Source organism: Miscanthus floridulus, chromosome 5 (genome assembly GCF_019320115.1).
Source record: "Miscanthus floridulus cultivar M001 chromosome 5, ASM1932011v1, whole genome shotgun sequence".
NCBI lineage: Eukaryota > Viridiplantae > Streptophyta > Magnoliopsida > Poales > Poaceae > Miscanthus > Miscanthus floridulus.
In genome coordinates, this window is record NC_089584.1 from 139,432,484 (window position 1) to 139,504,183 (window position 71,700).

A 71,700-nucleotide genomic window follows, 5' to 3' on the forward strand; every position below is an offset into this window, starting at 1 on the left:
CCGAAAGGTAACTCTAGTAAATTGCTCGTGTCATTGAGTTACCTCACTTGTGGGTAGGTTCTTGCGGTGTCCAATCGTGTGGACGAGGTTTGTGAAACACCTCTTAGCCGCCGAACCACCAAGTGTTGGTCGACACAACGGGGACGTAGCGTGTTGGCAAACACGTGAACCTCGGGAGAAAATCGATTGTCTCTTGTCTTTGGCATTCTCCCGGTGATTGGCTATATATATTCATCTTGTGATTGGTTCATCCCCTACACGTCGGTATAATCACCTTACTCACTTATTTACATTCTTGCAAACTAGTTGACACAAGCTCTTTAGTGTAATTAGAATTGAGAGCTTGCTTTATTATTTATATTCATCTAGTTGAGCTCTTTAGAGTAGCAAGGTTGAGAGCTCTTAGTGAGTAATTACATAGCAAGTTTGTGTGCCTAAGTAATCATTGCAACTAGAATTGTTGGTTAGGTGGCTTGCAACCCTTGTAGAGCTAGAGCAAGTTTGCATTACGCTATTTGTCATACTAATCAAATTGCTCTAGTTGATTTGTAGATTTTTAAATAGGCTATTCACCCCCCCTCTAGCCATATTAGGACCTTTCAAATTACCTACCCTTCCGCTTCCCGTCTCCTGGAATTCTACGCTGCCTTCGTCTTCTCTTCCCGTCAGCAGCCATATATCCTGTCTTCCGTCAGTCCAGACTTGAGAGATTCTTCCGTAACCACTCCCGAGAGAAACACAGTTCAACAGCTTTCTGAATTCCTCGTCCCGTACCTCTACGCGCACGGAGGAGCGGGAGAGAAGGTGTCTTCGGAACCCTCGTCCGCCTAAGAATCCTGCACGGGGTGAGCGGCGATTAGGTTTTTGGGGAGCGATCAGCAACTGCTCATACATCTTCCTGGAGATCGCTCTTGGATCAGTCCTCTCTCTGGAACGTCGAGGTGTCTTCTTCTTTTTCCTGGTGATCCGTTCGTGGGACTACACTGCGAACATCTTCCTGTATCGACTATGGTCCGCGACTTCGAGCAACGCACTATGTCGACTAGTGCGAATGGAGCCTCCGATGCCCTCAGCATGGGACCCTCCGCTGGGTACAGTCTAATCTCTATGATTACTGTATTTTGCATTCTTACTGTAGCAATAAGTATGTCATCTATGTATGCCGTAGCGTTCATAAAAAATATACACATGCACATATATGCTGTCACAAATCTACTGATGTTATATTTCTGGATTAAACTGATAATGAAAATATCTAAATTCCTAACAATCTGTTACCCGTTTTGTTACGAAATATAATAGTTTTAAATGTTCAAAAAAGGAAGGCTCTCCTAAGGTTGAGCTCTGTTCATCTTTTTTTGTTAAAAAAAATATATAGAATCCTACTTAACACCAATGATCGCATTTATAATTAACCAACGACTATTCTTGTAACAGTAGCCATATGTGATAACCGTTCGATAGGGCAACTTTGGTATGAACTTTCCCAGCTTTAGCTACAACATTGTAGATGCATTGTAGCATGTCAGAGCCAAACCGGAAGAAGCTAGAAACTTCAGCTTCAATTGCTTCACCCCTTTTGTAGTTATTTGGTATCTTGGGGGTCCGAAACAGCTTCCGCTACAATGCAAAACAGTGACACTATTTGTCAGAAGAAGCTAAAGCGGACACGAGCGGTACCAAACACGTCCTTTGTATCTCAAAAGATATACTTCATTTATTATAAATTATAAGTTATTCAGACTTTTTTAAATATATAGCATTTAAAATATATCTGGACATAACGTGTATGTAGATCTTAGCAGCCGAAACACGGAACGTGGGCACCTTCCGCGTACCGGGAACGCCGTTCCAATTCGTGGAACGGCAACACGACTGAACGTTGCCGAACGACAACAGGACGTGACTCTAGTATTTGAGACATCGAGTGGTCCGATTGGGTCAGGATAGGGAGACTTCGGTTTGGGCCCTGGCATGACGAAGCTTTGAGCAGGTCGTGTTGATTTTGGGCTTGTCCAACATATTATGCCCCGTTTAGCAGGGCTTCATTTCATTAGTGAAGTCATTTTTTTTTCTTCAGCTTCATGAACAGTTTCACCGGTGGAGCTGAAGCGGTTTTGGTAAACCGTTTGGTAAAATGGCTTCCCTGTAAGAGCATGTTTTTAGGGGCCTGGAGGAGAAGCCGAGAGAAGCCACTTTTTTTTTTTGCTCCATCCCACCCCAAATCACTGTGAGAGCATGTTTTTAGGGGCTTCACAAGTGAAGCTATTTTACTTTATCCCGTTTGATAGAAAATACTCCAAACAGCTCCTGAAGCCGGTGGAGAAGCCCTGCTAGCAATACTTTAAGGCTCATTTAGTGGCTGCCGCGGGCTATATATATGTCTAGATATACTAGCAAATATGCACGTGCGGCACACATGTGTTTATCAAAAACATCACTACACAATTAATATTACGCTAGAAAGATTAAATCATTAGCTTCAATGAGATTTAGACTCCATGAATATCCATTCCTTATTTCTTAATGCATATCAGCAAAGACGACAATGAGATAAATAGTGTTCAAGAGCTTAATTAGGATAAAAATATGTCTATATATATATATATATATATATATATATATATATATATATATATATATATATATATATATATATATATATATATATATATATATATATATATATATATGAGCAAAGAACCCTAACCAATTAGCAATATAACGAAGATTGGATACGAATAGAAAAGAAAATACCTAACCTTGACCAAGTCATGCTTTATTAATTTGATGAAGCGATCAATCGAGAGTACACATCGCATATGCACGCACAGACACGGCGTCCCGTTGGTTGTAGCCGTGTTATAGGCCATGCGTTCATCGTCGTACGTAGTATGTTCCATCATTAGTGGTGGATCTAGGATTTTAGTGAACGATACATCATACAGAAAATTTCACATTTAATTTGATAAATTCATTTTCTAGTTCGGTAATATAATTATAGTATTTGCACTCTGATTCAACGTTTAAACACTGAATAATATGATGTCTTAAATTAAAAATTAAGTTTTAAACTCCCATTTAACAACTTCACAATTAAAATACATGTGTACCAAGATTCAAGAAGCCACAACGCTCTTCATAATCAATTGTGACTTGAGATAATAGAAATTAGAACGTAGATGATATGTGATTGACTGACTACATGTCTAAATGTGATCTGAGGGACGGAGGGAATTAGGGCCGGCAATACCTGAGGCATGTGCTTTGTACATGTGCTTGCTTAGTTGCTCTTGCCTTATGCGTCTGCCGTCGTTGTGTCTGTTGGAGATTAGGAGACGGTGTCCCTGCCTCAATGGACGGTGGCCGCCGAACGAAGCCTGCAAGGCAGCGGCCAAACACCCAACACCGAGACACCAACAGCCAACCGACAGAGCGGTGATCGACGAGCCGACGACACGTCATATGTGGAGGAACTCTTCCACGTACACATGCACGCATGCACATAGCAAATTCTAGGTATTAAAAAAAAGTCAAAATGTCTTATAATTTGAAAGAGATGGAGTACTATTGTTTAGCCGCAAAATCGTACCTTCACATGTTCTCATTGTGTGAAGACGTTCCGTGTCATCGTTTCATTTCGTTTCATTTAGATGGGGTACGCGTGCTGTATACTCCTTTCGTCCTATGTTTTCCAAAAATAACGTACCATGTACCGTATCCTAACGTTCCGGTAACTTAGCTACTAAGATCTACATACATAGCAAACGTTATATATTTAAAAAGCCAGAATGGCATATAACTTGAAACGAATTCAGGATTGAATAGTTTTCAAATTAAGATGTTGTTCATAGTATAACGAGCGCGCACATGTTCATAGTAGAAAAGTAGGTGCGCAGGCTAGAGTGGCTGCATATTACTGTATCATATATGAATTTTATCCACAAACCTCTTTGTTCTTTTAAAGGACGGTAAGAGCTTTGCTGTTGTTTTTATTAGACGGAGTTAAAAAAAAAAGCCAAATACCGACAGTATTAGAGCAAAAAACAACAACACATTGATTATTTTCTTTGAATGATGTGTTATCTTGGCCGGTCTGTATGCAAGACGGCAAGGCTTGACCAGGTGGGACTAGTTCACATATGGTCCCGCTCGCCTGACAGAATTTTGGCTGAAACTTGCTGAAAACACTGTTTCGGCTGAATTATTGAATTGTCGTGAGAGAAAAACACTGTTTCGGTTGAAAAAAAAAAGCCAAATAAACTGAATATGGGGTAAGCCGAACAGAGCCATACGGTGCACATATACAACACGTTATCCTCGAGGATAAACTTTTATCCTTTTTTCCCCAATGCATGAATAATAACTAGCCTATATACTCTTAAAACATTGGCTCTCGCATGCATATATACTGTTGAAATTTATTATTTAGTATTTAATTAGGGATTAATCCAAGATGTGTCCTTTCATCCATATTTCTCTTTCATACTTGTTACCGCTCACACACACACACATATATATATATATATATATATATATATATATATATATTTGTTATTATCGTAAATTGGTACAAACATTATCGTAAAACAAGGTAAGGTTATTCTGTAGCTAGTCACATAATAACTTATTCTATAGCCACCTTATTTTACGATAATATTTGTACCAATTTACGATAATGACAATACATATTTACGATACATGAGTTACTATAATTCAAGACGATACTTACCATAATATTATAGTAAATCACTTATAAGAGAGTTACCATAATCTCGTAAATTAGTATAGTAATTATCGTAACTCAAAGTGGTCACAGAATAACTTATTCTGCAGCCAGCTACAGAACAGTAGCTATATATATATATATATATATATATATATATATATATATATATATATATATATATATATATATATATATATATATATATATATATATATTCAGTAGCCAGCTACAAAATAAGTTATTCCGTAGCCACCTCCATTTACGATAATTTTATATACTAATTTACGATAATGTCAATACATATTTACAATAGTTGGGTTACTGTAACACGTGGAGATATTTATCATAACGTTACAGTAAACCACTTAGTATGGAGTTACTATAATCTCGTAAATTAACATAGTAATTATCGTAACTTAAAATGGCTACAGAATAAGTTATTTTGTAGCCAGATGTAGAGTAGTAGTTCTATATATATATATATATATATATATATATATATATATATATATATATATATATATATATATATATATATATTGTTCATTGGAAATAAATAGAGAATCATTTGCATCGTTCTCTCGTTTCTCTCGCTCTGCTTTCTAACATATACTACAGGACCTTGCTATACTCTTCCAGTAGTAGGATAGCAGTCCTAGCAAGCTGCCTTTTTTTTCCTCTCTTGTTATTTAACACTTTTTTCTCAAACAAAGATGAGAAGCAAACAAACGGAACACACGGACCACGTATACTCTCGGCCCATCACATTTAGGCCTGTTTAGATCCCACCTAAAATCCAAAAATTTTCAAGATTTCTCGTCACATCAAATCTTGCGGCATAGGCATAGAGCATTAAATGTAGGTAAAAAGAATAACTAATTGCACAATTTATCCGTAATTAGCGAGACGAATCTTTTAAGCCTAAATAATTCATAATTAGATAATTTTTATCAAATACAAACGAAAGTGCTACAGTAGTCGAAAGTCCAAAAAAAAAAATCGCATCTAACGGGGCCTTACTGTACGTCCGATGTCCGGAGAACCGATGGTCACAACACAAGCCATCATGGAAGAAATTAAAACACGGCGAACAAACACACGCCCACCACGAATGAATAAATAAAAAATTCGTCCCATCAGTCTGCTGCTATCATCGATCCCAGGCTATCAGCCGTCGTAATCCTGTTGTTCGGTTGCATGGACTAAATTTTAATTTACGTCACATTGGATGTTTAGATGCTATTTAGGAGAACTAAATATGAGTTAATTATAAACTAATTACATAGATGGAGACTAATTTATGAGATGAATTTATTAAGCATAATTAATCCGCCATTAGCACATATTTACTGTAGCACCACATTGTCAAATCATGGACTAGTTAGGCTTAAAAAATTCGTCACGCAAATTAGCCACAATCTGTGCAATTAGTTATTTTTTTCGTCTATATTTAATACTAGCAAATATGCACATGCGACACGCACGTGTTTCTAAAAACTATTTCAAATGCAATGGAAATGTTAATTTTATTGTCGATATACAATAAAGGTAGATGGAAAGTGCTTGATCGATTTGATCGGATGTGTAGAACAAGGTTCAAATCGTTTTTTTGTTAGGCCAGTCTCAGTGGGGTTTCATGGCCCAGTTACCAACGCACTCATATTTTGGAAACAGTGCAAGCTTACTACTTATATGTTTTCAGCAGTTATCCTGAGTTTTAGTATCCATACTGATTAGGGGTCACAACACTCATTCTTCTTAGGGTTGTAGCTGTCATATCAATTAGGGGTCCAGCACCCATCCCAATTAGGATCGCAACAAACGTACTCATTAGGGTCGCTTCATAAATAATGATTAGGGTTATGGAGTTTGTCCCACCGTAACCTTAGTTTGGTACTTTTTATAAATCTCAAATATATATTTCCAATACTCGTGCATACTAATTAGGGTTCGTAACATACATCGTTCCTGACATACATACTAATAACGGTTGCAACATACACACTAATTAACGCCACAATAGGCATACTGATTAGGTTACAGGTTTGATGTTCCGCGTAACCAATCGACTCACAAAACAAACAAAATGTATAATTTAATAAATAGTAAAAATACATATTTACCCCCAAATTTTTATAATATAGTTTATTGTTGTAATTTTGTTTTAGATGATTGAGCTTTGCACTATGAGCTGCCATGTAATTTTAATTTTTTTGGCTTAGTCCAATTATTTGAACGTGAATCATATAGGAAATATTTTCTCGGAGGCCTTGGATACGTATCAAGCTGGATACGGTTTTTTTTTTGAGAAACAGCTGGATATGTTTTTTTTTTAATTAGCAACAAACAGCTGGTTACGTGTATGTATCTGATACATATGAACTGAATTGGATACGGCCCAGCAAACAAAAAAGCCTTGCAGGCCCAACATCCAATCCAACCTGTGTGTAGCCTAGTGCTACCTTGCCTACCGGCGCCGCACGCTCAACTCAATCACCGACGCCTACTCTCCATCTCCGTCCAGGTGCCCGACACACGCTTGGCCTGGCGGCGTCCGGCGGCCGCGAAGCAATCGGTCGGCGCACCAGTACACAACAACAGTACATACGGTACCTACAAAGATGGTGCACGTCAAGGATATAAGTCGTACTTGACTCATGTACCTAAAATAAACGTGACTTATGGCGGGTGGGATTATAGACGTATTGTGAGACGTATTTGAGATTGAATAGGACTCTTACATCTTACATGTAAGATCACGGATGACGGACATCTCATATAGCACAACGTGTAGATCGAACGGTTGTTAAAGAGGGAGAGTAAGATCACGGATGACGGAGGGCTCATATAGCACGACGTGTAGATCGAACGGTTATTATAGATGGAGAGCCCCCCTAAAAAGATTCGCTCTTTTATAGTGATTCATACATATGTCCAAACATCCGATGGGACAGAGACTAAAATTTTCGTGTAGAACAAACACCCCAGTCTGAGGTACTAGCTATCTGATGGAGCGCGCGCGGTGGCACATGGCGGCCGGAGAGAGCTCCGTCGACCATCGGCACAGGGTCTGCTGGTGCGGCAGCGGCTTTTGTACCAGGGCCATGTTTAGTTCCTCCTAATTTCAAATTTTGGCACTATGCAAAAAGAAGATTCCTCATCACATCAAACTTATGGTATATGTATGGAGTACTAAATGTTGACGAAATCAAAAATTAATTGCATAGTTTAGTTGTACTTTGCGAGACGAACGTTTTAAGACTAATTAGTCAATGATTGGACAAGTATTACCAAATAAAAACAAAAACACTGTAGCAACAGTGTCGCTACAGTGATTTGGCCGGCGCCAAATCGGCCGAACTAAACGCGGCCTAGTTTAACATTATCGTCCCCCGGCGAAACCGAGCGCGCCATCACGTCATGTTTCCACGCAAGCGCCCGCGCCGCACATGGCGACGAACGGACAGCCTGGCGCGCGCGGCTGCTGCTGGTGCTGGCCACGGGTATGGTATGGACCTACTCCATCCGTCGGGCCCGATCCATCACCGCAACGGCGTCGTCGCGAAAGCGTGCGCGCGGGCGAACAAAGTCTCGGCCATGCCCCGTCGTGGCGTCGTCCATTGTCCTGTCCAGATGAGGAATCTAGGGTTGCATCAGGAATCAACCAGCAGGTTAGGTGTTGTGCGTGATGCAGATGCATGCAGCATGTGTACTGTGGTATGGCCTTCCTTTTCTGTTTATTATATATAAAAAATTTCAGAAAAGAAGAACCACTACCATGACAATATCTATACACATGCAGCATGTTTGTCGTTTGTGTTTAATCTCGCTTATCATTACTCATACAACTGTATTTCGATTCATCAGCACCTACGGAATACCCAGAACACCCCTTCATTGGGAATACCCAGAACACCCCTTCATTGACGCACGCGCATCGATTCAGGTAACAACGTTCGTCTTCTATGGGTTTTGTCTTTGTCCTCACGTCTTTCTTTCTCCTCTACTCATCTTCTCTCCCCCCCCCCCCCCCCAGCCTCCTCATCCTCTTCTTCCGGTGAGAACGCCAACAACCTCACTGTCCTCGCTCTGACTCAACCTTGCCCTTCACTAACATTGTGCTCAGTCGCCCCCAACACCAACCCAGCCCACATCCTCCACCGCTCGGCCGACGGCGCCGTCGCCACGCCTCACCGCCCTCAAACCGCCCCTGCCGCCAGGCCGGCCACCGCCCCAGACATCCCTTTAGGTTCGGAGGACATTGGAGATGTCTCTAAAACCTAACCCTAGGCACGTCTACCCCGCCGTCACCCGCTCTAGAGATTTCCCCAAAGCTCAAAACCTAACCGTAGACCGGTCTACCCTACCGCCAACCCGCTCTAGAGATTTCCCCAAAGCTCAAAACCTAACCGTAGACCGGTCTACCCTACCGCCAACTGTCACCCGTAATGCCCACCTCCCACTCGCCCCGCCCGCTCGATGCCCTTCCTGACCAAGGGGCTTCACGAGGAAGGCGTGGTGCGTTGGTACAGTTAAGGCGCACGCGTGTCAAATAAGAATTTGGCAACAATCATGCTTTGCTTTGTTAAAAATAACAAATTTAGAAAGCCATGCATGCTTGCAAACCCAAATATCATCATGCATGCATCCAGGTAATTACCGTACCAGCATATACACAAAATTAGAGGAGGATTAAGGCATGCAGGTTCTAGCTTTTAATTTGCTGCTGTCTTCTTGTTAGCCGAATTGCACGACGACGACACCAATGACTGAGATCAGGTATGTCCATGCATGTACTATACATGACTAGCTAATTAACGACGCCACGACACAGGTCCAACAAACCAAACCATGCACACAATTCAGCGTCACACAGCAGGTGCGGGTCTACTACTCGATTTAATATCATCACCTAGCACACTACATGCTTAATTAACACACGACGGGGGTGACCATCATCATCAGGTCAGCTGTTTCGAGCTAGCTAGCTAATAACTTTGAGATGGATCAATGGCGGAGTGAGCGAGAGAGAAGGCTGTTGTTCTTTCAGATGCTCACGGGCCATCTGGCTCATGGCGGCGGTTCCCTGCTGCCGAGCCCGCCGCACGGAGATCTCTCCTTGCATGCGCCATTGACCCCATCGACGCCAGGAGCATCTTCAGGAACACTGGCTTTCTCTGGACCTGCTGGACACATCAGCTTGTGCTTTGCCCGCCGCGCTGGAACCACTGCCTTGCTCTTGCGCCGGCAGCCTTACCTTCACGCCCCGTATCAGCTGTGGATACTACAACAGAAACGGTTTCAGGGGTTATGAGTTGCTGCTGCTGAAACCCAAGTGCACAAGAAGATCAAAGATGCCACTGTACACTTGAGATTGACATCTACATACAAACAGTGGCATGCAAAACAATTGTGTTGAATTGCCGTACAGCTTTCAAGGACATCGACCAAGACACTTGACCAATGCATAATTACAGCATATGTATATGGATCTAAAACGAACATATATAGCAAGGAAATAGACAGGAAGAGGACATTACATATTTGCCCGACTTGACATCGGAGTAGATCACTATGAAATCCCCCTCCTGAAGCTCATTGGAACGAACAAATTCTCCTGCATGTTGAGAAAAACAGAAAAATGTTTAGATCAGACCATGACAAAGAAAAGATGTCAAGATCGGATGGATAGAAATCATAACGTAAGATCCTCTCACCTGTGTTCTCTAACAGATACATTCTGCTCTTGTTGTTAGGCCAAAACCTACGTGCATGCAATAAGGAGCTGATGAGGCACTGACACTGCACTGGCAACGTCGATACTATACCATATAAATAATAAATTTAATTTGCACTTTCAGAACAAAATATCACCAGATCATATACAAATACAAAAAAAGAAAGCTACCTATTTTGCATAGAACTTCCCGTATTGGAACAGGTTTTTTTTTTCGAAACTCGGTAAGAGAATTGCTGAGGAACTTTGATGGCGTTTGGTTCGATAAAATGTATAACGCAATCTGTTTATTTGGGGGACTGGATAGCGGTTCAATTTTGTCCGTTATGCAATACCACGTAATCAGATATTGTCCTATTCATCGGTGATACCGCTCGTATCCGACCCTTATTGCGCTGCCGCCGTCTCTCTATATTACAGTTACACTGTGCTACCGTTATGACACCGAACTAATCAAAGTCAGCAATAAACGATCCCACCGACTAAACCCACGTGAGCTGATTTCATTTGCGGTTACGTTACACAAGGATGGACCAAACACCACATTTATTAGTAGGGGAAAAACCAAATCAGAAAAAACGAGACACACAAAGACAAGAAAAGCACGAAACAAGAAAGAAGAAGAAAAGGGAGGAAGGAGGGAAATAGAACAAACACAACTACGGCTGCTGCTAAAGATTTGCAACCGGCTGCCAACAAACTCGCAGCTTAAGGACGGCCACCTAAAGGAAGTAACAACTGCCTTGAAATAACTCGAGCTATAGCAAGTTTTTTTTTTTTTTTTTTTGAGGGAAGCTACCACAAGTAGTTATTAGCAAGCTGGAGGAAGAGGCCATTTTCAGAACAAATATCACCTGATGGTACTGAGCATATTTTAGTACTGAAACAACAGAGATTAGCAAGTTGGAGAAGAGACATGTTTATTGCGTGCAGAATTCCGTGTATAGACGAGTGCATGCCACTATTTGCTCCTGGTATTCTCATCGGTATATTCATATGACCCACTTGCCCAATTGGGAAAGAAAGGGACCATGCCACAGTGATGCCGTACTCATGCCATTTACTATTTCTGGCCCAGTAGTGGTACTACCTTTATATCTCTCTGCCCCCAATAAACCAAGAAGAAGCAGTTTTCAATCAATCAAACAAAGGAAAGGGAGAAGAAACAGATTCGAGGGAAACAACCAACAAATGGATTTATCAATGCTCGGCTATCCCAAATAATCCCTAGCCTAATGACACTCACCTGTACCGCATGTTCCATACGCGCGATGTTCCAATGTCCTCCATGGGGATGGAGATGCCATCCCTCGTCGTGAGCTCTGGCAGGTGAACCTCCGCTTCCTTCTGAATAGTCCAAAGAAGACAAAGACGATTTTTAGGAGAGATGCCAAACAATAGCCAACAGCGATTTGAAGAACAGATTCAACGCAAGCAGTTTGCAAGCTTTGATGCATAGATCTATGATCTATCCATGGCCGATTTTAGTTCAAGAACAGAAGTGCCCAAGTGGATGCGGCAGCCGGCAGGCATGAATGAACTGCGCATCTAGCTAGATTTATATGTGCAAGTGGGGGGCTAGATATATGATGCAGATCATGAAGGGCGTCGTCTGTCTCACTTTGGGGAGCACGATGCGGCCGAGGCTCCCGACGTCGCTCTGCTTGAGCACCTTCTGCAGCAGGAACCGCAGGTTCTTGTACGCCTTGGCACCCTGCAATCCCACACACATGTTCATCAGATCCATGCGCGAACACTACAGGAACACGCATCGAATCCGTACGCGAGCATACGGCGCACGCACGTTTCATGCGTGCTCGATTGCTTGTCGACAGCGATGTGCGTCTGTCTATTATTACGAGCAAACAGAAGACAGATTGGTATAGATCTCGTGCTAGCTAGCGATGTGCCGAGCTCTGCATGCATATGCACCTGCCGCTTATCTGAAGCTGCTGCCAGGCGCTGGGGACTGTCGTCCTGCCGAGCACCAGACGCCGCCAGTGGCGCGGCCACCGCTTCCAGGGAGGGAGGCACCTGCTGCACCGGCGCCCTTGAGTAATTGGACTTGATGGAGAGCGGGTTCTGGACCTGCTGCTGGCTGCTCGGCGACCAGAATCCCCAGCCTCCGGCTGAGGGCGTGACCGGCGTGGAGTGGGCCGACGGAGGGGACGGCTCCTGCGGGTGGACGGAGCCCTGGATCTGGCCCAGGTTCAGCTGCTGGCTGCGCTGCTGCTGCAGGCAGGACAGGCGCCGCTGTCTCGCCATGCGCTTCTTACGGGCCTCCTTGGTGGCCGAGGCCTCGACGCCTGCCATGCGCTGGGGGGCCATGGTGGGGTGGCCGGCGGCGCCGGCGGCGGTGTACTGCCCGCCGAATCCGGGGGAGAACGGCTGCGTCATAGGGTAAGAGCCCGTGGAAGCCCCAGGTGGTGGGAACGGCACGTACTGCTGCGGCCAGGCCATGTTTGAGCCGCCGGCGCCGTGCATGTCGCCCACCGTCGGCGGGGAGAACGGCTGGCTGTTCACGACCACGCTGCTCGTGCTGGAGCTCTGGTGGAAAGGGTATTGTTGGCCTGCCGCGCTCGGGTACACCGCGTCGCCTGCCGTACGCAGGCGGCGTGAATGGCTGCTGCTGGTAGGGCATCCAGGATGTGCCGCCGCCTGCGGCCATGTCCTGTCCGCCCGCGGGGAACTCGTATCCTGCGTTGGCGCCCGGGCTGGGGAGGCTGGCCGTGCAGGCCCGGCCGCCTCCTCCATCACGTCGCGAGGGCGCTTCCTCTGGAGGTGGTGGTTCTGCACCCAGGTGAGGATGAGCTTGAGCAGCTGCATGGTGCCCTGGCTCCCACCGCCGAGCCGGGCTGCGGCGGCCTCGATGGTGGAGCGGCGGAGGCGGATCCCGCGGAAATCCTCGGCCGAGATGTTTTCACGGTTGCTAGTGAGCCACTCCATGAAGAACCGCGGCAGCTCCTCCCCCGCCGTCGCCGCCGACGCATCCATGCAGGCCTCCTCTCCGCCTGTGGTCCCTTCCAGAACGGCTTTCTCTTCAGGTCTGCCGTCGCCCACCGGATGCGGCTGGCGCGGACATGGCGTCCTCTAGCATCATGCTAACCTCTGGGAACGGCTCGGAGTCCCACGGCATGGAGAGCGACGCGAAGTCGAGGAGCTGGTCGATGTCATCGAGCGCATCAAACCCTTCCCCGGCCGAAGCAGGCTCGGAGGGCTCGCCGGCGGCGCCATCGGCGCCGCCGCCGCCGCCAGCTTCCTCCTGTCGTGTTGGTGTAGGCGCTGGAGGAGTTGGACGAGGACGGACGACGAGAAGGTGGAGCTGGACTGGCGACGAGAGGCAAGGGAAGTCCGGGAGGGAGGGCAACGTGTCTTCAGCGAACATGAAGTCATCCGCCGCCTCCCCTCCGATCTCCTCCTGCCGGGGCCTCCCCTATGTCGCCACCGTGCTCCGGCGGGTTCTCTTGGGAGTGCGGTGGCGACGAGCCCGCCGAGGCGTCCATGCAGAGAGGACACGACGACAAAAGGAGGAGAGAGACGGTGTATGTGTCTGCCGCGGCCGCCTCTCGGTGTAGGTGTGGAGGTGGGTGCAGGTTACTGAGGAGACGAACAGGGCAAGCAGGAGGTGGAGGGGGGAAGAAGAGAGAGGAGGGAACCGAGATGCGGCTGCGTGGCACACGTGGCGGCCTCCGGGGGCTGTGGGGAGCGCTTCACCGCCCACGCCAGCCTCTCCTCGGCCACCCTACTTCTCACCCCTGGCGCGCACCCAATACCTCTCTCGGAGACGTGGGGCCGGAGAGAAACGAGCCCACCTGTCATTGACTACAACAAACAAGGTTTCTCTGTGCACTCTCCCAGTCTATGGCAGTGGGTCGAGCGACGCTGTCCCGCATGTCAGTGTCTGTGTGTTTTCAGCTCTGGCCTCTGGGCGAAGACTTCGCCGCGTTCTAATTTGACTGCTCCTGGAACGGAAACGAGAGCGCCCATGTCTGGCTCGTCAATGATGCGTGGGGCCCGCGAGCCCGAGGCCCCGTGCGTGGAAAAACCGCGTGCGCATAGCTGTTTCGGCGCCGTAGGATGTCCGTGTCGCCGGCGCGCCGGCTGAGGCCCGAGTGTTAGAGCCTGTTAGCTCCGGCTCATGCACGAGTTATGCCAAATATTTATTTTGGAAAGGATTTCGCACAGAGAGCCGATCAAAAGTCGGAATTAATTTTTTTCTTATGCAGGAGAAACCTAAAAAACGAGTTTCGCGTGGCTCTTTGCTATGGGCTCACGTTGTCTAGTGTGAAGGAGCTATTTTATCAAACGTTTTTTTAGAACGGCTCTAGCTCCTTTAGAGGAGCTACTTTTTTAAAAAAACCAGAGGCAGAGTCATTTTTAGGGCCTGTTTAGAATCCAAAAATTTTTGCACGGTAACTGTCACATCGAATCTTACGGCACATGCATGGAGTACTAAATGTAGACGAAAAAAAACTAATTACACAGTTGGTCGAGAAATCGCGAGACGAAACTTTTGAACCTAATTAGTTCATAATTAGACACTAATTACCAAATACAAACGAAATACTACAGTGAGCCAAAATCCAAAAAATTTTGGATCTAAACGGGGCCTTAGATAAGCCACGCCCCTGCCAGCCCCTTAAAAAGATTTCTGACCGTCCCAGACTCCACGTGATCCCACGGACAGAAGCTCCGGTGGGTACCGCAGACTCCACCGAATCGGCCTGTTCGCTGGTTGGTTTCTGGGCTGGTTTGAGCTGGCTGGTGCTGGTTTGTTGTGAGAGGAAAACACTATTGACTGGCTGATTTGGGCTGGCTGAAACCAACAAGCGAACAGGGTGATTGTCTACCAAGGAGAGGGTATTTCTCTACGCGCACGCGTGAAACCTACACGGTGGGGGTACTTCGGTGACTTGAGGTGGCCAGGACGACGTGGAATCCTTCTATTGGTTGGAGCCAGTTCATCGGCAGCCATTTTCCGGCTGCACTGTGCTGGGAACTTTGCCTGTGGATGGATTGAGAACTGGACTAGGAATTCCTTTGAAAACTCATCGGGTTTTCTTAGCTTGGCTGACATGTCATGAGCCATAATTTTTTAACAAAAAAATAATATTTTTCTCTCACAATAAATCAACAAACAGTATTTTTCAGTCTGACTTATCAGCCAAACGGGTATATTAATATGCAGTCCTCCTTTTACTTCATCTTTGGCTCGTTGTACTTATGTTATTTTAGCATTTTCCCACCTGTAGAGGCTAATCGTAACTGTGCTGACAAAAAGATGACGGGCGTCTTAAATATGGTGTTGACTGAGGACCAGATTTTCGGGTTATATCAAAATTCAAAAATATATTATAGATGGTACTAATACATTTACTGTTGGTACAAAACGTTTTTTTTAGTTTCACCAATGCAAATGCTAGTGATGTAGTTTGTTTTATTCATCTGGTTGTAGATATTTAACTTCTTTCCATCTCTAAAGGCCACCTTTAACTACCACACTCTAGTATGTGTTAATGTGTGTATTAATAACTCTAAAATGTGATACATTTTTATTAGAGCGAGAATAAAATAGATCGAAATACAAATCTATCAGAATAACCTTGGCCAAGTTCACAAAGTGAACTATAATGAGGTGGAAGATTTGATAGGTACTATGTATATGATTGTGTATGAAGGAGGAGCGTTTCTCTGTGTAAACGTGAGAACTCCACAATTGAATACTTTGTGGACTTACACTAATCAGGATGATGTGTAAACCTAGTATTGGTATCAAGTTTCAACTTTGTAAGGTTAGTTTGCATGAGTGGCATGCAACATCTAGCTCCGGAAGATCTTCGATTTTTGTTCCACGACTTCCTCTCACGAAAGATAGAGTAGTTTTATAAAAGGAATGTATTTCATTAGTACAAAAATGATTTTAAAGACACCCTAGTTCATTTGCAGAGGTGTTTTAGTTCGCATTGAACTGCAGATGCCATGGTGGTGTCATCTTAACAACCTATATTGGCATTATTCTTGACTGTGTCGAGAATCCTGGATCCTCTGCATTATTCTTGACTGTGTTTCCGACTACTGAACCTAATACAACTGAAGGTTCCAGTTCATAAGCTGCCGCAGGCCGGCCCAGGCGTGCTGTCCGGGCCAACTACCGCGCCGTTGGACCTGAGTGACCAGCTAGATGCTATGGCCCCGTTTGGCTTACCCAGAAACAAGTTTGTTCGAATTATTTTTTCAATAGAAATAGTGTTTTTCTCTCACAACAATTCGGTCAGAATAATGTTTTCAGCTAGTTTCAGTCAAATTTCAGCAAGCCGAACGGGACCTATATGTACTCTTTGTGTGAGGAGAGGCACGAGACAATTGTAACAGAATTGAACTCCACTAATCATTCATCACTCTACTCATATCCTCCTCCTGTCGCAGACCTCTTCTTTTCTTTCCCTTGCCTAAGTTATCCTAATAGACTGGAATGAGATTCTCATGTATGCCCCCCCTATTTGGATCTATTATCTGATAATAGTTGGCTAATAACTCATTATCAATCTGATTTGGCCTAGCTAGGCTCTGTTTGGATCCCTATATATAATAGTTATCTCCTTTGGATCTGAACATGTGCAGCTAATAAAATAGCTAATTGCTAGCTGGATCTCACTAGTTGAATTGAATCAGATAATAGCAGTTAATAGTTATCTTAGTAGCATTATCTGTGTATCCAAATACCCACTAGCTAATAGTTAGCTAGCTAATATTATATATGAACTATTAGCATTAGCTGATAATGAATCCAAACAGAACCCTAGTAGGATAATTGTTATTTAAGATCCAGCTAACAATTAACTAGTCTATTATACTGTTTGGATCTAAAAAAATAATTACTGTCTATAGACATCCAAACGGGGCAAAGGATGAGCCGGACTGGAATGACTACTACAGTATGTCTATCGAGCTCTGTACAGTAACCTTTTTATGTAGCCGTGTTGTGTTGTGCAATGTCTCTCAAGAAGTTAATACAACAATCTCTTGTTTAGTGATCGTAACGTTACTCCAACCTCCAGGTGTCGTGCTTCGTGTAGAGACAAAACAAATAATCGCAAGACCAGTGATCCACTACCCTTGTAACATGTTTGGCGTTAACAAATAAAGATATTGGCGGAATTAAAACTATGACTTCAAATCCCGGATCAACAGCTTTGTGAAAAAACGGAAAGAAACTTAATTTTGCCAAACTCTTGATTCACATCAGAATCGAAACATTGGATAATCTATTCTGTATATCACAAGTGACTTCCACATGCGAAATTGGTTCACATCAGAATCCAATGATTGACGTAGCAAAATTGAGGCTTTTACATGTATGCCATTAAAAAAGTTTGTAATTACACCTAAGCCAATAAAAAAGATGACCGCACACGAGTGCCATCGTTCTGAACTTCTTTGCTCTCCAAGCCATTCCGTTGGTGTTCTGTTTGTTTTTCACCGTTACATGTGGGCCCGTCAGTATAAAGGTCTAGAATACCCTTCTCCACACCGCTCGCAAAGGCCTTTCTCCACACTGGATCTGCTGTGTCGTGCAAGGCACGGCCACAGGGGCCACAAGTCCTGGCGGTGCGCGCGGTGGTGCGAGGACAGTCCCTGGCACCAACGCGCCCGGTGCGTGGAGCAGTGCAGGGAGGAGGAGCGAGAGAAGCAGGAGGAGGAGTGGGGCGGCAGGCACGAGCACGAGCACGACCGCCGTGGCGACCGGCGCGGCGAGGGCTTGTCGGGAGATGAGCGTGAGTAGGAGCAGGGCCGGTGGCCGTACGTGTTCGACCAGCGCAGCTTCCGCCGCGTCGTCCGGAGCGAGCAGGGGTCCGTGAGGGCGCTTCGGCCGTTCCACGAGGCGTCCAAGCTCCTCCGCGGCATCCGGAACTACCGCGTGGCGGTCCCGGAGGCGAACCCGCGCTCGTTCGTCGTGCCCAGCCACACCGACGCTCGCCCCACACGGTGGTCCACGGAGGAGTAGATCCACGAGCTGCAGTGCCACGCCTCGGAGGGCGGCCACGGCCCGCACTGGCCCCTGCCGCCGTTCGGCGAGTCGCACAGCCCCTACAGCCTCCTGGACCAGCGGCCCAGCATCGGCAACCAGCACGGGCAGCTCTATGAGGCCGACGCGCGCAGCTTCCACGACCTCGCCCGCACCACCACCAGTCGCAGGGCGGCGAGCGCGAGCGCGGCAAGGGCAGGCGGAGGAGCGAAGAAGAAGAAGGATCCGAGGAGGAGGAGGAAGCTGGGCAAGGGTACCACACCATCCGGGCGTGGCTGTCGCGCGGGCACGCCGTTCGTGGTGCCTGTGGGCCACCCGTTCGTCGCCGAAGGAAACAAATGAGAGAGAGATGAGGGAGGAACGGATGAACGGCGAGACTAACGATGGCCGAGCTCTGACGAGCACCCGTCCGCGCCCGCCGCCGGACGCGTCCCGCGCCGTCGGCCGCGACACCTCCAGCGCCTAGGGGGCGACTGCACAACCGTGTCCCGTGCGTCCCGACGATCCCGAGCGTCGAAGTCCCGCTGGATCCGCGACTCCAGCGCAGCCTGCTCGTCGTGCGACTCCCATGCTCCCGCGTCCACCTCCAGGTCGCGGCCGGCCTCCGCGTGCAGCGCCAGCGCGTAGTCTCGGTCGCCCGCGCTGCCGCCGCCTCCGCGTCCGCAATCCGTGTTGCCCGAGACGTTGTGTCCGCGTCCCTCTGCACGCGTGCCTGCGCTGCGTCCGCGTCCGCAAGCCGCTGCGCGCACTCCCGCGCCGCTGCCGCTCTGCCTCCCCCTCCGGCCGCCTGAGCTCAGAGATCGAGTTTGAGAGAGAGGATAAGGATGAGAGGGGTATTATGGACATTTATACTGACCGGGCCCACATGAAACGGTGAAAAACTAACAGACCACCGACGGAATGGCTTGGAGAGCAAAGAAATTCAGAACGATGACACTCTTGTGCGGTCAATTTTTTTAATGGCTTGTGTGTAATTACAAACTTTTTTAATGGTATACATGTAAAAGCCTCAGCAAAATTGAGAATCGAAAAAAAAAATCCCCACAGTATGGCGATTATAAGCTAAAACAAACAGAATGCTCGGGATCTGAGAGTGAGAGGATATTATCCGTGTTGCTTGGTTGACAAAATGATACTCTGAGAGTGAGAGGATATTCTCAGTGTTGCTTGGTTGAGAAACTGATACTTTGATATCACAGAGGCCCCTCTGATCGCAGTTGTTATTGTGGCACAGTAATTCACACAAACAAACAAACTGTAGCACACAGCAACCAGCAGCGTTGATCCTGCATAGCCTTTGATCGTAGCATGGAAAAGGTTGATCTGAAATAAGCAAATACTACCAACACAATGATTATTCCAGCGCAGAAAAGCCACCTCTCAACACAAAGGCAGGAATGGGACCTGTTGTCTAAAACAAAAATTATCCCATCACAGCCAACTAATATACTATGACTTACAAACACAGTGACTGAGGCGTTGCCAATGAGAATCAGCCAAAATTTTGTATATTTGTTAAACATTATTCTGGCATTACAACCAATCAACCTGACGCGCTCAACACATAACTCAAAGCTGAACGATGATCTCTGGGCGCACCAGCAAATTGATCAATTAGGCATACTGCTTCAAACGGAAGCAGGGCGTCTGCACAATCTCAGTTCAATACATCGGTCTTTTGATATAAAGGTTCCAGGCATTCTTTCGCTCTATGGACCTTTGACTGGAGATAGAAGCTCCCATTCTTGGCATTCCTCTCAAACATTGTGTCATACTTCTGCAAAGCATTCAAACAGGGGAAACCTGAAGTTAGTTCTGGCTCAGCCAATGGTTTTGTACAGAAGGTTCTAACATAATGGAGTTGGCAGAAGCTAACAGCTGCATGGACATATTTTGTGCATCATAAAAATAGTGTCACACACCTGGACAATCTCTTCCCATGTCGATTTCTCACTGATACTGAGAATTTGCCGGGCTTCTTGCTCGGTCATGGCCTTGCTAGCCCGTCTAATACCATTTATAGCTTCTTGGGCAGCTCCAGTTTTGTTTGCATCTACAGGAAAAGTCAGAAATGATTAATTGATTTTCAAAAGGAATATGGCACATGGATAATGTAGCCATGCAGATGTTTTTTTTTATTTGAGAATGAAAGCCAACTCTTTATAGGTAAATAGCGGATTAAGTAAGTCAGGTAAGCCATTTAGTTCAGAAGCATTATAGTACCTTCATTCATCTTGCAAAAACAATCTACAAGTTAGCATTTATTTATACAGCTATTGTCATACACAGAACCTAATCAATTCAGTTAAAATCAGGTTCCGCATAGAAGTTCCAAACACAGAATCCAAAACTACTTACAGAGTTATGACACTTTGCAGGAAAACAAGGGCTATGATGCGCATTAATAATTTGATCGACACAAATGTGAACAGTATGAAGTTGGCTTTTCTATGCATGTATAGAAGGACTTCACATATCCTTCAATACTAGGAAAAGCCATCATGGTGATTTTCTAAAGTGAGACATGAATATATCCTACTGAACGAAACAGACATATTATGGAGCTAACCATCACTTATCAGTTCACAAATGCAGAATTGGTTGAAAGTACTTAATTTTCACATGTTTGATTGCAATTTAACAACAGAACAGTGCAAGCAATGTGCCGATGTCCCTAATCTAAGGACCAACACAAATACACAATGGCTGGGTAGTGGCCACTCCAAACTGTGACAGCCTGACAGCCCCCTTTCCATGGACCAACGCCTCAATATATATATTTTTTTATCCATTATATGCTTCAGAATGTACATGGAAAAATTGACAGATAGCAATAAGAAAAAGAACACATTTTAGAATCTCTAATTTGTAACAAAGCTGCTCCAAGTGATATCCCAAAACCTTAGGACGAAGACTGATCACTCAGGTGTCCTACCTCACAAGTCACATGACATATCAGAGAACTGGAACAGGCAGAGGAGACTATTAGGGGCACAAGAACTCAAAAATTCGGGGTTTTTTTTTAGATTGTGAGCCAGGCACCCCCAAACAAAGAATTGCAGGTAACTCGTAACCACTGACAATTACTCCACAAATCACTAATAACCTCAGGCAGAGACACGCCATGGTTTCACGATTCAAACCACCGCACAGTCAAAGCAGCCCGGGAATCCTATGTTTTTTTACAACAGGAGAGAGCACTCACTGACGATGGCCTGGCGGTAGGCCTGGAGCATGGCCCTGCCCACCACGGTTCCGCCCATGACGATCAGATTCGCCAGGAGTCTGCCCGCCTGTGTGTCAACCAGAATCGTCAGACGCGAGACAGATAATGATATATAACCTCTAGAGGCGAAGCGGCTCGCGAACAGAACGCTTGCGGAGTCGAATCGAGAAGGGAATCGAAAAAATCAGCGCACCATAGCGATGTGTCCTCCTTCCCCTCCTGCGACGGCGGCGGCGGCGAAGAAGGGAACCCAGAGACTAGGGGCTGGCCTGGCCGAGAGGGAGTAGGAAGAGGCCTCGCTCGTGGGGTACGGCGGCGAATCGCGAGGACGGAGGGGACGGTCACGGGCTCTGATTCGCGCAGGGAAGTGGTGGCGGCTGCTGCGTTGGTGGTGGTGTTCGGCTTTGGCTTGAGCAGTTGACCGTGAGGCGTGCGGCTTTCGGCTTTTCAGGCGCCCATCTTGGGCGGCACGAAAAACGAGAGTGAGACGGAGTGGGACGCGCACGCACTGGTAGGTTGGGCTAATCCACAGGCCCGCCACGACTAGGCCCAACACGTCACGAGTGCACATTTTTTTCTTTTCTTTTTTTTATTTAGTATTAGTACTCGCTCCATATACGTCTGTCTCCAACAATGGATACCTAAATCCAATATCCATTTACTGATTTGGGTCATGTACAGAGGAAAAAGGTTCGTACCCAAAAATAGCAACTCCAACAACGAAGGCAAATCAACCCTCTTCTTCCTCGTTCTCTCCGCAGGTGGCCGGCATCTGCAGGTGGCGGTGGACCGGTGGTGGTGATGATAGTGGAGCAGCGGGTGGCCCTGTCCCTGCGCGCCGGCGGCAGCGTCCCCGACCACGGCGGAGAGGTCGAGCAGCGGGTCACCCCCGCAACGGAGGCGCTCGAGCTCCGCCACGCCGAGCCCGCGCTGCGGCGGCTTCTTGGCTCCGACGACACCACCGCCCGCCTCCTGATGCTGCTGCTTCTTCTTCCCGGACCCGGAGAAGTCCCGGCACAGACGCGGCCGCAGCGCCGAGCTCCGGCGAGACCAGCGCCAAGTCCGTCACGGCTGTCGCAGCGGCCGGCGCCGCCGCCGTCTCCAGAGCGCTCGACTTGAAGATGCCGACGCCGGAGTCGAAGGCCGCGAGGGAGGTGGCGTGCGTGTCCCCCCAGAGGAAGTAGGGCTTGGTCGCATGGGAGCTACGAGGAAGCCAAGGAGTGCCTCCACCCACCGGCGCCATCCCTCCCCTTCTTCTCTGCTTCCTCTGGTTTCTCCTCCGTTCTCTCTCTCTTGTCTTGTTCTGCGTTGGGGCAGAGCACCGCCGGAGCCACCCTGCGTCGCGGTGTCCCTCCGCGCCCTGGCTGCCGCCTCCGCTCCGCTAGAGATTTGGGTTGAGGAGAGAGAAGACGGAGGGTGGACGCAAATTTGGGATTCCTCTCTCCATCTATGCAAAATAGGTTCTTGCTATGCCTGCTCTGTTGGACTTCGGATTTTTCGTGTTCGTGATGCATTTTGAGTTTGCGTCGGTGTATGGGTAGGTTGTTGGAGACAGTCTTAGAGCAACTTGAACACCGCAGCACGCAAATCAGAGCCCTACTTTTGATTTAGTCCCTACTTTTGTTAGCCCTCTATTTTGCATCTACTCTAATGTAAGCCTCCAAATCAGAGCCAGCAAAGGTAAGGCAACAGTCATTTATAAATGGGACCCATATGTCATTGAGGGCAAGCTTTTCTTATCTTTCTTGTCACACCTTTCGTAGGTGCAGAGCCAATCTAGCCGCCTATGAGCGGATGAGCTCCCCATGAGCAGGGCGCGGATATCGTGTGCGTGGATTTACCGCCATCGGAGAGGGATGTGCTGGGCACAATCACCGAGAAGGGGTTCGCCGATGAGGAGCATAGCAGTCGGGGTGGCGCAACAGAACATATCGACGGTCAGGGCCACTCTCGCATAGTGGAAGGAGGCGGATGATTGGAGCTGCGCGCCCATGCGGTAGAGGCGGTAGTTCCATGTGAGCGTGAGGGGAGAAACAAATGCAACATCATGATGGAGGCTTAAGTTGAGCCCCTAGGAATGGGTTCTCTGGAGAGGATTTGGGTGCCCATCCAAATTTAGGGGCTCAAGTAGAGGCCCTGCTGGAGCACAGTTTTTGCTTGGGCATCCATTTTAGTTGGGTGCTCAAGTAGAGACCCTACTAAAGTTGCTCTAAGATGTTTTGGGTTTCTAGATGCACAGTTTTAGTATGCACTTAAATATACATTGTATCTAAATATATAGTAAAAGCAGTATATCTAAAAAGATAAAATGTCTTATAATTTAAAATGGAGAGATTACAAACAAAGGTTGTACAATGTATAGTTTCATTCGAGAGAGAAAAAAGTCTGCACAAAGTACATCAACTTCTACAATATAAACCAAAAGGCACATCAACTTCTTTTTTTAGAGAGAGATGGAGCCATACATTTCAGCAACTTATATTACACAATTGTCTCTGGACGAAGCTTAAATAAACTAGAGGGGTCAAGATTAACACTCATACTACATAAAATTCCACATATACTTCTGCTTCTCATTCAATTCACAAAGAATGCCTAGAATTTAGTGGCTAATAGCATGGCAATTGGCATACCTAAAACCCAAGTGCGTCCTTTAGATGAAGGAAGCTTTATTCCTAAATGAAATAATATTATGACCCCTACACATTATTAGAGATTAGATAGAAATTAGCTACTTCTAAGGCTATAGTGTACATGGGCGGAGGGATAGGGGGTGCAGGGGCCTCCCCCACCCACCCCAACCCCAGTCCCCACACACACCAAGGTTATAAGGTGTTTCATTGCATATACCCTAAATCACTATATGTTAGATAGAAATTAGCTAAGTTTATTAATATTAATAAAAAATAACTAAGTATATTAACATCACTTGTTGATATAGCAAAGGTGAAAGTCTCGATGATCGTATGACCCCAACGAAAATTGTTGGTTGCAAAGGACACTTAAGTTGTGTATGAACTAGAGCACAACATTTTTTCTAGAGTTTGCACCTAAAAACACAAGAGGGAGAACATCGAGTGGAGATCTCCCAAAAAGTCATTTAGTAAAAGGTTGCAAGGACATACTCAAGAACAAGCACAAGCAAAAGCAAAATACAATTTAACTCAAGGTTCGTGCACCATGCATAGCCCCTATGTCCTAGAAGTTGAGGAAGCCACGATACTTAGGTTTCTTACAGTCTTATCTTCTTCTTGAGCTATTCACAAAAATCAAGCTTGAGGATTCTTATTAAGTGAAATCAGACGATACAAACTTTTAGGAACATTCCGTAAGTTGGCTGCTTCAATGGCTGATGCACAGTTGTATAGGATTCAACAAATCATTCAGCAATAAAACACAAATAGAAACGAAGATGAACGCCACCATATCTTAAAGGTTAGAAGTGAAGTTTTTGCCTTCAATCCTTGCCCTCACTCTGTCTCACAATCAATTCCCACCGGAGAGAAACTCTAGAGAGCAGAGAAGGAGGAGTAAATGCACAAAAGAGACTTTACCTTGAATTGGATCCGAGGTATATAAGAGAAAGATAGATGGGCAAGTGGGGTATGTATGCCACCCCTTAACATCTATTATAGTGCATTCTGTCACACACACTCCATCTAATAGCTAGATAGTATGTGAAATTTCATCTTGCCCACAAATTGAGGTCCTCTACTCGGACAGTCTAGGTTCCCAAAAAAATTCCAGCATGTAGATCACGAGATAGCCAAACCTCGAGCTGCTTACAACTAGTAAAAATGTGTGTGCTCTGAAGAACAAGTGTCTTGTATAGGTAGGTAATAATCTTTTGAGCCTTGAGACACATGAAAAGATGTCAACTTGAATCTTGATAGTACACTTGACTACTACTCGTTTTTTTCAAAATATATTGAACTAAACTCTACATGGTAAGCTTGATGTCGTCATTTCATTCAACAACTAATGGGAGTAGGGTAATCAATATATTTCAACCTACACTTTTCTTGACTTAAACCATTGATTCTTTAAATTCTCCTTGACATTATTTCAACAAAAACTCATAGTCCTAGATTCACTTTCAATTTCTACTTTTTTGTGATTGATGACAACATAATCAAAGGTCACAATAAAATGGGTAAGAAATTTAGCTTTTGCATCTAACGATATAGTTTGCTCCCCCACTAAAAGAGTTGGTTTCAATCAAACTACCTAACAAACTCCATCATTGCATATAGTTATAGAAAAGTGTAAGTTCCCCTAATCTCAATGCATCTGTGGGTGCAGCAAGTGTGAACTATGAAATATGTGACGTGAATGACATGATATATCACTTTAGTACATAACATTAACTCCTTGCATCAATTAAAGTCTCTCCCTATCATCACAACACACCACATGGTTCGCCAAAGTGAGTATAGTACATCATACCTTACATGTCCACAAGACCAATAAAAGATTTGAAAAGATAGATAGTGGTACTGCTAGAATAGCTGGCCGAACAAAACATGTGTGCAAAGCCAAATACTTTGCCTACCTTGAGACACAACAAACAACGAAAAATAAGATACCTCATGCCTGATGGAATCACATTGCTAGAAAGGAAACAACAATAGCTAAAGCTCCTAGTGTATCACTAGTTGCCATCATGCTCTCATCGTTGTTGTTACAATCCTACTCATGTCCCCCCATGTACTCTTCTTTTGTCTCCTCACTTTCCTTCTCAGCAACAACACCAGTGAACAACGTGTAGGCTTATGGATGATCCCACGGGTCCACAAAAGTTGGAGAAGGGGAACTACCATGGTTTTGTCCAATAGGAGATGTCAGGAGCTCAAGCTTGGCTTCAATGGCCTTTTGCCTTTCTTTAATTTTATTTAGCTTTTGTCGCATGAACTCATTATGCTTGTGCATGGCTTCGACATTGCAAGAGCACGCATTAAATATGGCCTTGAGAAAGGGAGAGATCATAAAAAATGAACCGCCACATTGATGGCAAGAAGTGGAGGAGGAAGACCTTAGAGGTGGCGAAGGATCCCTAGAAGTGGTAGCTGGTTGTGGAAGGTCCTTCATGAGTTGCAGCTTATAATGATTATGCTTGAATGGCTTGTAGAAAGTGCATGTCGAAGCATGCTCAATCATCCTCATGATATAGGGAGCATAACCACAACTTTTGGTTGGTGTATATGAGCAAATTCAAATCTCTTGCCAAATGAAATCCACCACACTAAAACCTTTCTTATTCCTATTTGACATCCACACAAGCAAATTCCTTGACATATCACGAATTAAGGAAGAATCTCCAAATTTAGGATCCACTGCCATGTGAAAAAGTGAGTTGAGGTACTTGTAATATGGAATCAACCCATGTGTAGTCCCAACCTCAAGATTACCATACTGCTCATCATACATAAAACAATCTCCTCATCCCCCGTCACATCACAAGAGTGCAACCTTGTCTTCTGAAGATCTTGAAGATCAAATCCAAAGAGCAAAGCAAATGATGTCCTTGAGCAAGAGAGATGACGACCTTTTGTCATCCAATAGAAGATGGATTCTTTCCCTTCATGATCCTCATTGTAACACCCTAGTGTTACATTGTAATGTTTTGCTGAAACATTTCGTAAGCATCTGATTTATGTGCATTTGTGTATGATAGGCTTTATAATCAATGTTCGGCATTAAAACATTTTTACGAAATGGGAAAGCAAATGTTAGGTTTCGTGTCACATAACGTGTTATTATCTTAAATCGAATTCTGGTTAAAACAAAATGTTATAAAATGTTTTGTGAACGGCGATAAAAATGTGCGGTCGAAGAAATGGATGGCTAGCGAGTACGTCCCGAGGGTCAGGTTTGGGATTCGACGCGAAACCTTTCAAATCGACGTCCTCCGCGTAAGTCTTTGAAGTGGTCAACGAAGCCATCTTTGGCATTAGTTGTAGAACAATTGGCTTAAGAAGTAGCGCAATGTCGCGACTGAGGGTGATGGCTCGGTGTACTCCTTTTCGCATTGAGCAATTGGCTTAGCGTTTGGAGCGCGGCGTACACGTTTCCTAGCTGCTTTAAATATTGTGCACGCCACCTGGCTGATCACTGGGCGCGGTCACCATTCCCCCTAGCTTGCCAGCGCGCTTTGCCACGTGGGCCACACCTGCTGCCACCTGGCTGAGCCCACCACCGCGCCCGGCTACGCTCACAACGCCGTTCACACGCATGACCCGCGCGTCCTGGCCACCTGCTCGATGCTACCCACCTGCGCGCTCTGCCCCGCTACTGCTCGCCTCGCCAGCCGACGCGTTGCGCCCTGACTACCGGCCGGCCGTGCTCTGCTAGCACCTTGCCCTGCCCCGCTGTGGCCATGGTCGCACTAGGTCCCGCGTCCGCGTCGCCAGCGGCTACGCTCGGCACCGCTCCATTGACTCCCTTGGCTGCTTGCGCGTTAGAAGACTGCCTACTTCACAGTCACCTCAGCGTCGCGTCCGCCGTGTCGTTGCCTAGCGCTGTCTGCAGACGAGCCATACCGAGTCTCATCGTTTGCTGCAGCGGCCGTGCGGACGACTGTCTGGAGCACGCCCTGAGGTTCCCCATGGCCAGGCACGGCGATACCTTGCGTTGACATCCGTAGACGAGCCATGCCGTGCCGTGAGCTCCCCTGTCTCCGCTGTCGCCGTGACTGGCGGGGCCAGCTTTCTAATTCGCCGTGGTAAATGAACCATGCCTCAATTTATGAGATGGACTTCAATAATGTACTTTTCAAGAAACTCTAATGTATGAGATGGACTTGTGTTGTAACTCGTTTTCATTATTTGATCCTTGGGAAAAATGTGGATCTTTCGGGTTCTCCCTCGGGGTGTGCCCGACGGATACCGCTCGTGGTAGTTGCTTTCAGGGTGCTTAGTGTCTGGTGGAAGACGAGCACCTCCGTAAGTACGCTATTCCGGGTGGTTCTACCACACTCATCAACATAGAGAGTGGCATAAAATTGAGCCACAACCTCCTCATTCCAATCACCATGGTACTCCATGATGGAGTATAGATTCCTTCTCTGGCACATGGTGATAATATGGTAAAAACATTGTCCCTCTTATCACGCATATGCTGCCAATGAACCCATTTCATTAGAACAATAGGACAACTCTTGGCTTTGATCACAGAGATATATTAGTCACATTGAAAGAGATTCCAAAACTGATGATCCATAACCACATCTTGCTTTTTGTTGATGTAGGGATTTTCATACCGGTTGTCCCTAGCCATGGTACTCTTAGTCCTCGATGCATAATCCACCAGACTTATCCTAGAGTCATGGCCTCCAAATGCCCACTTAGGGGTTATGATATAGGGAAAGGTAACCTCGATTGCTTCATCCTCTCCTGCCATGTCCTCATCACCTTCATCGGCCTCTTGTGTCTACGACGTGCTGGCTACCCTACGACACGCTTGCCAATCCTCTTGGGAAAGGTGCTAGCCCATGAAATCCCATGCACATGGGTGGACTCATGGGGAGCACCATGGTTGCAAGAGTGAGAGATCGGGCCCTTGGTGACGGCACAACGAGAATGCTTACGAGATTCCACATCCCACTCCTTATTTTCTTCTTAATTGAAAGACTTCGACTGGATCTCTGGTGTTGCAGCTTGCTTGTCCCTCTCATCATGCCCCATCTGACAAACAAAAAATAGCATAGAAGCACACTATATTAGGGTATAATACAAGGTTGGATAAAAGAAAGTGAGATGAAACTTTGACCCAACTGGATCTCAATCAATAACACACTATATCTCCACAACTATCCAACCAAACTTAAATATACTCTATAAACAGCTTCTAGGGCCCATACAAACATGATTCACCGTTGGAAAATTGCTATAAACCTTGTAGATCTAGATATCAAAAAGATATATTTGAAACATACCTTGAAGGGTTGAACCAAACTTCCCACACACTCTGAACAAAGTGGAGTGGCACGATAGGTCCAAGGCAGAGGAAGCACACTTGCATGGAGGGGAACTTGATTTTGCTAGGGGAATCACAAGATTGTCAGAGGGGGAAGGGAGAAGGTGAAGAGCGGCAGTGGAAAAATGTGAAGGGGTAAAAGATAAGGAGATGAAGGGGTATTTTAAGACGGATGAGAAGCTATAGGTACTCGACGTATCCATCCTAGAGTTAGAAAAGATTCATTTTCAATAATACAAAAGTACTAATTAAGAGATGGGCTACAATGTACACCAACATAAGAAAATATCCAATCATTTCCTAGCAATACAACTGCTATGTTTTTATATGTTCTTATTGATTTGGTAGGCAAATAAATGTGTAGAGCAATATACCAGTATGATTTTCACATGAGAAGGCAATGTTGGATTTGATGACAAAAGAAAAAGAATAATTCGACAACTCAAAAGGAAATTGGAGAGAATACAAAAATACGTCCTAGTCACTTTGTGTTCAAATAAGTTTTAGCCACATTGGTTGTTTATAGAAATTTTATGTTATAGTCACTCTAGTTTGTATAGAAAGTTGGACACAAGAGTTAATAAAAACATACAATGCAATAGTGCTATTTCTAGCATATCGATTGCATATATCTATAAATGTATTGCATTTTTTACATTGGCATTATCCCCAATAGGTAACTTGCCACTAACATCCATACTATAACAATATTTAAATTTCTTACATTACAAAGATATTTTTCACCAAAAGAAAATGATAATGTCTAGCTTGTAGTCTTGTGAGACCACACCAATTGCATTTGTCGTGTGGCCGCCTCGTGTATCGGAGGGAACGAGGCCTACGACGGTTTGGTCAGAAGACAGCAGGGAGCGGTCTGGGAGAGGTCATCTCGAAGACCCACTTGTGCGTGAGGAAAGGCCGGGGACTATCCACAGTGTTACCCCACTAGGATCTTGGCTCCAACGAGGACTAGCTAGGGGGAAGCTTGCATGCTTCTCGATACCTCGGTAAAAATATTAGAACCGTTCATGGGAGTTTGCATCTCTATCACTATTAAGCTTCCACATTTTACTACTAGAAGTATCCACTTCTATGGTGATCAACTTTCATCACTAAAGGAGCCAAATTCATCATAATTTTAGTTTTATGACGAATTTATGACGAAAAATGGTTTGTCATAGAAGTCGCGTCATTCTTGCAATTCTATGACGATTCTAGAAAATCATCATAGAATTGGATAGATCTATGACAAAAACTGATCGTCATAAAACTGCTTTGGCATGCCTGGCAGGGGGCAACCACGCTGGCGGGTGCTTCTATTGGAGATACTTTCCACATGTACATGCTATAGCTGGTTGCATTAGAGATGGTTCGGGTACGTGTCACCTTCTTATTGCACAACATGGCCATCTCTGGTTCTTGCATGGTTCATGTTCTTACTGGACCACGTGTTGGGACCCTGTTGTTCCACATGTCAGTTTTCTATTGGCACATGTGTTGTGTTGCGGTTGGGTCACGTGTCACTTTTTCATTGGACCAAGTGTCATATTTTTATTGGTCCATGTGGCGTGACCACAATACCCTACATGTCTTTCTTTTACTCGACCATGTGTCTCGATGCTGTATGTCCGTGTGTTAGTATTTTATTAGGCCACGTGTCGCGCCCTGAGCTACCCATGTTTCTTTTTCTGATTTGACCACAGGTAGGATGGATTTGTACCACGTATTATGTTTGTATTGGCCCATGTGCCCTGTCGTGGCTGTTACTCGTGTCATTCACTGGTTCGTCCATGTGTCAGATTCTTATTTAACAACGTGCATGTGCTAGATCTACCACGTGCACACCAATCACTATATTAGAGAAAATAATTTTAGATCTACACTGCTGCATAAAATGACTACATGCATAATTATATTGAACCTGAATCAAATAACAAGAGTTTAGCTCAGCAGCAAACCACTGACAGAGTTCACATATCAAGCCGCTAAACTTTCACATCAAAATAGCAAACAAACCACATGTTCACTATATCAACAAGACTGAGAGTTACCAGCGCTTAAGAGCATGATATGCTCACGTAGCTTATCATACGCCTCCTATTGCTATTTCTTGAACTTCTCCAACTCTCTATCAATGTTTTCTACCTTTCTCTTCAGTTGATCTACTTGTTCGGCGAGGACAGCTGAACTTTGTTGATGAGTAGCAAGTCGTTCCCAAAGTCTAGAGGAGCTTGTCCTGATACCAGCATTCTTCAAAGAAAAGGTGTTGCAGCTGGCTTGGGAGAGGATCTTGGAAACAACATCAGCAACAGGTTCTGCTCGTATAGTTGATAGAATTGGAACCTAGGTTGCATAACTCTTTTATAGTAGAGATAGCAATACACCTAGCAAAACTTTAGTTGCACATTTAGATAGATTATTTCTTGTATAAGTTTTGACTAGGAGAAAAATAGAGGCCATAATTAGAACTAGTGTTTAATTAACCCCCTCTTAGACGTCACCACGTCACGATCCCTACACCTCATGTTCCCATCCTCGTTGTCGTCCTCCTTCTCCTCATCATCACTGCCGTCGTCCTTCGTGGCACCGTAGGCATCATCAAAAAACCGCTCCTCCTTGAAGTCCTAGGGAGGACTTCGATCAGGAGAGTTGTAGTCACTGGAGCCCTTGTCGCTAGAGGGTCAGCCTTACTAAAACTCATCCTCGTCAGTAGAGGAGTCATTGTCGCGAAGTTTGAAGAAGTCGACCGATTGTGGATGTTGGAAGAAGGGGATGAAGAAAGAAGAGGGGTGGTATCAGAGGGCAAGTGGCGTGAAGAATATGCAGAGGTTTCTACCTACAAAAATAATGGTGATGAAAGGGCATTGGTAGTTGTGACAGTACTGAACAACCACAAAGACTGCTCACCGCCGGTCCACCACTGGCCGTTTAGGACCGGTGGCCATAATGGCTATCACAGGTAGCTCTACGTAAAATCCGGTAGAGATACAAACACTAAAGACCACCACTAGATCCATGGTTACCGGGCGATGATAGAACTTTTCACCGGTGGTTTAATTGGTATCCATGCCTCGTCGTCCATCCAACCGACGGTGAAACAATTTCACCACCGGTGATTACATAACTAGCGGTGATAATGGTGTTGCGATAGCTCATTCTGTAGTAGTGTTCGCTTTACTCCTCTCATCGTCTCCAATGTTGAGCACTTGATCAAATTGTGGGCAACACCATCTCTACCATGGATGTTACCTTGCTCAACTCTTGGTGTGGACTTCACCTAGCTTAATCAACACTTAGCAAAAGGTTAGTCCATAAGTTATCTCAATTACCAAAAACCAAATATGGAGCTTTCACCAAGACTCTTTCGTAATGCTTGGAAACAATCCTAACCAAGAACTCTCAGTCAAATCTTCAGCGAGCCTGACAAAGAGCCTCGGCCAAGTCAACAGGGCAGATGGTTTTACCACGTGTCCGGTCTTACCACTAGCCTCTATATAGCCCTCTAGTGCTTGTTAGCTTGGCTGACCAACCCATACCTATATAGCCCAACATGCCTCGTAGTCAGCTCTGCCTATAATAGTATCTCATGGTGTAATACCAGTGACATAGTATGTTGATGTATTTTTACATATGCAGCCTGTTCGTTTGGTTGTATTTGGCTTATAAATCGTGGCTTATCAGCCAACGGACAATATTTTTCTCTCACACTAAACCAGCCAACAGTACTTTCAGTCATGACTTATCAGCCAAACAAGCCCAAACGAACAGGACGATGAATTTAGTGGTGCCGAATTTGTGTGATTAACAAATGTTAAAAAGTTTAAATCTGATATTTAGAACATAGGAATTTCGCAGAAAATATAGAGAAATTTCAAAGAAATCACTTAATTTTCTTACAGGAAAAACACAGAAAAAAATTGTGCACTTCAAAGGCGGCCTTAAGGTTGCGTGCACCTTATATTTGGAAAATTGAAAGAAAGAAGTACAATGCCATAAATCTTGTGTAAGAAAAATTACAGAGGAAGAGGATAGAGCCACGTGGTACGGAGCTACGCCGATGGATTGGACCTATACTTGGCCATCGGGCCGACCCGGCTCGGCACGGCACGGGCACGGGCCAGGCACGGCCCGGAGGATGTTGGGCCGGCACGGCACGCCGTGCCTCCCGTGCCGTGCCGCTGCGGGCCTCGTGCCTGGCCAGCAGCCCAGAACACGGCCTGTGGGCCTAAATCCGTGCCGTGCCGGCCTGCTAGGCATGGCCAAATCACCAGGCCGTGCCAGCCCGAGGCCCGTATGGTTCAAAACACATCAAAAATTTCATCTCAACAAGAAGTATTCAAATTTGAAGTATTTTTTTCCCAGAAGAGCTTCAAACAAAAACCAAAACCATACACAGACTGACAGACACAGAGAACAACTGAACAAGAGGAAATTAAAAGGATAACTGAGCTGTGTGCAATGCTGCCTCATTAAAAACCTTTCTGGGTAAAACTCACCCTTGTGAGAAACCCCAGAAAGGGAAAAAGAGTGCAGCACAGCTCTTATAAGTCTTAAACATGTTCAAAGGTTTACATGATACATCAGACATCACAGATACATATCAAAAACAAGTCTCACTGTCTCAATCTCAACTCTCAACTCAAGAACCACCAGAAGCCACAGATGCAGATGTGCTAGCAGAAGGAGCCCCAGAACCAGAAGTAGATGCATCTTCATCAAGATAGAGATGCTCGAAGGAGTCTACCAGTTCTTGGTTGTCAACATCATGCTGCAGTCTTCTTTCACCCAACTCCCAATCTTTTATGCAAGCAAGCATCTCCACATGTTCAGGCAATAGTCGACGGCGCCGCTCCTCAAGTATTCTTCCTGTCAAGCTGAAACAAGATTCTGAAGACACTGTTGAAACTGGAACTGACATAATGTCTCTAGCCATGATAGAAAGCACTGGATATGTTAGCTTATGGTCACGCCACCAGAGAAGTAGATCAAAGTCATCCTCATATGCAGTGACATTGTCACTGTCCAGATAAGCAGATAGCTCACAAGCAGCAGCAGAAGTAGATAAAGAAGGACTGGGAGCAGAGGCAGGGGAAGGTCCAACAACACCAGATGCTCCAGGGCCTCCAAAAATTCTTCCCCATGCCTGCTTCCTCTTACCTGTGATGTTTGCAGGATGTGCAGCCCTCCTTTGAGACCTAGCTGCACCAAACTTTTCTTCATACTTGTTAAACAACTTGAAAATTTCAATTTTCACAATACCATAATAAGAACTGTAGTCAAAACTAGTTTTTTGTTGCATTATGGTAAGAACATTAAATAAACCTCTCAATTTACCTCTAGGATCAAGAATGAATGCAAATGAATACAGTAGAGGTATGTCCTTCCAGTATTTTAGGTATTTAAGCTTCATAGGATAGACAATAGAAAACAGATTCTGATCATTTGAACTTTCATGCAAATGAGTTATAATATCTAGCAGATGGTGCAGAATAAGTGGACTAGTTGGATAGTAAACACCAGAAAGAGTGACTGTGGAGTCATAAAAAACTTCTAGGAATTCAAGTATTTTATCAGCAATATACCAGTGACTTGCAGTTAACAACGTTGAGCCATAGTTGGAATTAATGAAGACAGAAAAAACATCCTTATATGGAAGCAGGTGTTTAAGCATAAGATATGTAGCATTCCATCTAACATCCATATCCAAACCAAATTTTCTAGGTCTAACACCCTTAGCCATGCAAAAGTTCTTGAACAAAGCAATCCTTTGATTAGATGAATTCAAAAGTTAATAGCAGTTCTGAAATCCTCAGTGTAAGGTTTGAACCTTTTTAAGCCAGATTTTACTATCAGATTAATAATATGGCAAGCACAACGTTGATGCACAAGATGATACTTAACCTTATTAGGATCTAAAGGTGTAGGTGCAGGTTCAGAACCCAGATAACCAGCAAACATAGGTGTCAATATTTCCATAGCCTTAGCATTGGAAGAAGCATTGTCAAGAGTAACAGAGAACACTTTGTCAAGCAAACCAAATTCTTCAATCATACAAGCAACTTTTTCTGCAATATTCTCACCAGTATGTTTTACCTCAATCAAGCGGAGACCAATTACCTTTTTCTGCAACTCCCAGTCAGCAGACACATAGTGAGCAACAACACTGATATAGTCTTCCTTTGCATTACTAGACCAAATGTCTGATGTCAGACCAACAGAAGAAGCACCAGACAACACACAGTTCTTAATTATATTACGTCGTTCATTAAAAAGTTTGCCAAGATCTCTAGTGGTGGTCTGTCTAGAGACCTTAACAAACCTAGGATTATGAGCTCTAACAATGTATTCTTCCCAAGCATCAGTCTCACCAATTTCTAAAGGCAGATCAAGCTTAGCAATCAAACGACATAATTCAGATCTAGCAACTTCAGGTTTATAATCCCAATTATAAACAGAACCATCAGGATTGTATGAAAGCCTAGATTGAACCCTAGCACGTTGATCAGTTTTAATCCTACATGATTTTTGGTGCCTTTTTAAGTGACCAGTGCCAGCAGCAGATCTAGCAGACAAGGTAGATTTGCACATCTTACAAACAGCCTTGGTGCAAATTCTAGAACCATTAATAACCTCATAGATCTCCTCAAAATCAGCCCACACAGGCGATTTGCGCTTACTAGTGTTACCTGTTCCAGCAACTGAAGGAGCAGAGCCGTTGGAGTTCGCAGTCGCCGTCGCCCCTTCGCCACCGTCCGCGTCCACATCGATCGGAGCAGCAGAGCCGTCCCCAAGATCGATACCAAACAACGCAGCAGCGTCGGCTCGAGTGTCGTCGTCGTTCTCGCCCTCTGGGGCCAGGCCAACCGGCAGGAGGCCATCCTCGTCGGCCATGGCCGCCTCTCCAGCCCCGTTCCTCGACGGTGCGGGTGGCCGCCTTGCACGCTCTAAGCCGCAGCTAGAAGACGATGCATCGGCTACCGACCTGCGAAACAATGGAAGAAGACATCAGAAGCATACATTGAAAGAGAAGACGAAACAATAGAAAAAGACTTTATTAGAACATGGTTAGGGTTAGGGTTAGGGTTAGGGTTAGGGTTAGGGTTAGGGTTTCACCTGCGCAGCCGGAGCCCGGTGCCGGAGAAGACGACGAGAGAGAAGACGACACTCAGTCAGCAACGACGGCGGACGGCGGAGGAGGGACAAACAGAGACAACCAACTCACATAATCAACGAGATCTAGAGGGGAGATAGAGAGAGGGAGAAGGGAGAGGCGGAGAGGGAACAGGGAGGGGATCAGGTAGGAGAAGTAGGGAGCTGCTCGCCGGCGACAGGCGGACCGTCGAGGTCACCTCACCGGAGTCGGGGATGACGGAGACCGTGAGAGCCGAGAGCGAGGCGAGGCCATGAAATGAGCAAGGGTTCGGGGGTGTGAGAGCCGCCGCGGCCGCGGCGTGCGCTTATATATGAGGAGGGGGGGAGGCGTCGAGGTCACCTCACCGGAGTCGGGGAGGATGGAGGCGAGACTGCGAGTGCAAGAGCCGAGAGCGAGGCGAGGCGAGAGAGACGAGAGCGAGCCAGCGAGGCGAGAGAGACGAGAAATGAGCTAGGGTTCAGGGTGTGAGAGGCGGCCGCGGCGTGCGGCTTATATATGAGGAGCGGGGGGAGGCGGGGACGGACGCTGGGCCGAGCAGCGAGCTGGGCCGCGGAGAGGCCGGGAGCGGGAGGGGAGGAGGCCAAGGCCAGCTGGTCAGGAGGGGGGTGGCCGGGCCGCTGCCGGGCCGGCTGTCTCAGGCCGGGCCGGGCCGTGCTGGCCCACGGGCCTGAGCAGCGGCCCAGGCATGGCCTGCTCTCTCGGGCCGGGCCAGCCCGGGCCCGCATGTCATCGGGCCGTGCCGTGCTCGTGTCGGGCTAAAAAAACAGGCTTCGTGCCGTGCCGTCGTGCCTCGTGCTGCATGGCCAAGTATAATTGGACCCATGAGCAGCAACGAAACTGGCGACACCTGCGTGCTTACCACCAGGCACCAGCGACCGACCGCAACGACGCAACAGCAGGCAGGAACTCAAACCGGTCGGACTCCACGCCAACGCACCGAAAGAAGAAGAAGAAGATAGCAGCAGAGGAGGCGAGGCGAAGGCCCAAACGTTCGGGGGCGAGCGGGATTTGGAAGCTGCGCAACGCGCATCCCAGATCCCCCAATCCCGACGCCCACCCGACCCCGTCGCCAGATCTCGCGCCCCCTCCCCGGGGCTCGATCGGATCAGCGGCGGCCGGCGATTCGGGGACGGAGAGATCTCGCCGAGGCTTGGGCCGGGCCGGGCTGGTGGGAGCCGGGGAGCCATGGCGTCGGCGCAGGCGCCGTCCTCCGCCGCCGCGCCGTCGCGCAAGGACCATCTCGAGGCCGGGAAGAAGCGGGTAGGTCCGTTGTTGCCTGTTGCTTGCGAGAAATGTAGTCCTTGTGTACCCGCAATCGCTGATTGGGCAATATGTTAGGAACGGTGTAGACAAATTAGGGGCATCCTGTCGATTAGCGCGATGACTGGCGTGCCATTCAATCGGTTTTGCACAGGGTAGAGAAGCCAAATGCTATCAAACTTGTCTCAGGTCGTTGTGCGTGTGGTAGACAAGCCAAACGGTAACAATTTGTCTCGGTTGTTTTGCTTGCCGTACAGATTTCAAATGCATGAAATTTGCCACGTTACTTCAGGCCCAGTTTGCAACTTTTTGAAATTTAGCTGTTTAGATCTCGCTTGAACGCCGATATGGCAAACAAAAAAAAATCACTAGACATTAGCTCTGGAATAACAATGTTCTGTTTTCTCTGATCCAGCTCGAGCAGTTCCGCAAGAAGAAAGCGGCGAAGAAGGCCACTGCAGCTAGCGCAGAGCAGGCAAAAGCGCCAGCTCTTGATGTAGTGGAGAACCCTCCTCCAATTGCCAATACTGGTAGCGTGGGAGATGGGTCGGTGTCTGATGTAGAGCCAAACCAAGCGAGCACGTCTTTGGTGCCATCAGCTGTATATGAGAATGGCCCAGTGAGTGCTTCCAGAGGTGCAGAATTCCCGTCAAATGGTCCTGTCACTGTAAATACTTCTGTTGGTGTTAGTAATGTTAGACCCCAGCAAGATGCTGTTAGTGATGGAGGAAGTAAGTTCTATGGGAACTTAAGCTTCTCTGACCTTGTTAATGGTCATCATGAGAACTGGAGAGGTGACGAAGCCCGTAAAAGGAACGAGCACAGCCCTGACAAGGATGTGCAATCAACATCTAAATTAAGTGCTTTTGGGAACAACAGCAGTTTAACTTTACCTTCTTCTGACAACGTGACGAGTTGGGGAAGAAATTCTTTATCAAGTCAAGTACATGATACCGAGCAATCTAGTTCATATTCATCCAGCACCCTTTTTGGAAAGTCTGAAAATGCCTACACTCAGGATTACTCCACAAACAATGATATCTTTGGTCGGTTGAGAGGTAAATTTGAGGCCTTATATTCATATATGCTGAAACTACAATATACAATATTTAATAACTTGAGCCTGGAGCTCTTCTGCTCTTCATTTTTTTTCCTATGTAGCTACCTCCAAAGACTCTTCCCAAGTGGAGCAATCTGTGTATGCCAGCACTCAGGATTATGGCAATGCCTTCAATAGTTCAAGGATTGCTGATACTGTAGATCATGATACAAATGTTGGAATAACTCGGACATCTGCAGATTCCACACCTGTTAATTTTGAAAGACAGGATCCTTTTCTGTCATCTGGTTATCCAACTACATACACTCGATCAAGGCCATCGTTTCTTGATTCGATTGGAGTACAAAGACCCCCTCCAACAACTCAAGCCTCATATAGGGAGCCTGCAAAGGCTAATCAACTATCCAGCAATTCGTATTATCAGAGTTCATTTTTGCAGCAATCAAATCAACAATCCACTGGAAGTAATGCTACAGATATTTCTTTTGCATCAGAAAGTCAGAAATATAGTCATGAAAAGGGGTCATATGGCAGTTCCAACCCTCCTGATTTCTCACTTCCCAAAGAAGAAAGAAGTATACAGCATGGTAATCAAACATTCCAAGACTTCACAACTCATGGGAAAGATGATGATTTTGCAGCATTAGAGCAGGTGATGAACGTTTAAACTCCGCCGCCCCCCCCCCCCCCCCCCCCCCCCATTTGTTACATATATTTTCTTGAGAATATGATATTATTATACTGACTAGAGCTGTCATGGTATATAATAGTCATAATACAAAGAATCTAACTGTTTCTTTGTATTTTCTGATTTTAGATTTTATGCTACTAACATGAAGCGCTAACTGTTGGCCTAGTTGTTGTTTTATAGTAAACTAAAATCTCTGAAAAAGGAACATATCTCCAATATCTACTCTGTGGGTTCACTTAATGAGTGATACTGTACAACTTATAACTAGTCACTTCTTTCTGAGTTACTGTTATTATGTGCATCATAATTGTTTCCAGACTCGTAAATGGCACTATTATGTGTTCTTTGTTGTCAAGATCAATTAGTTAGCTTTACCTTGGATATGTATATTTTGACTTATCTAAACATTTATCTCTGAAGTCTTTATCATTAGGAAGTTAGTAACTTGTGCTGAAAAGATTACATATATAATTTTTTTGTTTAGGCCCATCGACATACTACTAATAGCTTCTCTGGTTTGGATGCCAGCTCATTGAAGATTTGACAAAAGAGAAGTTTTCCTTACAACGTACTGTTCAGAAATCTCAAGAGCTAGCAGAAACTTTGGCCACAGATAACTCTACATTAACTGATAAGTTCAACCAACAGGTCTGTGCAAATTTCCCTGATGGTTATCAGAATAGTTTTAAAATGGATTTGTATCATGAAATTTGTCACTGATGGCCCATAGATAGGATGATATAAATTCACAACATAAGGAATGTCTCCCCCCACCCCCATCTTACTTCTAGTAAAATGGACAAGGCTGTTTGCTTAACTTTGAAACTAGCATCTTCCATGATTGATTAAACAAAACAAAAAAAAATCTGGTTGTGCTGTAATTTATTAGATGCTAAACTCACCGGTATAGCTGTCAGAAAAAAGTGATTGCCTGCCCAGTTCCTCATTTTATTGTTGGATTCAACTTCTTGGGTAGTATATATTCGCAGAATCCTAGCAGTTAAACTTAGCAGTAATGACAGTGCTATAAGGGCAGCTAGAACTGAAGCCACAGGTGATAAGTTTGATCGTATTAAGCAACCCCAAGACTTAAACCAATCAGTTATCTCTAATGCTTGATCAGTACTCATCTATATGTTTATATATATTACATCTTGCTTTAATAAGGATGAAATAAATATTGATACATGTGCTTGTATCTGGTATTAACCAAAATTAGTATACTGTATGATCATTATTTCATAATTTTTAAATATCAGGCACATATAATCAGCCAATTGACATCTGACATGGAGAGATTGCAGGAAGAAATTCAAGCTCAACTGGTCAGACCTACCCTACCTTTTCTAGTACTTAAATTCGGGGAAAATGTATTCTCAATATTAGAACTAAGTAACTGCATTGCCTGTTATGTCAATATTGATATGGATTTGATATGGATTGCTTGGGGAAATCGGGGTAAAGCTCTGAGGACTAGGATAAAGTCTAGATCACTCTTGTTGGCACCATGCTTGATCTTGGTCATCAGGAGGTTCTAATAACTGTCTATCTCTTTGCTTAATCCCCCTAGCACTATATACTATTTTATAAGAAGAATGAGGTTAACATGGCTATTGGACTCAATCTAATCTAACTTTGCCTTCAAAGTCAACCACTCAAACAAAAGTAACACAAACTACTTGTACCTACCGTCTGTTCTGTGGTTTTCAATTATCAAACATCCAGAGATTTCTTGGATCGTTATCTTGTACATGGTATGCAAAATGTGTTTGTCTTTTGGTGGCTGACATGGTCATGAACTGGAGTATGCTGAAAAAATTGTACTCATTTAAATCCACAGCAACTGATTGCTATGAGCCGATAAAACAATTGTCACTATGTCAGCTGTGTTATGTTTGATTTTTCAGTGACCTCTCTGTTAGTTAGGCATAACGTTTGTGATTAGCACTATATATCAGTATTTGCTGTTTAATTTTTGTCATCTCTGTGGTACAACATCTGTCTTCATATACTGTTAGAATCCTTATATTAACCCTATTTATACAACAGCTGGCACTGGAGTCTGTCAGGACCGAGTATGCTAATGCACAACTAGAATGCAATGCTGCAGATGAGAGGGCAAAAGTGCTTGCAGCTGAAGTCATTCTACTAGAAGATAAGGTGCTTTATTATCTTCTTGCTTATTTTGTACCGTTATGAAGCTTCTTGAAAATGCCTGACAGCATGGCAGATTGTTTAGAGTATGTTATGTATGCAAAGTGTGTAAACCTTTGTCATATCGGAAGAAATCCGAATAACAAGGAGCAGCCTGTTCAGTGTTCACATGCAGTACAGGATCTAAACCTATAATTTGTAATCTTTGGGAAATGAATTGTATAGGTACGACCATATAGGCAGGGTTCATCATATCATTGTAATGCGCGGCTTGATACTAAATGTTTTGTTGCTGAAATCTTAAGGATGTTGAACTCTCTCTTTTCTACAGCAATATCGGGTGCATTGTGTTTTTTCGAGTTCTTCTTAATGCAATGATACACAGATTTTTGCGTATGCGAGAAAAAATTTATTGTTCCACATCCACTCTTTATGCTAGGCACGATCATGCTTATTTGCCTATTTGGTCTTAATTTCATTGGCTAGTTTGACTCTAGCATTTACCCTGCATTTTTTGTGAAACTTGAAAATTATGCAAACTTTAACATTTTCAGCCAAGCCCAACTTAAGCATTGGCTCGTGGAAGTTTGATTTTTATTTTAATCTTGTAGGCTTTGAGACTGAGGTCAAGTGAGCTAAAACTTGAAAAGGAAATCGAAGATTTACATTCTGAGATTTCTTCTTACAGGTGATTGTGTACTCATTTTACTAAGCCCCATGCTGCAATTGTATGACTGCCAAGATATTTGTGTTTAATGATATGTGAAATGGATCCTAACGAAGTATAACGATTGATTGAAATCCACATTTTTATCCACATTGGCATTTTTAGAGGTGCTATGCAAACAAACATGTCATATTCACCTTAAAAAATACATGCCAGAATACCGTAAAAAAAAAACATGCCAGAAACTACTGAACACATGAATTGAACTTCCAGGTATTGTAATGGATTTTTTTTTACTATTTTTTCCTATTAATCATCTGCAGGCGCAAAGTTTCTAGTCTAGAAAAGGAGCGCCAGCATCTCCAATCTACTGTTGAAGCTCTTCAAGAAGGTACATCTTCTCATTGTGATCTAACACATATAATGTTTGAGCTCTCTTCTTTCTCAGTTGATCTCTGAAATTTTCCTCTAGTCAATCCTAGAGTATTTGTTTACATCTTGCATACACATTGATGTGCGCTTGTTTTTGTCTCGTGCGCTGATATGCCTATTTTTCGTTTCTCTTCTCTCTGTTTGGACAGAAAAGAAGCTCCTATACTCTAAATTGAGGAACATTCCTGTGAATGAGAGGGCAACAACTACTGTAGAGAAACCTTCAGTTGATAAAAGGGATGCATCTACTGCAACAGAGGATTTAGGTGTGAATACTAAGATCTCTTTATTTCTTTATCTATATCAATGAATATCAACTATATTTATGGATGCTCTAATGGGTTTATTACTTTATTCAGATACTGGGGAGCTCAGCTCTTCAGAAACGCTGACCAGCACTGTTGACACATTGGAAGATGCTGGAACTTCTGTTAGGCGTTCCAACATTATGTCTGATTTTCCTTCCTTGGAAGAAGTCTCATCTAGCATTCCGGATGATCAGCTTAGAATGATCGACAACATCAGTTCTTTGATGTCAGAGGTAATCTCTTTTATTTTCATAAACGTGGATCTATCCTTATACCAACCAGAATTTCTCAAATAACCTACTTGATTTTTGGTGTAAAAGCTATTGTGGTTATGATATAGTTTTTTCGTATTTGCAGTTAGCAGTGGAGAGAGAAGAGCTGCTGCGAGCACTGAGAATTGAGTCATCCAACTGCTCCAAGCTGAAGGTATTGTCTGCCTCTTACTCTCTTATGCAGCATCTAGTAATGTAGGCGAGATGCCTGTTTCATGACATAGTTAAGCCCTGGGTCCTGCTGTATCAAGCTTCTATCTATTGGAAAACATGTTTGCTGACCAACATGTGAAGCAAGACTTGTGTTACCTCTGTAATTGTGCATCTATTAATGCTGTTTACTCTTATATCCTGCAGGAGTTGAATAAGGACCTAACACAAAAGCTGGAGATTCAGACACAGAGGCTTGAACTATTGACTTCTCAAAGGATGGCTAACGCGAATGCCCTGGCAAAACCAATTGACACCCGCTCCATCAATGATGCAGCAATTTATGCGGATGAAGGAGATGAGGTAAGTGTTCTTCACCAAGTAATTTGGTAGTTGATCCTAGCACATAATCCTTGATGGAAAATTCCGTGCTGTCACGTTGTGTCCCCAGAGTATGGTTCCAGTGTTCTTTTTTTGTAGCTTGAATAAGAGTTAGCTAAGAAGACTGAACTTTACATATGCACATTAAGTTCATATCACCCTGAAAACTATTCCCTCCATTTCAAATTATAAGTCGTACTGGTTTTTCTATGTATCTAGACATAGCGTAAATCTAGGTGCATAGCAAAAGTTATGTATCTAGAAAAGCCAGGACGACTTATAATTTGAAACAGAGGGGGTATCTTTGTAGACGTTTGACACTGGAATATGACTCAGGTTGTTGAACGGGTGCTTGGCTGGATAATGAAGCTCTTCCCAGGAGGGCCAAAGCGGCGAACCAGCAAACTTTTGTAATGAAAATAGAGCTCCTAGTATACCAGATGTTTCGTTGATTTAAGGCTTGTTTAGATGAAAGGGGTTGCTCTAGGAGCACCAAGTATTTAGTTCAAATTTGAACTAAATTTTAAGGAATCTGTTCCAAATTCCCAATATCGAAACATGCCTTTGTATAATTCTTTTGTTTGCCCGGTTTTGCTGATAGCATGGTGAGAAGCTGTATATTGAAGCCATTCAATGTAACCAATTCTTTTTTTTGACAGAAGATAATGTACTTCCCTGGAGTATGGGGCTGCAGCCTGTATTGGCAAAGGAAAAGAATAGTCGTAAAGAATAGACCCTTTTGTATCCATTGAACATTTTCTTGCATTATACGAGTTGAATACGCAGCCTGTAATTGTTTACCATTCATTTGGTTTGTCGTGTACTCGTTCACGTTAAGCTATCAAGGGCCAGCTCACATCTCGACGCTGGTAGGCAGGCAGTACAGTACTGGTCTCCAACAGGTGACCCATAAAGATATAAATGGGTCTTTGATAGTATTGTATAACGTATACCGGTAGTATTGTATCAACGTATACAAGAGATTTATTTTAGGTGTCAATAGAGATAACCTAAATCTGAGTAGCATCTCTTCTAAAGATCTATTTGCAGAAAATGTTCTGTTTTATATTTTATTGTTGAAGAAGATAAAAAATATGTATCGAACCCTTAGTGTTTTTTAGTACCGTTGTCGGAGATAGTCGAAGAGATGACATTGATACACGCGTTTCACGCTGCATATCACACTATTGTTTAGTCTTCCACCTTTTATTATTACTATGCAGTTGTGCCCAAAAAAACAAAGACCCTTATATATTATTAAAAAAATCGTGCCTTTCCTGACCACTCAATAAATTTTGCAACCCAAAGGCCGTCGAGGTCTGCCATGTCCATAGCTGCTCTGACGAAGAACTACAAATTTGCAACAAAAAAACTGAAACCCCCGGAAGGAAAGGTGAAGGTGAATGTATCCTTTGACTAGAGTGCTGTGTGCGTGAGTGTCGGGACAATCATAAGAAACAGTGTTGGGGTTGCTATAGCGGCTTCTCACAGCTACATTCCTCATCTGGTAGATGCGTCAATGGCGGAGGCGTATGCCTTGAAAGAAGGCTTGATGCTAGCATAATTTATTGGATGCAATCGGCTTATCCTCCAATCGGATTGCATAGAGGTTGTCCAAACGATTAAGGATGGAGGTTTCTCAGCAACATTAGCTGCGTCTCTGTATGATGAATGTAACATTATCTGGAATGGTTTTCAGAAAATATCCATTGAGCATTATAATAGGGATGCAAATCAGGTGGCGCATGAACTAGCAAGAAGAGCTATGCAATCTAAGCAAAATTACACTTGAGACGATGAGCCCCCTAGCTTTATTCTAAACTTTCTGATTAATGATGTAACCACACTCAATGAATAAAGCTTGATGATTTGAAAAAAAAAATTGCAACCCCTTCGGCTAGTACTGTTCCATGAAGCTTCATGCAAACTCAGGCTACTCAATTGACAACGGTGGTTGTGGTTCCAGTGTGGTTGGTGTCTTGTCCTGACTCCTGACCAGCGAATAGACGCAGCAGCTAAAGGAGACTACTTCCTGTTGTGGGTAGGAACGTTGTGTGTAGGGACGCTGAGATAGAACTTCGTGTTCTTGAAATCGTCTAGTAGCGGATTGTACCCATCTTTGGTCATCGTCTTCAGCGGCAGGCCAAACTCCTCCATGAAGGCTGCAGTATCAAGCTGAATTTGCACGATGGCCGACACATCAGTTAGTCCAATACGCACAGGCAGCCTGCAGAGCATCGCTGGCATGCAGAAGATGAGAACTTACTATGATCGTCCTCCTCTTCTTCACGGGTTTGAATGCGCCAGGATTCTTCTGCTCCTTTGAGAAGCCAGAGCAGTGATGGTCGATCTGCTCCAGGAGCCGGAAATCCGTTGGGAAGAAGATGTCCGCGTCACCCTGCCGAGTAAATACAAACAAGTGATGCGACACTAGTTTGATACAGGTCGAAACAACAGAGCACTTATGGTCATTTGGCTCCAGACGCGAGAAAGCTTTTCGGAAGTAATAACCGCATCACCTTGGCATGCAACCAGGTTTGTTGGCTCATATACAGCACCTTAAGAGCAAGTATACTAAATAGCTGTAGGTAAGCTATATGCTGAGGTGGAAGAGAAAGAAGAGGAAAGAGAGAGGAGAAACAAGCTGTAAGTTTATAGCCGGTTTAGACACAAGAACCAAGAAATTTTGTAAGAGAGATAAGTGGGCGATCATCATAGTGAAGAGCTAACTACCATATGGATTGGCTGAGAGATGGACTGCATAGATCCATATAGCTAGCAACAAACTGTATTATTAGCCTTGCTCTAAGAGCGAGTATAATAAAGGGGGCTGTCAACAAGCTTTTATGCTGAGGTGGGATAGGAGAAAAGTGAGCTGTAGGTTTACAGCTACCTGATGCACGAGCTCTAAAAAGCATTGAGTATTAATGATGAAGCGTGTCCTAGTAGCGTAGCCAACTGCTATATAGACGGGGTTGATAGATGAACTATAAATGTATGTATAGCCAGCAATTGGTTGTATTATTAACTATGCTCTAACATGGTAAAATGGTAAGGCATAGTAGTATATTTGCTAAGAGTTTTTAGTGTGCCCCAGCCCCATCTGATGGTTTATTCTTAATTTGCTGCTGCTTGGTTTGTTATGTCGCACTGCCGAATCCAGCTAAATTTGTTTACTGGTTCTAGTAAATTTCGCTGTTATAACCCAGAAAGCTACCCTCCCAGCTGACTACTCCCTCCATCCTACGGTATTTGTTTATTATCTTAGGAGAAAACTCTCCACAATACTGTCCATCGAGGATATCAAGGGTGCACTTATTGTAGTATTTTCACTATCTACCACTAATTAAATGCTCCGGTAGAAAAGACATGGTTGTATATAATATTATATTTACATTTATGGGTGCTCATTTCACATTGTTTTCTTTTTTCATGAAATTAGTACTTGGTCTGCGCATTTATGGGTGAGCTGTGGACAAGTATTGCAAAGCAAGGGAGTGATACACACAAATATGAAAAAGTAAGTGCTTTTAAAAAGCCATCCCAACGGTGGTCTTGGACAGCTAAGGTTGATAGATTGACTGACTATGGCATGTGGACACATGATCAAATACGCGAATAAAAGAAAAATGGCTATATGTGTACCTGAGCATCAAGGTAGTTGCGATGATCTGATGTCTTCCCATCCTTCTACAAGGGCAAAACAAGCTAAGTGAGATGATCAAAAGCAAAGATCATGATCCTCAATTGTGAATAAATTGGTAACTGTATGGCACGCAACAAAACTCGCAATCATTCTTACGGTAAGTAGCCTTTGAAGCCTAGTTGGAGAAATGAAGTAGTTAAAAAAAACTGGAGCTTTGCATGCTTGATAAAGTTGTAGTATATCAGGACACTCACCTTTGATGAAACCAATGGAGCCCTGTCACCAGGTATGCTAACATCCGGAAGATAGCTGAAATCTGAAGCAATAAGGGACATACTCGGTAAAGCTTGATGTAGAGTATCCATTAGTTTCTGCGAAAGGAATTAAAGATCAGAAATAGTTTTCTGAGTCCCAGAACATCCATAAACATCTAACCTCGCAAAGCTAGAGTTTTTTGAAAGGCATACCAAGCAGCCAGTCGGCAACCAAGCTCTACGAGGCTTTGGGAATACTTTTGATAGAACTCCTTTTGCAGCAAATGCTAGTTTTTCACTGACAGAAGCTTTGTCTTCCTTCATGCCAATAATATCAACACAGCGGGAAATTAATGGGTCTTGTAGTGGCTTATAGACTTCAGAGGCTTGTGAACTTTCTTCAGAAAAAAGGCATGCAGAACAGATATACATGTGAAATTAAGGATAAGTAGCTATACAATTTTCTAAAATAGCAGAAAAGACTTCGATCATTAATAATACCAAGTTACAGATATACATTCAGTATTTTAGTTAAAAAATAGCCCTAAGCACAGGGATGGCAGATATGTTCTACATAGGGAAAAAGAGGCAACCCTTCAATGATACTATAACTAAACAGTGAACTTTGTAACACAAAGTCGAGCATAACAGAAGCATGCCATGAGGACACTGTATAACAACACACAACCTTCCATCCCAAAGAACTTCCCCTGGTTTTTTCTATTAAGAATTGAAACATATTTTGCAATCGCCATGCAAAATCATCAACCATAGGCTAGTAGCAATGGAGTGACGGTTAAATGGTTTGATAAAAGGATCCTGCCAAATATTTGTATTGCGTAGTATATGATATGCCTGCTTCTTCAATCACATTTACTCAAGTCTAGAATTTTCCAATGTCCTCAGTTGAAAACCCACATAAACAATAAACATAAGAACAAACATAGAACTGTGGTAGTACACGACAGAGGTTCTGATGGAAACACAAAAATCACAAACCTGCCGTTTACTTTTTCAATCCACACTTCCATCCATGGAGAAACCTGATCTGGCGAATAGACAAGGTCATGTGGTAGATTGTCAAGTACCTGATATTCCATGGAAAGATAGTTACTGTTGCAGGCACCACTGTGGGTCTTCCTTTAGATGCAATGTTTACTTCGGAACATGATGAGCAAAAAGGGTTGCCAAGGAGGTTTTGTTTGCCATTATTTTTACAGCTAGTAGTTTCGTATTGTTTTGTGATCAGAATATTACTACAGAACTAAATTTGACATTCGTAGAAGTTCAAACATGGAGTGAAATGCCACTTACACTTCTACAGAGCAGATAAATTCTGAAGCAAGTACATGCGTTTCTTAGCAGCATAGTATTTTGTATGCCAAAGCATGCAAGACTTTTATGCTTTTAGATACAATGACTAAGGGTGTGTTTGGTTGAGCTGTGGCTATAGGAAAAAGCTGCTGTGAGCTGTGAGCTGTGGGAAAGCTGCTGTGGGCTGTGAGCTGTAGAAAAGCTGAAAGCTGTTTGGTTAAACAAGTATAAAATATACCTTCTATCTTTATCTCTCTTGAAACAACTATGGAAGAGCTTTTTATTCCACCAATTTCGAAAAGCAGAAAGCCAAAAGCCAAAAGTAGGGTCAAACCAGCTTTCAAAACTGTACTACGGAAAAGCAGCTGCTTCTGAAAAAGTCGCCTGGAAAAGCAGCCCCTTTGGTTGGGCTTTTGGCTTTTGGGGCCAAAAGCCCAACCAAACGGACCCTAAACTGGACACTTATACTTCATTTCATAACAGATGAAGGTGCATGACGATGTCATTGTGATTCTTTGGTTTGCACATAAAACATAAGAACAAACACAGAAGCCCCAGCAGAACATACCTCAAGCAAAAGCACCCAACACGGATGAGGATCCTTGCGGCCTGCACAATAGAAAAGGAGACTTATATCAAATCATGTAAAGGTAGGTTGCCCTACACAGTGGGGAATAGCTTACCCCATCCAGGTCTGTTAATTGCATCCCGGTGCTCCACCGTAAACTTTGACAAATGGCTTTGCACTTCACCAACAGTTTCCAATTGCTTCTCAGCAAGAGAGGAGCTAATCTCTACTGAGCTAGCAAATGAAGATAAAGGCAAGGTCAAAGCATAAAGAGCACATGGCACAAAATGCTAGAGTGTCAAAAGCATGGCAGCACAAAGAGCAACCACTGCCAGTAATATATATCTTTATATGGCATGCATGAACCCTATTGTTCTGAATTTCGGATATTGAAGCAAGAAATGAAGATACATATGCTTACATGTATTTCATATCATTGTAGACTTTTGGTGGTGCATTCAGCATCATGTAATCAAGTATGCACTTTGCGCATGTTCCAGAGCCACCACCAATCTCATATATCTGATCAGTACAAGATTCTGATTCATAAGCAAAATGGATGAAACATACTCCTTGATATTCATGGTATCAGAGGAAAGCAAATCCAGAGCATCATATGTGGGTAGAAGAGTAGAATGATGTGACAGGAAATCTTGAGATCACACCTTCAATGGGACTGAAAGATTTGCTGTACGCAGAATCGATGCTGCTATTGCATAGGCATACCATGGCTGCACCGTAGAGGGAAAAGGGTGCATCAGTGACCAAACTGAAAGAACCTCATTCTCTTCAATCGCTAAAGCAGAGAAGGTACCTTAAAGAGCTCCACGGGAGTAAACCAAGCGATATCATGCTTCTTATACAGTTTATCAAGGTGCTGTATATACGCACTCCTCCCTACATGGTATTGAAGCAAATGAATTTTAGCCCAAAGTTAAAAGAACACGCTTCTCACATATTCGCCAAATGCCCAACATATTAACACACAGCAGGACACAGAACCAGCATCAGGCAATCGGCAAAGGAGTTTTCCATCACCACACGTCCCAGATGTGACACGCACACAAGCTGTTCGTTGAAATGCCAGCACGACGAACAAACAAAGAACAAGTACTTTCCCATCCCCGCAATGCCGGAACACACACCAAACTTCCCCATGGAGAAGGCAATGAGATAAAAACTTAGGAAATGTGCAAGGCATAGGAGATTTAGGAGACCACCCTCGAACTGGTTGAAGCGGATGCTGGCGTCAAGAACGCCCACCGGCCCCGCCCGCTTGGAGAAGTAGCCATGGTTGGGGTCGTACAGCGCTGACCTCACGAAGTCGCGCACCTGCGAATCCCCCCATGTTGTTCACACCCGCCGCAGAGAGATCTCTCTGTGACCGGGAAAAGAAATGAAGGCTCAGCCCTTACCAGAACCGGCTTGTTGCCAGCGAGAATCCCCGATGAGAACAGCGCCGCCGTGACCCACCGCACGCGCAGTGCTCCACGTCGTAGAGCGGGGACATGCGCCGAGAACGCCGGCGCCATAGTCGAGGCGGCGGCGGCGGCGGCGGCTCGGCGCGAGTCTGTGTTCCTTCCCGAAACAGGTGCGGTGCGGTGCGTGCGTTCGTGCCCGATCCGAAACAAGTGTGCAGAGGAACAGACGGAGCTCTTTATGCGGGTCCGCACCCGACCCGAAACGGAACTGGCGCACGCCCAATCCGATGGATATAATGGAGCGGAGCCCCGGTGCGGCGGCGTCGAGTCGGCTGCCATTCCCCACGCGCACGCCGCCAAGTCGAGGGGGCCGGAGGAGACAGAGGAGAGGGAGCGATGCCTCGCGGCAAGGCTGGTCGGACAAGCGCCACCGCCACCCCCCACGCGCGCCTCCCGAACTTCGCGAAGCGCAAGGAGACGCTGAGGAACAAGGCCGGGGAGCTCGTGACGCGCTGCAACGTCGACGTCGCGGTGGCCTGCACGGGCCCAGGCGGCGTGGGCGACCTGGACTGCTGGCCGTCCAAGGCGGCGGTGGTGAGGCGGTACAACGCGCTCCAGCCAGCGGAGCGCGGCAGGCTCAAGGAGGACCTCGCCGACCACGTCGCGAGCGAGGTCGCCAAGGAGCGCGAGAAGCTGACCAGGACGCGGGAGTCCGGCTTGGCCAATGCGTTCGGGTCGTATGACGGCTCCCTCGAGGGCATGTCCGAGGAGAAGCTCAGGGAGCTGCTCGCCTCGATCGAGGCCGCCCTGGTGGCCGCGCGGGGCAGGGTCCTGAAGCTGCGAGCGCCGCCCGGCGGCGCGGCCGATCGCGCCACACTCTCGCCGGGCCTCGTGCACGAACACGAGGCCGCCGAGGAGGACTCCGCGTCCGCGACGAACAATGTGGTGCCACCGCCGAGAGAGCCGCCGCGGGTGGCGGCGGGCTTGGGCCGCCGCCTTCCGGTAAAGACCGCAACCCGCCCAATGCCGTGCCCGTCGACGCGGGCGAGGAGGAGGTCGTGACGGAGAACATCGTGACGGGCGAGGATCCCGGCGGCGAGGTGCAGATACTGCGGCCGCCAGGCGACGCCGACGCCGACGATACGGAGTGGATGCGGAGCCTGGTAGACGATCTCAAGAAAAAGCCCCAGCTGCACGGCAGATATCATATCTAGGGCGGTTGGCACGGCTCCTCCCGAGGAGCACCTCTGTTTTTTACTGAAAAACGGCTTCTCCAAGAAAACGTTTGGTAGGGCTCCTCTGGAGAAGCCGGAGCCAGAGAGGAGCCCTGCAAAACAAGCCCCTATTCGTCACGTCGGCTCTTCGGATATTAATAATAAAATTAATTATAAAAGTCGTGACTAAATTTTAGGACGAATCTATTAAATTTAATTAATTTATTATTAGCATGTGTTTACTGTAGCATCATATTGGCTCCGTTTGGCTTACTCCATATTCGATTTGTCCGGCTTCTTTTTTTAGTCGGAACAATATTTTTCTCTCACAACAATTCAACCAGAACAGTGTTTTCAGTCAGTTTCAGTCAAAATTCTGCCAGCTGAACGGGGCCATTATCAAATCACGAACTAATTAGATTTAATAGATTCGTCTCATAGATTAGTCTCAATCTGTATAAATAGTTTTATAATTAGTCTATGTTTAGTACTTCAAATAGTGTCAAACATGTTTACCGTAGTCGATGTGATAGGGGCTAAATTTTAGAAGGTGGGAACCAAACATCTCATAAAGCTATGGCCCCGTTCGGTTGGAGGGTTTTTGAAGAAAAGTGGAGGAAAGTGGATGAAAAGCACTATTTCGGATAAAATGTTGTGAGAGAAAAATACGGTTCTGGATAAAAAAAACAAGCAGACTAAGTCGGGTTCAAGGGCACGTGAACGGGGCCATGTGTATAGTGACGGATGGTTTCCGACACTTCTTAGAGCCTGCTTATTGCAAAACTTTTGCTCAGCACTTTAGCCCATGTGTTTAGGCAAATAGATCTAAACACCTAGGCTAAAAATAAGAAAAAAAGGAAAGATAAAATTTAATCCATTTGCACCTCAAGATATACAAAACTTGGCTAAAACGTCTTTGGAGTGTGTAAAAGACACCTCGTACCCCCACTCACCCACCATCTGAGTGTAGTGAGGAAGGAGACGGGGGAGCGAATCAGTATTTTTTTTATAGAGAACTAAACTTTTGCTATGGATTTAAACACCTCAGCCAGGACTAAAGTTTAGCAGCAAAATTTTAGAGGCTAATCTTTTGTCATGGCAAATGGAACTAGACAGGGTCTTATTTTGGGAAGAGAGTCTGTATAGGTTGGACAATGAGAAATATTCTCGTGTACTGATTGAAACAAAGATAAAGAGACCGCAAACCTAATATGTCTGAAATTTCTGGGCAATTGTTCAATGACATTGACAATGTGGTCTAGCATTGTGAAAAGATAAAATTCCTTTGAATCTATCACTCTGTAAAATTAGTGTTCAGTAGGAAAAACCAAAGGAACCAACGAGCTTAAGTTCTTGATTTTGTTTTTTGGATTACAGATAACCAAATGAGTATAGCCACCGGAGTACCGGACAACGAGAATTAGACCTTTTTTTTTTCTTTTTATATCTGATTGATTGATGAGTTATAATTTTTTCCTTTTTATAATTTTTATTTATTCAACTGTTTTTTAAATGAGAGAAAAATATTATATCACAGCCACACGCATTAAACAAATACATCTAAAAATAGAATCTATATGGCATGTAGTAATATACTGCATTAATAACCGAATATCTCCAAGTACCTCTACACCATATCATGAAATGAAAATCAATCCACACAAAATCTATTGACACAAGATCTATTGACAAACGACCACCATCATAACCAAGGTACATCTTTTTTATAATATATATAAAGGTTATATTATGTATCTGTACAATCTACATGTGTACCTACCAAACTTTTTAAATCCATCCTGTGGGTCCTATAAACTTTTACTTTTCTCTCCTTGTTTCTCCGCTCCATGGTACCGTGGTTCCTTATCCTCTAAGGCTTCTTTTGCACTACTACACACAAGTTGGTTGTTCATGGCTACGTAAAACGGCGCGGCTCTACTAAAGACTTAGGCCTTGCTTGGATTGCAAGTTTTTTCACTTTTTTATCACATTAAATCTTTGGACACATGTATGGAGTATTAAATGTAGATAAAAAAATAACTAATTATACAGTTTGATTGTAAATTACGAGACGAATCTTTTGAGCCTGGTTAGGCCATGATTGGACAATAATTGTCAAATACAAACGAAAGTGCTACAGTGCCAAATACTGATTCCTAACCCCAATCTAAACAAGGCCTTAGTAGATATATATTACTAAGGTGGTGATTAAATTCAGGGAGTAAAGTTTAGGATGTCACATCGAATATCACATCAGGATGTCACATGGAAGCGTACGGATAGTAATAATAAAATAAATTATAGAAGTCCTCAGTAATCCGTGAGACGAATTTATTAAACCTAATTAATCCATCATTAGCACATGTGTCGGGTTCATAAACCCGGGGTCCCTCATGGACCGGCTTCTCAACAAAAGCTCGGCCCAACAGACAACGTTGCGAGTAACGCGCAACTCATGGGCCGGTCGAAATACCTAGACGACAGATCAGAAGGACGATCCAATCTCCGATCGAAAGGCCTGGCCGAGGAGGAACGGCGCCCGCTTTCGACTATGGCCCACCTCTCCGACCGGAGCGCTCGCTTCGGTCTCCAGACCACCTCCAAACGCCCTCTCCGGCCGGAAGGCCTGGCCAAACACCGCTTGCGACTCCAACCCGCGTCTCCGACCGGGAATGCGCCGAATCCCTGCTTACAGCTCCTCTTCGACTAGCGTAATCAGAGCCAACTGGGACCAACTGACCAGGGACGCCCACTCGATAAGGACCAGAAAACAGATAGCAAAAGTAAGGCAGCGCACTCAAGTCAACCGCAATACCGAGGACCACACCCTGTACGCCTGTAGGACAGTACCCTACGATCCCCCTGACATGACAGAGCCCAAGCAGTATTGTAGGCGTCGATATTTTCCCCTACAGTGTTATGGGCGCCATCAACTCCCATACCAAACAAATACGGTAAGGCTCCCCCACGTGCCTCTGAGGCGTCGACAGTGTTGTGGGCACTGACATTTACCGTACCAGGTGAATATGGTAAAACCTCTTACATGCATCTGGGTATCAACAGTGTGAGAGGCACCGGCATCTGTCATACCTGACATTCAACGGTATTGTGGGTGCCTACCATCATCTTGTATCCACCGACATGGGCAGCAAAACTTAGCAACATACGTACTCTCTCCCTCTCACTTGTAAGGCCATCCCCTTCATCTATAAAAGAAGATGCACTCTCTCCCAAAAGATAGTTCATTTAGATCGATCAAGTTCATTAGTACACAACAACAGAACCACTAGGTTCAAACCTCGAGCACACTCTCGAACACATAGCACATAGTGGAGCTCCCATCACTCTTGGCCCCTCTGACCAGAGTTCGATCGAACCTCTTGTACCCCCATCTTTCTCCTTCTCATTTGTAACCCCATCGCAAACTTCAAGCACCTAGGCTCAGGAATAAAGTCACCGACCGACTCAAACTGGACGTAGGGCACATTGCCTAAACCAGTATAAACCCTGTGTCATTGAGTGCTAGACCACCTCCGATCACAACGTATGACAAAACTACAAATATTTACGTATTGGTCACTTTCTGCACCGATAGTTGACGCCGTCCGTGGGGAAGACACTGTACGTTCAACACTTTTTAGTCATCGGATGGCCCACTTTTCCGCCACCTTCACCATGGTGGGCTCAAGCGATACAACTCGCTTTGGCTTAATAGAGTTTCTCGCACTCCCACCTATTGGGATCTGGGTCCCACCCGTCTTCGAGCCGTCCTAGGCCTTCTTCTTTGGAAGCCTAGACTTCGTCGCCGACCGACTCGGCGTACTACACCTCCGCGAGGAGGCACTCATTCCGGCGCCCGTCGGAGGGGCGCCCTCCCTCGGCCCTGGGACGCACGACAACTTCAACGATGAGGCGCCTATGCTTCATTCTGAACAAACTCTCTGCTCAAACCCCACTGTGAGTAATGTACATACTGTTATTTACTCGCTATTCACTATCTTCGACTGATTATCTGGAGGGACCCCATTGTCCTTGCCGTGACCATCATGCGACCGGTTCCCCTATGGCCTCACGCCCCCTGTGGATGCATATGCCCGGGGGCTCTAAAGGATGCCGGCGCCGCCCCCTCTCATGTCTGAATTTATGGGGATGGCGAGCTATGCTCCCACCTATTTCCTTAACCTCATGGATGATGATGTTGAGAGTGACGGCTCCAGCTTCGGCGACATGGCACCTAGCCACCGTCCATCCTAGGAGTACGCTATGGTAGACGCTCCAGGTCAACCACTAGTGGTAGCAGAGTCCTTACAGACTCACACCCCTCCTGACCCTTATGCGGGGACCCTTGCGCTCACACGAAAGCATAACGAGGAGCTACGACAATGGCGGTAGAATCAGCCACCACCTGCATCGACATGCTCGGTGCACCACGTCGTACCGCTGGCTCCAGCGCAACATCATGGATGGGGGGAACGATCCCCCATAGTTTGCTCGAGCTGACTAGAACATCATCGCTGCAGTAATGCTTCTGCATGACCTTCCCAAGCCGAATGACCCCCAGGAACAGTTGATCCACCAGAACCTCGGAGCACTGGTGGAAACTGCCGCCATTCAATGGGGGGAGAGCTCCACATCACGACACCGACTCGCGGCCTCTCTTCCCACTAGGGGATTGGGGATGCACTAAACGAATCGCTCCACCCGCTCACCGCTACAGCCACCAAGCACGGCATAGGAGGATGCATCTACGCCTCGGCTTGACTTGGCGCCCGCTCCGCACCGACCACCAGTATGCAAGCAGCTTAGGCCAAACCAAGACACTCGCAGCGTCATCAGCGATCGGCGTTAGTCCTAGCAGGATGATGGCATCCATCGAGCGGTAGTGATGGCAGGCGACACAGACCCCGGCCGGACCATCACGAGGAGTGGTGAAACACACCCCAGGCGCGGTTGTAGGCTGGATGGCCTGGGACCACGAGCCTTTGCCCGACGCATCCAGAGAGCGCCGCTCCCACAACGCTTCAACGGAGGCCGAGGCAAAGGCAAGGCCAAGTGCGAGGTTAAGGACAAGGGCTCCTCCACACGGGGGTTGGCAAAAAGAACAAAAAAGATCACCACCGACCAGCCAACTCCTCATTGGTCACCACGGCTGATCACATGGGCAAGCAGCCCCAGCAGAGCCTTCTGGACCACTTCAATGAACTCATGGAGAGCCCATGCACCAACCATGCCTACCTCATCAAACACCTCTACAAGGACTGTGAGCTCCTCAAGTGCCTTCTATGATAGGCCGGCGGGCCAAAGGAAGAAAAAGGCGAAGAAGCAATGGCCAAGAAAGGAGGCGTAGTGGGCAAGGATCCGGATAACTAAAGGTCGAGGTGATCCGACCAAACGCCTACCGAATGAAGGACGACAACAACAATGTTCTCACCAGCGCTTGGAACATCTATGTCGTTTCTTCCCCTAAAATTTAGTCTTACCATTGTTTACTTAATGTTTGCTCATATAAAAGCGCCCTGACCCTAACACTTTCGGCCTAGGTCGCTTGGGGGCTCCATGGGGGTGCACTACCACCTCTCTTTTTGTTTACTATCATATGGTAAAACTCCTTCCTACCCGAACAAAAGGGTAGTTCATTCCTTTAAACTACCTTACGTAGCTTCGCTTTAAAATATTCTGACCGACCGCACCCTAACTCTACCTACGGTTACGAGCAGCTGAGCCTCATGGGCCACACCCGGGCTCCTAAGGTTGCAGCCTATGGGATGAATGGGCAAGTGTGAAAAAGAAGGAATATGTTTACACCAGAATTTGGAAGGAGGATCTCAAGAGCTCAAGAACTCCCAAAATCATGTCAGCAAGGAATCAATTGTGTGTGGATCGGAACTAGCTGATTCGGATGCAGCACTAGAATCGACTTTCTTCAGATAGCGCCAGCAGATAACAACAGAGGCTATGATCGGTGCTGGGATGAGACATGCTAGACTCTACAAAAAGAGAAAAATTAGAGTCCAAGTTATCTTAAATTAGGAATGTTTTCATTATGCTAAAGATTGTATTGAGTCATACTCGAGCAAGGTTCGTTTTTAGGCTTCGGGTATAAATACCAAACCCCGGCTATTGTAAAAGATATTAATCAATCAAATACAAAGTCAATTACTTTTTTTGGCTCCGACCACCCTATAGGAGTAAGAGTAGAGTAGATCTCGGTGAGTTCTTCAGCGAGTACGTATGTATCAATCCGATCGACCTCTATTGCTTGTCTATAAGTACCGTCATGGTTTATACCTCTGTTCATATGGCTGTATCGATTCGGTCGACCCCCACTATGACTCTGGTATAGGCTAGTTATCAATTCTTGTCTAATTCAAGTATGGCCTATGTGATTCTGCCTTACATCCCACTGCTTGAATTAGATCAAGGTCAAGTTATCGGCTCTACCTTAGTATGGCAGTCTTTGGTAGATTCATTAAGTTACCGATATTGCTTATTGCTTTTATTGTTCATCTAATTACAGCAATATCACTCTGCCCGATTGAGATTGATTTGGATCGGCCTTATATCTTGTCTAACTCATCGTTTGCTAATCTAAAACGGATCTAATCTACATCTTAAGCGATGAGTTATGTTTTTCATCGGCTGTTTTGCGTCAATCTTAATCGTGCATAGTGTGTGGTTAAGGCATGTCCGATCTTGAGTAGATCCATTAGTTAATGAAAACTGTTCCATGGCCCATCATCACGGCCTATGGGATTCTGCCTCTCACCCCACTATTGGCACCGTGGAGTGGGGATCGTTAGTTAGTAGACTTGTTCCTGAGAAGGCATGACCTTAACTGTACGCTATGCCTGAATCGGTTGTTTAGCCAATATCGAATGCTTCCATGAACATTTCACGTTATGAGATCATTGAAGTAGAGATAAGTTGAAAGATGTGTTAGCCCTATGATCTTGTTATTGTATTATGACCTGCATAATTCTACCTCATGCCCCACTAATATTAGTAATGAGTTAGGGTCGTCAAGTCTATTGTTATTTCTATGGCCTGCATGATTCTGCCTCATGCCCCACTGGTCATGGCGATAGATGAGATCTAACATATTTATTAGATTTATCTTTATTAAATAGTTAAGAGGTGTTAAATTGTTTCTTTAAATAAAAAGAGTTCAGTTACTTGTAATCATTGGCTCAGTATAAACCAATCATCATTGATATCTTATTACCATTGATTAATATTTGCTTAAATAACATTTATCCTGAATGATAATCGATCCTTCTTATACAACCCCATGAGCTTTAATGGATTCATTCTTGTGAATATGCTGGAATCGACTATTTAGTCGATTTCCTCTTATATCGGCTCTTAGAGCCGCACATTCGGAACTGTCTGGCAACACTAGCATGTTTCGCCCTTAATTACTGATAAGCTTTATCTCCTTATCAGTGGTAGGGTCAAATTGACTAGCACGTCTCGAGAGGATTGCGCAGGATCGACCACCCTTGCGCTGAAGCCAGGCATGTCTGCTCCATTGAGCGGACCCTTCTGGCTTGCTGCGTGTGTCCTCGGCATGGAGGTGAAAATTCTATGTCGACAGAATAAAAAAACAAAATTATGATAAGGTAAAACTAAGGAACGAATGGGATAAGCTTCCCCGGACAGAGTTATTCCATCACAAAAAATAAAACTAATTGTATTCATTAAGTACACAAGAACATTTACACGGGGGCTCCCCCACGAACTTAACTTTTTACATCTGCTAAACTACTTATACTTTACAAGCTATTAGGGCTACCTGGTGGCATCTGCTGTCGGTGCGACCGATGAAGCCATGGGCTGCTCACTCCCTGGCTAGATGACATTTGGCTCGATTGGAGGCGGGGTGATGTCCACTTCTGACCCAGGCTGCACACCATCCGTAGGCTGGGTGATGTCCCCCTGACGCACGCTTCCAGCCATGTCCTCATAGTGAGCATCCATCACCCACTGCGCAAAGACTTCCTCGGCCAACAACTTTGTGTGTGGCAGCAAGCTCTCCCCGAGCAACTAGATGTCCTCCGTGCTACAACCGTCGGCATACCCACTGCGGATGGTGGCAAAGTCTAGGTCTAGGTGGTACATCACCACCGAAGTCAACACCCCCGACGCTCTGTAGAACAGCCCTTGGGTCATGAGGGCCCGAACCTCATTTGGAACATCCGCCAATCGGATGGTGGGCGCACTAGTATTTGGCACCGACCCAAAGACCTCCGAGATGACAAGCTAGGCAACATTGTGGATCTAGTCAAGTTCCCCCTTGAGAGCACATCGCTCTTCAAGGGACTTGGCCAGCGCCTCCGCATTTTGGCCAAACGTCACCTTGGTTGTCTCCAGGTCCCGCTCCAATGACTCCACCTTTCCGCCTAGCTCTAGAAGAAGGGCGACAAGCTCACAAGCAAGCTAAAGGAAGAAACCAACATGATGAAAAACAGAAAAGGTATGTACCAAGGTGGGAGTTCTCAAGGATGGAGAGTCCCTTCGCCTACCGGGTCACCTGCTCGCGCAGCTGGGCGTTCGCCTCCTCTGTCCCCATCTCTATGTCCCGAAGCACGAGCACTTCTTGGTCAGCCTCCGACTGGGCCTTTTGCTCCGATGCCAGGGCACTTCGCTCCATCTCTAAGGTCTCTAGGGTACCTTAGAGCGCCGCCTCGGTGTTCGCTAGGGACTTCCATAGCGTTGCCTTGGTCTTAGCCTGGCGGGCCTTCGCCGCCTCAAGCCCCCGCTCGGCGGTGGTCGCCCACTTCGTCGCCCATGCCTCGGTCACTTCCACCACCCGATCCTGGGACTCATAGTGGGTGGACTCAAGCTAGCACTCAAACTTGGCCATCTGGCCATGCTCCATCTAGAGGAAATAGGACTTATGGCATGACATCTCTTGCAGACCCTGCAAAAATGAGAAGCGAGCATGCTGAGGCAACCAATGAGAGACCAAGGGGCAAGGACAAGTGTAGGAAACTCACCTCTATGGTGTGGCACAGGTTGACCATGACCAACCACTGGATGGACTTAACCTGCTCCTAGGCATCCTTAAGCTTCACTGACAGCTTGGCAAGATCGGACTCCATGGCGAGTCCTCTCCCCCAAGGATGTCCCAGAGCTGACACTCCTGTGAATCCTGAAGGACAAACCAAACCTTCGTTGGGTCCTTAGGGCAGGGCCACACCATGTCACTCTCCTCCAGCCTACTAGAGGGCCCAGCCTTCGACCGGACCACTACTAGCTCTCGCGACAGCACCGGTGGCTCCACCTCATCATCTGCTTCATCATTGAAGGGGATCTCCACCACCTCGGTTTCATGGGCCACCGATAGGTGTTCTAGCTCTGTCCTAGCCACATCTCCCCCCAACACCTCCAGCGTTGAAGAGGAAGGTGAGCCATGTAGCCCTCCACCTGGCAAGGCAAGGAGCCCAGTCTCCCTCTCCTCTTCCACCATAGCCGGTGGAGGAGGGGCCGCAAGGGACACCTCTGACATGGGCTCTGCTATCACCATTGGGATCGCCACCAACACTGTTTCCCTGCTACCGCTATACTAGCGACCAACCCAAGGGGTGCTGCCCCTAGAAGGGAAGGATCCGTCGCCACCACCCTGAGTGGCGCGCTGCATGGTGGGCCTCCAAACCTCCTACATAGGAGTTGGGGCGATGCTCAGCCCCATCAACATCCAGCTGTTGTCGATAAAGTATAGGTTAGTCACACTCCAAAAAACTAACAACAAGATCGAAAAGAAACAAAAAGGGGCATACTAGGATGAAAGCAGTATGACTCTGAAGCACCGACCCGATGATGATGGGCCCACAGGGCAAGGACCACTCCTAGGCCACGACACACACCCCCTCGCTTCAACCGGGGGAGTTAACTCAACCACCAGCTGCTCGGCCTATGAATCATCACGACCATTGGCTCGAGGCACACCGATGAGAGCAGCTGGCGAGGCATCCTCCTACTGTGAGTCATGCGTCAGCGCTAGCCCTGATGATGCACGGGTGCAAGCCCGCTCCTTTGACCGCCTGGCATGCTCCGCCATGCCCGCTACAGGCGGAGACAAGACCAGCGATGCCATCGAAGAGCGCAGTGACCGCGTCTGCTTTGCCTCCCAGTCACCGACGGTGTCCATGCTCATAGCACGCTTCCTCGGTGTAGGAACATCGACGTGCCTCTCTACCTCCTGCTCGCCACCAGCGGATGTAGCCACATGATCGTGATGCTCCGCCGAGGTCACAACGACCTCCCGGCTTTCCTCCTCCTCAGAGAAGATCATGTCATCCCCCACCTCTATGGGGTCCTCCGACTCAAGCTTTGACTCGACACTGCTCCTATTTTCCTCGGCTCGCACGCGTTGGGTGATCTCCTTCTCCTTCTCATGCTTCCGCTGAGCTTCCTCGGCTTTCTTCTTCTTCCTGGCATCTGCCGCCTCCTTCTGGGCAGCCTATCGAGCCACGCCCTTCAGCCCCTTTGAAAGGTGCGGCCGAGACTTGTAAACTCAAAGTCCCTATGAAACAGGTGACTCAATCAAAAATAGGAGAACAAAGGGGAAAAGAACACGGAGTAAAGAAAGGGGAGCATACCAGTTTGGACACCACCGAGGAGTTGAGAGGTCTGGCCTTTCCATTGATGTTCTCCTTGGGCTTTAGCTATAGCACCCGGTCAAGGCGACTCTAGACCTCGTTGCTCGATAGCTCCTCCGGCAATGCATGGTCGGGGTATGTCAAGCCGCTGTACTTCCACATCGGTCGCGTCCTCTCCACCAACAAAGCAACCCAACGGTGGAAGAGGGTGTGGAACACCTACACCCCATCAAGGCCACGTCACACGAGCTTCTTAAGTTCTACCTCGATAATCTCCACCTTATGCTTCTGCCGGCTAGTGGGGCCCCATGACAAGTTGTCCAGCCTCTCAGGCCTCCTACCAGTGAAAGGAGGGAACGGCGCCTCTGTCGGGTTCCTAATGTAGAACCATTCCCCATGGCACCCTCGATTGGAATCATAGGGGATATACATGGGGTATGAGCCCCCCCAAGCTTAGTTTCTTCTATAGGGCGAAGCCCCCATCGGCGCGGCCTCGGGCAGATTCCCCACTGACAAAGTTTACCTAGAGAACATCCGCCGAAAGAAATCCATGTGTGGCTCCATCCTAAGGGAGGCCTCACACACAGTGACAAAGCCAACGATATGCAGCACCCTAGTCGGATTGAGGTGCTGCAGCTCCAAACCCCCCTCGTTGAGGAGCCCATGTAGGAACTAGTGCGCGGGGTATCCTAGCCCACGCTCATGGAAGGCAAGGAAGGAAACCACCTTGCCAGCCTGAGGTTGTGGGAAATCCTCCCTCCTGGGAGCCCTCTATAAGGAAAATGGACCCTAGTCCCATTTACTTTGGATTTTGATATTTGATGACCAACATAACCAAATTGGACTAAAGAATTTGCAAGTATTTGTTTTGTAGTTCAATAGGGTGCAAGACGTGACTTGGATGAAGGCGACGTGATGATCCAATGATCAACATCATAAGCAAGACCTTAGAAGCACAAGAGAAGACCCAAGATATCAAGCAAAGTCCAAGCACGAAGATAGGAACTAAGCCGAATGCAAGATCATGAAGAAACAAGCTCACAAAGGTGACAGGACGCTGCACAGGACGCTGCATAGGATGCTGCATAGGACACTACATAGGATGCTGTACCAGATGCTGCACAGGACACTGCACCGGACGTTCCGATCAAGAGGCTCGGCAACAGCAGTGTCAACAGCAGCGACCGAACACTGCACAGGACGCTGAGTGCTAGAGTCCAGTCAACATCAGTAAGGTTCCAGAGAGCCGTTTTCATGACTGAACATGTCCGGTCAGTGCTGACCGGATGCTGGCCAGAGTCCAGTCAGTAGCAGAAAAGCGGGATTTCATCCCCAATGGCTACTTTCTTAGTGGGGCTTATAAATAGACCCCCAACTGGCTATTTGAGTAGTGTGGAGCTAAGGAAACATACCATGGGTGTTGATACACCATTTTAGTAATATTCACTTGCATAGTGCTTAGTGTTTTATTAGGTGATTAGCGTAGGTGCTTTGCGAAGTGCTTAGGTTGATTAGAAAACCGCTTATGCGCTTGCTCTAGATTTAGCCCTAGTGTTTAGTGAGGTTTGCATACCTTTTACCACTCAGTGCTTATGCACGCCATTGTTGTATATCGGAGGGGCTTATAGTCTTGTGAGATCACACCAACCGCATTTGTGGTGTGGTCGCCAACGTGTACCAGAGGGAACAAGGCCCACGGTGTTTCGACTGGAAGCTTGATAGTGAAGACGGCGAGGAGCATCCGAGAGAGGCTTGCTGGAAGGCACATCAAAGACCCACTTGCGCATGGAGAAGGCCCGAGGCTATCCACGGAGTTACCCGACCAGGAGCTTGGCCCTTGCAAGGGATTTCTTGCGAGGGGCTCCAACAAGGACTAGGGAGAAGCTTGTGCGCTTCTCAATACCTTGGTAAAAATATTGAAGTCATCGATGGGAGTTTGCATATCTCTACCTTGCTCATTAAGCTTCCGCATTTATATTGATTACTTTACTCCTTTTACGATAGAGATAGCAATACACTAGCAAAACCGTAGTTGTATATTTAGACAGTTTATCTTTTGCATAGGTTTGCTACGGTTAGAAAAAGAGGCTATAGCTTAGAGTTAGAAATTTAAGTTGCCTAATTCACCCCCCCTCTCTTAGGCATCACAGTCCCCTTCAATTAGTATCAGAGCCGGTTGGCTCAATTTGGACCTTTGGCTTAACCGTCATTGAGCTGATGCTATTTAGAGTGGTTGGGATGGATACATCTAGGACTCTGCACTTTCATGGCACTAACTTCCCCTATTATAAAGCTAGAATGGCTTACTACCTTGAGGCGGTTGATTTAGGTGTTTGGAGAGTCACTCGTGACGGGATAAAACCCATTAAAAATATCGAAAAACCCACAAAAAGTGATAAAAAAGAAATGCACTTCAATGTTAGAGCTAAAAATTGCTTGTTTGAATCTTTTAGTATGAATGTGTTTCACCAAGTGTTCACTTTAAATACGGCACATGAAATTTGGTTAAAACTTCAAGAGCTCCATGACGGCACATCTAATGTCCGTGAGCAAAAACATTGTCTAGCTAAACAAAATTATGATTTCTTTACAATGAATGATGATGAGCTTGTTCATGATATGTATTCTTGTTTAAATCTAATTATCAATGAGCTCCATTCAATAGGATTAACAAAGTTAGATGATGCGGACATCATGAGGAAGATCATCTCCATGCTACCATAAAAGAAATATGCAAGCATCATCACCATCCTTCACAACATGGAGAAGTTGAGCACCATGACCCTGTGTATAGTCATTGGCAAGATAGTGGCATTTGAAATGTCATGTAAGATGGGTCAAGACAAAGCATCTTCATCAAGCAAAGGCAAAGTTCTCGCATATAGCGAGAAAAAGAAGATGAAGGACAAGCAAGTTGAGACAAGCTCAAGCTCAAGCTCCTCAAGTAAAGATGAGGAAGAAGATGAGGATGATGATGATGATGATGATGATGATTCAAGTGATGATGATCAATCTTCCTCCACCTCCGACCTTGATGAAGAATCAATCAAACTTATCAACAAGGTGGAGAAGATGATCCAAAGGCTCAATGTCAAGGTTGTGCCCATCCAAATCTAAGATCTTATTTTCACCAATCAAAGAAATGAGCAAAGAAAGAGAGGATGCTATGGATGCGGCGAGTTGGGACACTTTATGGAAGTTTGTCCAAATAAGCCCACACCCAAGATAAAGAAGAAGGCATGCAAAAACCAAGCCCTCACATCAATAAGGTCATGGGATGATTCTTCAAGTGAAGAAGAACACCATCACAAGAGGCGAGGCGCAAGCACTCATCATCAAGTTCTTCTCGTATGTGTCTTATGGCACGAGGTAACGAAAGCTCATCCTCTAGTGAGAGTGATAGTGATGATGAAATGCCTTCTTATAATGAAATTGTGCAACAAAATCTTAATTATGCTAAAGTTTGCACTAGTCAACAAAAAAAGCTCAAAAAATTAAAAGGGAAGCTAGATAGTTCACAAGAAGCATACAAAACTTTGCTTGAACAATATGAGAACTTTGCTAATCTCAATGTTGAACTATCTACTAAAATTGAGAAACTTGAGGCTAGTGCAACAACAAATGCATGCACAATCAATGATGAGCAACTTGTAAAGAAAAATGAAAAAAATAAAAGAAAAGTTAGCTAGCTCACAAGATGCTTATAAAAGTTTGCTTGCTAAAATGAAAACCATGTGCAAATATTGTGATGAGCTAACTAATAAAGTTGCTAATTTTGAAGCCATTAGTACCACCTCCACCAAAGCATCTAAAAAGAAAGGTTCTATCTTTAACATGTCTAAAAAGGATGCCTCTACTTCTTATAATGATTTATGTTTAGACTCATCTTTATGCAACCAAGCTTGTGTTGAAAAAGTTGTTGCAGATACGTGCACACAAAAGGTTACAAAGGAGAATGAGCAACTCAAGCAAAAAGTAGCTCGCCTCACCAAGGACTTGACTCAGGTGAAAGGCAAGACGAAGCAAGCCCAACTTCATCAAGATAACACCATCAAGGGAGTGAAGAAGCTTGATGAAGGATAAATCGTGGTTTGTTATGTATGCCACAAGGAAGGTCACAAGTCCTATGAGTGCAAGGTGAAGAATGGGGGAGGAGCAAAGAAGAAAGAGAAAAAGCAAACAAGCAAGCTCTCCAACACCTACACCAATAAGGTGGACAAAAAGGCCTCCACACCTTATCTCTTGAAGAAGAAGAAAAATAACAAGGTGGTGGCCATCAAGGTGAACAAGCAAGCCAACAATGGGGTCAAACGCTTTTGGATGCCAAAGGAAATCATTTCTAACATAAAGAGCACCAAGAAGGTTTGGATCCTGAAAGGGAAGTGAGAAGTCCAATGGACTTCAGGGAATTTAGAGACTTGGCAAAGTATGGGTGCATTTCAAGGGGTGCAACATGATGGACAAAATCATTGCCAAGTGGTTTAGTGAATACTATGGACCCAAATTCCCCTTCCTATGTTAGGTAACTAGATGTTATTACTTTCAATTGGTACTTTCTTCAAGTGGTATTTCTTACAAATTGGCATCTTATAGCATCTAGTCACTTTTTATGCCTATGTTTGCATTTGCATGCTTATATCTTTTGTCATGCATACACTAGGCATATCTTATGGTAGATTTGCTCAGTTTTATTCTTAACCCTTGGAACAAACCTACATGGTTTAAAATTGCTTAGGAGCATGACACATAGCTTGTCTTTTGATTGTACATCAAATATAACCCAAATACCAAATTGTAGATAATTTCTTCCAAATATCATCTTCAAAAATGATTCTCACATTCATGAGAAGTCATCTTTCAAGTAGTATTATTGATTCTCAAATCAATGTGCATGACTTCTACAAGTACCCCACACTTGTATACATAAATTTAGGGGGAGGTTAATCTACAAGTTGGATGCTTTAAGACTAACACCTTTTCAAGCTTATCATGTGTGTAGTAGTCTCATTGCAAGGAAAATGAAGTCCCCAGAGTTAAGCATCATACTTCAAACATCCACCACCTATTGCAAGTGGTAGAAATCAAATTGATTTCTACATGTGGTATTTCTAAACCGATATCCTCATGTTGATTTCATTTTGACATTTATATGCTTTCTCCATGTATTATATAGACTAAATTCCCTTGAGCAATAATTTGCCAAATATGCATATGCCTTGCTTTCTATCATATGTATGCATATATTTAGGGGGAGCTTAATCTATATAATGTGAGAGTCAAATTTTTTGACCTATTCCACTCTACTTACAAAGGATCACAAAGTTTGACCCTTCCTTGTGCTACTAATGTCTTCCTTTTTGGTGTTTTATTTTAAAGGGGGAGAATTTAGAGGACCAAAAGCAAGCATTAATAATTTACAAGTGCTAATGGTCCGAGAAAGGGAAGATAGTGGATTATGGATTGCCTATGTATTAGGGAGAATTTGTAGGAAGCAAGGCTTAAATTCATAATGCCACATGGGGACATTTTGCAAGGGCAAGATAAGTTTTTATGTAGTATCTTTTAGATGTTACAAGTAGTATCTTTTAGCATCATCCCCTTGCATTGCATCCTAGCAAGTAGGTAGTTTTCAATTTTCAAAATTCTATTATTTGCTTGCTTTGGTCATGTTGTTATCAATCACCAAAAAGGGAGAGATTGTAAGGAAAATGGACCCTAGTCCCATTTACTTTGGATTTTGGTGTTTGATGACCAACACAACCAAATTGGACTAAAGAATTTGCAAGTGTTTGTTTTGTAGTTCAATAGGGTGCAAGACGTGACTTGGACGAAGGCGACATGATGATCCAATGATCAACACCATAAGCAAGACCTTAGAAGCAAAAGAGAAGACCTAAGATATCAAGCAAAGTCCAAGCACGAAGATAGGAACTAAGCCGGATGCAAGATCGTGAAAAAACGAGCTCACAGAGGTGACAGGACGCTGCATAGGACGCTGCACCGGACGCTGCATAGGACGCTGCACCGGACGCTACACAAGATGCTGCATAGGACGCTACACGGGACGCTGCACCGGACGCTACACAGGATGCTGCAAAGGACGCTGCATTGGACGTTCCGATCAAGAGGCTCGGCAACAGTAGTGTCAGCAGCAGCGACCGGACGCTGCACATGACGCTGCACCGGACGCTGAGTGCCAGAGTCTAGACAATATCAATAAGGTTCTAGAGAGCCATTTTCGTGACCAAACGCGTCCGGTCAGTGCTAACCGGATGCTGGCCAGAGTCCGATCAGTAGCAGAAAAGCGGCATTTTGTTCCCAATGGCTACTTTCTCAGTGGGGCTTATAAATAGACCCCCTACTGGCCATTTAAGTAGTGTGGAGCTGAGGAAACATACCAAGGGTGTTGATATACTATTTTAGTGATCTCCACTTGTATAGTGCTTAGTGTTTTATTTGGTGATTAGCATAGGTGCTTTGCGAAGTGCTTAGGTTGATTAGACCGCCGCTTATGCGCTTGCTCCAGGTTTAGGCCTAGTGTTTAGTGAAGTTTGCATACCTCTTATCACTCGGTGCTTGTGCGCACCATTATTGTACTTCGGAGGGGCTTGCAGTCTTGCGAGATCACACCAACCGTATTTTTGGTGTGGCCGCCACCATGTACCGAAGGGAATAAGGTCTGCTGCATTTTGACCGGAAGCTTGATAGTAAAGACGGCGGGGAGCATCCAGGAGAGCCTTGTCAGAAGGCACGTTAGAGACCCACTTACACGTGGGAAGGACCGAGGCTATCCATGAAGTTACCCAACCAGGAGCTTAGCCCTTGCGAGGGATTCCTTGTGAAGGGCTCCAACAAGGACTAGGGGGAAGCTTGCACGCTTCTCGATACCTCGGTAAAAATACTAGAGTCATCGATAGGAGTTTGCATATCTCTACCTTGCTCTTTAGCTTCCACATTTACATTGATTGCATTACTCCTTTTGTGGTAGAGATAGCAACATATTAGCAAAACCATAGTTGCACATTTAGATAGTTTGTCTTTTGCATAGGTTTTGCTAAGGTTAGAAAATGAGGCTATATTTTAGAGTTAGAATTTTAAGTTGTCTAATTCACCCCCCCTCTTAGGCATCACGATTCCCTTCACCCTCTAGTGCGCCACCTCCTTCGGTAGCAAAAACCCCTTCTCGACGAAGGCCTCCAACACTGGCCCCCTCACAACGGATAACCTCCAGCCCAACATTTCACTCTGGGTTCATGAATGGATTTGTGAGTTTTCTCCTCTCCCTTGCTCTCTCCCTTTTCTCTCCTAGGAACCGCCGTGACACTCAGAAGCTCTTGGCAAGAAGGAAGAAAGAGTAGAGACAGCAAATAAGGAAAAGGCAAAGGAACGAGGCAAAAGCCTTCTCCCTTCTCCTACTTAAAGAAAAAGGCACAGCAGTGGGGGAAGGCACGGCGATCGGGGAAAGGCGAAATGACAAGAGCAAAAACCCATCTCCCTTTCCCATTTAATGCAGATGGGATATGATGGGACGTGCCCTGACCGATGAGACGCACTCTGCCTGATAGAACGATGCCTGATCAGATGGGACATTGCTTTGGTATGGCCCACTACTACTGCATGATCGGGCACAAAAAACAAAGCGCCACCACGCGCAGGCGCCTCTCTGCCTTCCCAGGCGGGACTTGGAAAAACCCAAACAATGAGATCTCCGCCAGGAGAGACCATTGGGCTTCCTAAGTCAATAAAATGACTCAGGAAAATGCCAAGAGATAGGTAACGAGCAAAGGGATACCCCATGTAGGTCATGCCGACTCCATCATGAATGACAAGCATGGGTCCCAGTCGGACATTTCCGATTGGAGCTCTTCAAACCTCGTCGCTCGAGTCATCAAGGTAACATCACCAACCCTTGCTATTTCTTTATATAATCATTCATACATCCATACATGCATTCATTCCATACGCCCGCGCCCCCGGATGATTCTACCTAAATCACTCGGGGCTCGGGAACTAAGGCATCGCACATGTGGCTAAATGCATCACAACGCTCCATGTTGCGTTACGAAGCAGCAATTGCCTCATTCAACATGAGCAACGACTGACTGGGGTTCAAAGGCTAGCCCATAAAGGGCTCGAGGCTGCCTTGTGTCAAACAGAGCTAGGAGAGAAAATGCAGATGAGCCTCGTGCAGCCCTCGCCTAGTCTGCCCTGAAGCGGACATGGTCATCTCAACCTTCTCGTTTGATCCTAAACCTCTACCAAATCCATAGAATCTCCATCAAGGAGAGGCCAGCGGGCTACCCAGGTCGGTCTCCAGAATGACCCAGGCATCTACCGAGTTGTAGGTAAAGGAGCAGTGGAATGTCACAAGAGGGCTATGTCGATCTTGTCACGAACGACGGACTCGGATTCCACTCGATCATACTCGTTAGCGAGCTCACCAAGTGCGTCACTTGAGCCCG

At 45.4% G+C, this 71,700-nt stretch overlaps 3 protein-coding genes and 3 pseudogenes across 4 annotated transcripts; 2 read left to right on the forward strand and 4 right to left on the reverse strand.

The window, feature by feature from the left end:
* Window positions 1-9,475: 9,475 nt before the first annotated feature.
* Window positions 9,476-14,041, reverse strand: LOC136453844 (regulatory protein viviparous-1-like; annotated as a pseudogene).
* A 3,911-nt stretch (window positions 14,042-17,952) lies between these two features.
* On the forward strand, window positions 17,953-19,054 carry LOC136455475 (globulin-1 S allele-like; annotated as a pseudogene).
* A 696-nt stretch (window positions 19,055-19,750) lies between these two features.
* On the reverse strand, window positions 19,751-22,145 carry LOC136453845 (mitochondrial import inner membrane translocase subunit PAM16 like 2-like). Its single transcript, XM_066454397.1, has 4 exons — window positions 21,912-22,145; window positions 21,698-21,785; window positions 20,415-20,545; window positions 19,751-20,269 (listed from the first exon to the last, which is right to left on the reverse strand). The coding sequence occupies exons 1-4, from the start codon at window positions 21,912-21,914 to the stop codon at window positions 20,150-20,152; spliced, it is 342 nt and encodes a 113-aa protein (XP_066310494.1). The 5' UTR covers window positions 21,915-22,145; the 3' UTR covers window positions 19,751-20,149.
* An 11,958-nt stretch (window positions 22,146-34,103) lies between these two features.
* LOC136453846 (zinc finger BED domain-containing protein RICESLEEPER 1-like) lies at window positions 34,104-37,428 on the reverse strand (annotated as a pseudogene).
* A 285-nt stretch (window positions 37,429-37,713) lies between these two features.
* Window positions 37,714-44,937, forward strand: LOC136450964 (protein BLISTER-like). Its single transcript, XM_066451668.1, has 13 exons — window positions 37,714-38,105; window positions 38,521-39,163; window positions 39,267-39,817; window positions 40,385-40,504; window positions 41,116-41,181; window positions 41,906-42,016; window positions 42,622-42,698; window positions 43,001-43,068; window positions 43,259-43,375; window positions 43,469-43,650; window positions 43,775-43,843; window positions 44,047-44,202; window positions 44,557-44,937. The coding sequence occupies exons 1-13, from the start codon at window positions 38,031-38,033 to the stop codon at window positions 44,632-44,634; spliced, it is 2,313 nt and encodes a 770-aa protein (XP_066307765.1). The 5' UTR covers window positions 37,714-38,030; the 3' UTR covers window positions 44,635-44,937.
* Window positions 44,938-45,868: 931 nt separating this feature from the next.
* Window positions 45,869-51,863, reverse strand: LOC136453847 (protein arginine methyltransferase NDUFAF7 homolog, mitochondrial-like). 2 transcript variants are annotated; one of them, XM_066454398.1, is made up of 13 exons: window positions 51,418-51,855; window positions 51,223-51,334; window positions 50,817-50,899; window positions 50,668-50,733; window positions 50,424-50,524; window positions 50,118-50,236; window positions 50,003-50,043; window positions 49,120-49,208; window positions 48,334-48,514; window positions 48,121-48,237; window positions 47,866-47,910; window positions 46,487-46,618; window positions 45,869-46,395 (listed from the first exon to the last, which is right to left on the reverse strand). In XM_066454398.1, exons 1-13 carry the CDS (start codon window positions 51,760-51,762, stop codon window positions 46,246-46,248), a joined length of 1,581 nt encoding a protein of 526 aa, XP_066310495.1. In that variant the 5' UTR covers window positions 51,763-51,855; the 3' UTR covers window positions 45,869-46,245. The 2 variants fall into 2 exon arrangements, with proteins under 2 accessions (XP_066310495.1, XP_066310496.1); XM_066454399.1 differs by having other exon boundaries at window positions 46,256-46,395; window positions 48,121-48,182; window positions 51,418-51,863.
* Window positions 51,864-71,700: the final 19,837 nt, after the last annotated feature.

Excerpts from the sequence above, each read along its gene's own strand:
- LOC136453845 (XM_066454397.1), bottom strand. Across the intron at positions 20,546-21,697 it reads CTACCGCCAGGCCATCGTCA|ATGCAAACAAAACTGGAGCT; the intron begins GTGAGTGCTCTC and ends CTTTTCCTGTAG. Across the intron at positions 20,270-20,414 it reads CATGGGAAGAGATTGTCCAG|AAGTATGACACAATGTTTGA; the intron begins GTGTGTGACACT and ends AATGCTTTGCAG.
- LOC136450964 (XM_066451668.1), top strand. The coding sequence starts at position 38,031 with ATGGCGTCGGCGCAGGCGCCGTCCTCCGCCGCCGCGCCGTCGCGCAAG. Across the intron at positions 43,651-43,774 it reads TCAGTTCTTTGATGTCAGAG|TTAGCAGTGGAGAGAGAAGA; the intron begins GTAATCTCTTTT and ends TCGTATTTGCAG. Across the intron at positions 44,203-44,556 it reads ATGCGGATGAAGGAGATGAG|GTTGTTGAACGGGTGCTTGG; the intron begins GTAAGTGTTCTT and ends AATATGACTCAG.
- LOC136453847 (XM_066454398.1), bottom strand. The coding sequence starts at position 51,762 with ATGGCAGCCGACTCGACGCCGCCGCACCGGGGCTCCGCTCCATTATAT. Across the intron at positions 50,900-51,222 it reads CCGCTTCAACCAGTTCGAGG|GGAGGAGTGCGTATATACAG; the intron begins GTGGTCTCCTAA and ends AATACCATGTAG. Across the intron at positions 50,237-50,423 it reads TACAATGATATGAAATACAT|CTCAGTAGAGATTAGCTCCT; the intron begins GTAAGCATATGT and ends TTCATTTGCTAG.